General features: G+C 50.2%; 5 protein-coding genes across 6 annotated transcripts; all 5 read left to right on the top strand.

Moving 5' to 3' along the window:
- The first annotated feature begins 1,463 nt into the window (after positions 1–1,463).
- Positions 1,464–7,193, top strand: LOC139605116 (neurofilament heavy polypeptide-like). Its single transcript, XM_071456504.1, has 5 exons — positions 1,464–1,581; positions 2,870–3,079; positions 4,094–4,304; positions 4,886–4,967; positions 6,224–7,193. The coding sequence occupies exons 2-5, from the start codon at positions 2,888–2,890 to the stop codon at positions 6,996–6,998; spliced, it is 1,260 nt and encodes a 419-aa protein (XP_071312605.1). The 5' UTR covers positions 1,464–1,581; positions 2,870–2,887; the 3' UTR covers positions 6,999–7,193.
- A 3,825-nt stretch (positions 7,194–11,018) lies between these two features.
- On the top strand, positions 11,019–35,087 carry LOC139605122 (hydrocephalus-inducing protein-like). Its single transcript, XM_071456512.1, has 11 exons — positions 11,019–11,099; positions 16,534–16,653; positions 18,416–18,550; positions 19,987–20,186; positions 23,201–23,319; positions 27,773–27,891; positions 29,059–29,282; positions 30,803–30,870; positions 31,818–32,050; positions 33,505–33,605; positions 34,850–35,087. The coding sequence occupies exons 1-11, from the start codon at positions 11,019–11,021 to the stop codon at positions 35,085–35,087; spliced, it is 1,638 nt and encodes a 545-aa protein (XP_071312613.1).
- Positions 35,088–36,619: 1,532 nt separating this feature from the next.
- On the top strand, positions 36,620–42,696 carry LOC139605121 (hydrocephalus-inducing protein-like). Its single transcript, XM_071456511.1, has 6 exons — positions 36,620–36,628; positions 38,466–38,704; positions 39,758–40,016; positions 40,582–40,725; positions 42,061–42,201; positions 42,661–42,696. The coding sequence occupies exons 1-6, from the start codon at positions 36,620–36,622 to the stop codon at positions 42,694–42,696; spliced, it is 828 nt and encodes a 275-aa protein (XP_071312612.1).
- A 62-nt stretch (positions 42,697–42,758) lies between these two features.
- On the top strand, positions 42,759–45,774 carry LOC139605135 (hydrocephalus-inducing protein-like). Its single transcript, XM_071456527.1, has 4 exons — positions 42,759–43,006; positions 43,810–43,972; positions 44,456–44,557; positions 45,256–45,774. Exons 1-4 carry the CDS (start codon positions 42,798–42,800, stop codon positions 45,754–45,756), a joined length of 975 nt encoding a protein of 324 aa, XP_071312628.1. The 5' UTR covers positions 42,759–42,797; the 3' UTR covers positions 45,757–45,774.
- A 378-nt stretch (positions 45,775–46,152) lies between these two features.
- On the top strand, positions 46,153–49,590 carry LOC139605117 (neurofilament heavy polypeptide-like). 2 transcript variants are annotated; one of them, XM_071456506.1, is made up of 2 exons: positions 46,153–46,222; positions 48,610–49,586. In XM_071456506.1, exons 1-2 carry the CDS (start codon positions 46,197–46,199, stop codon positions 49,382–49,384), a joined length of 801 nt encoding a protein of 266 aa, XP_071312607.1. In that variant the 5' UTR covers positions 46,153–46,196; the 3' UTR covers positions 49,385–49,586. The 2 variants fall into 2 exon arrangements, with proteins under 2 accessions (XP_071312607.1, XP_071312606.1); XM_071456505.1 differs by lacking the exon at positions 46,153–46,222 and adding an exon at positions 46,684–47,353 and having other exon boundaries at positions 48,610–49,590.
- Positions 49,591–67,287: the final 17,697 nt, after the last annotated feature.

Raw genomic sequence — 67,287 nt, 5'->3', positions numbered from 1 at the left:
TTCTGCCGGGGAAAACAGGCCCAGGCTGCTGGGGAGAAGGACAGGAGGGATGGGGGGCACAAACAGCTCCTGCCTTAGAGGTGGCAATCTCAGGGTCTGACACAGAATGGAGCTCGGCTAAGCTGGAATCCAGGGGCATTTGAGTTCATTCTTCTTTCAAATGCTGTTAACTTTGGAAACATCTGTTTGAAAATGTCATCTCTCTGAGCACAAAAGAGGACGTCAGAAGACTTCTGGGAACCTTGAGCTTTCTGTAAAAGAAAGGAAAGCTGGCATTTGAAGGGTGGTTGCAAGGATTGAAACTTATATTAAAACATATGGAAATGGCAATGCCAAATTCCCTGGATGGCACCAGACATCGGAACCTGGGCCATTGTGGCACTGCCTGTAAATCAGTGAACAGGAAGGACAGGCAATGCAGGCTGCGCCAGGGAGCCTGAAGTTTGACCAAACAGTTGCTTTCAACTATCAGGCTGCTTCCCTTAGAGAGGAGGGTTTCTCCCCACCAGAAGGACCAGTTGTTTAACTGTCAGCCTGGTCTTAACAAGGGATTTCTTGCAAAGGTAAAAGCTTTGGGCCAATAATTTTTAGTTGGAAAGGTTCTCTTACCTTAATCCTTTTTGATTTGGAGGTGAACATGTAATTTTCTTTTTCCCCAAAAGCCCAGCATTTCAGCTGGAGAGTGGTAGCTGTCCCTAAAGAAATAACTTGAGCAAGGTTAAGCTGTTGAAGGTTTTTTAGGTTTCCCTGTTGTGGTTTGTTTTGTGTTTTTTTTTTTTTTTTTTAATCCTTCTTGCTTGCTTCCTGGAACAGAGAGCACAACTACGGAGCTCAGGACAGCTGGCAGAAATCTCCCCAAGCCCAAGGCTGGCAGAGCTTGGCAGGATCCCAGCACCACAGCCTGTGTATGTATGGATGGATGGATGGATGGGGAATGCGACCTGAGTCGCCTGGGAGAGTTGGGAAATGTCAACCAACCCCCCAGCAGTGTCAGGGGAACATTCCTGATAAATCTCTGGTGGAGCTGCAGAGTTTCTGGCCTTGGGCACTGGGGGGGCTCTGCTGGCTGGGCACTGGCTGGGTCTGCCCCTCGGTGCCTCAGATCTCACCTTTTTGCTGCCTTCTCTGTCTTTCCCTGTCCCACTGTGCTTTTTGCATCCCCACCAGGTGTTCATGCCTGTCCTCTGTAGTTGCTCAATGCAAGCAGTTGCAGCTGCTGCAGCACCTCAGTGTCATCCCTGGGCTGCCTTTAGAACAGACCTGCTCCAGCCTGGATTGGGAAGGGCTGGATCAAACCATTTCTCAGGTCAACGTGCCAGCACCCACCCAGGGGCTGCATCCTGGCCAGGAGCTGCTCGTGCAGGTGTCCCTCCCTCCCACTGCAGGTCCCTGTTCATAGTTGTGTTCTTTTCCAGATGTGAGCCTTACCCATCTAAATTCCAACCCCAACCACCAAAGGGGAAGAGACCCAGTTTGGTATCCTCGGCATCTCTAAGGAGACGCTTGAGGATTAGAAATGTGGAGGAGGCAGCCACAGCCCTGAAAGAATCGTGGGGTTTTGCCCAATCTCCAGGAGCAGAGGTAGATTTTCTTGTACCGCTACTGCTTGTGCTGCCTCCCCAGCCTGCCAGCACCAAGTCCTGCTCATGCTGAGCTCCCTTTTTGCTGCCCGGCTCTGCTGTGCTGACAGTGGGCTGGGCAGCAGGGCCAGTGGCTGGACATGGGCTGTGTGGGAGGGAGAAATAGGAGAGTTTTCCTTGGAGAAGCTGACTCAGAACCTACAGGCCTGTGCTGAGTGTGGGATTTTTTTTTGCCTTGTTTCTTTCCCAAAGTAAGATGAGCCTTTTCTCTGCATCATCATGGTAACACCTCCAGCTTCCTTCCCAGAGCAAGCTGGGATGATCCTGATCTCCATGGAGCCTCTTCCCAAGGCAGCCAGACTCCCTGTTTGCAGGGCTCTGCTTTCACCCAGAGCTGCTATTGCACTGCTGGCCCTGAAGCTGTCTCACAAAGGGAGACTTTGCAAAGTGGCTGTCTCTTCCTCCCAGCACAGAAAATGGCATGTTTTCCAGGTGCCAGCACCAACTCCTGCAAACCCTCACCTGCCACGAGGCTTGGAGGGATTCAGGTGCTCCCTGGACGTGGCGCACGCTCCCCTGGGAGCGGAGAAGGCAGGAGGGAATCTGTCTCACTTGCACATTGTCAGTGTGGCAAGCAGGGCTGGAGCTCCCAGTGCCACTGGTGGGCCTCAGCATTGGCCACAGAGGGGCCTCCCATCCCTGCAGGCCCATCACAAAGTGCTGCTGAAGCAACTGGTAGTTGGAGAGGCCATGCAGGACACGTTGTAGGGCTGCCCAAGGACACTTTGCAGCACCTATGGAGGGCACTGCTCCCCCTGGAACTCCTCAGGTGGTCCATAGGAAACTTTTGCAGGAGCTTTTGCTGTAGCACCTTGAGAAAGCAGCATTTAAATCAGAGAGAGGGGAAGAGCCTCAGGAGTCAGATGAGCTGGGCTGGAGTCCTTCGCTCAGCTCCGAGAGCTCTCACTCTGAGCCTCCTCCTTTTCTAAAAGCAGTAAGAAATGCTTTTTAAAGGCAAGTTGTGCATCAGAGAGAATTTCTACTGCCAGGAGACATCCCAGGTCACTTTCACGTAATGTACTAATTAATGCATTGATCTGTGAGTGTGGGAGAAGATTTTCCCCATGGTCCCTGCACTGGTCAGTGGCATGGATGCAGGATGAGATGAGGGTGATTCTGGCAGTGTTTGGGGAATAGGCCCCTCCAGGTACAGCTGCACTTTGCTCCAAGATGCTCTTCTGCATCCATTGCCATGCTCAACAGCTCAATCTCTCCTGTCTTCCATCCAGGCTTTCAGTATCCTGCCAATGTCAGGTGTGCTGCAGCCAGGTGAGAGCCAGCAGGTCTCCTTCACCTACTCTGGCCACCTCAACACCATCTCCGATGTCACGGCGCTGTGCCACGTGGAGGGAGGCCCCACCTACGAGGTGCTGGTGACCGGGGAGATCTCACGTGTCCGCTACTCCGTGAGGCCCCAGGAGATCAACTGTGGCTTACAGGTACCACACACATCCCTGGCACAGCTCCTTGCCTTGGCACCACGGCCAGCAGGTTCCTGCCCACCTCGCTCCAGGGCTCCCTTCCCAGCCCCTTTGTTGGCTCTGGGGCTTGGAAGCCCAACCTTTGAGGGACACATCTGGCATCCAAGCTGCTCTAAAATGGCCATCTCCAACCCTCTCCACAATGCTGGGAATGCCTCTTTTTCAGGGTACCTAACACTGCCTCTGGGGCAGGCAGGGTCCCAGTGAGGGTGCTCTGAGGGGTGTGTCCCTGAGACATCTCTTTGCTGATCCACACCTAAAGCCTGACCTCCAAGGAGATGCTCTTGTCTAAAGCTCTTGCTTAATCCACACAATAATCAAGGGAAGAAGTTGGGCTTCCAGTCACTACCGTTGGAGAGACTGTCCCAGAATAATCCCCACTTCACTCTTTTCCAGTCAAAAGCCCACAGATATTTCCAGCTGCTGGCCCTGTCTGTGTTGCCCTGGGTGACTCCCTTGTTGCATCTATGTTGCTTGCCAATACTTGCATGCAGGTGCCTTTTCTCCTGGAATGCCTCAGTGCTGTCTCTGTTTCTCCTGGCTGTGGGTGACCCCTCAGAGGGCAGAGGGCCTGTGTGCCCTGGTTCATTTATTGCTGGCCCTCACATGGTTGTTACCACAGCTCTGTGTGCTGCCAGAGCTGCCTGGTGCTGTGTAGGTGCCCTGTGAGTCTCACTCACTGGATTTTGATGAGCAGTACCTTGAGGAGGAGAAGGTGAGAAGGCAGGTCTGGTCCCCATGTACACGCTGCCCAAGCTTCACAGCACTCCAGCATTCCCAGGCTTGTGCCAGGGAGATGGAGGCAATCCCCAGGGCAAAGCCAGCTCTGCTGACATGCTGTGGGAGGACCTAAACTAAATAGTTGGTGTTATTGGGAGGAAGGGAGGAGACAGAAAATGGGTTGATTGAGTCTGTGTGATGAAAGGCAAGAAAAGGAATCTTGCGTATGGTTTCTCTTCCCTCCACATACAGATCCTGCGGATGGCAGTGGGGTCTGAGTACCAAAAGAGCTTTGTTATGCCTCCACGTGCCATGGGTGAGACACTGCCTCCAGAGGTGCTGCAGGACCACGAAGCACACAGGAGGCCAAAGGCTCAACAGGCAGAGCTCAAGCCCATGGCAGAAGCCAAGGCCAGGGCTGAGTCTGAGGTCAAGGCCAAGGCCATGGGCAAGGCAGCAGCAGGTCAGAAAAACAGTGAGGGTTTGGTGGTGTCTGTTTTGCCTGTGGTCCAGCCCATACACCCTGAACTCTCTCTGTCACCTTGCTCTCCAGGGAAAGCCCATTCTTTTAGCAGCTGCCTGTTCCCCAGCTTGGTGGAGGAGCTCTTGGCTGAAGGGCTGTGGCATCCTCTACCAACCCTGAGTGTAGCCAAAGCAAGCTCCTATCTGCCTGCCATAGACTGGGGAAATAATCAGGATATTTCCTTGTGTCCCTTAGCCACAAAGACTAGGGCTGGATGAGTTTCTCAGCCAATAGGACCAGATCTAATATCACTGGCTCTTTTATATTTGCACCTTCCTAGCAACAAAAGAACAATCTCATCTTGCTTTCACCGAGTCTCCTTTCCTGGGATCCGAGGGCATGGGGACTTTACTGCCCGGCCATAGCTTGGGGGATTGTCTGAATTCTGGGGGGGGATACAAGCTCCCCAATATCTCCTGGGATGATAGGCTGGGTCAGGAAAAGCTGTGAATCCTTGCAGCTGACCCAGAGCACCCAGGTCAGCTTGCAGTCACTCATGGTTTCTCCTCTTTGTGCTAAAGAACTGCAGCGAGAGAAAGCTCTGCAGAGGAAAGCAGAAGTGGATAAAATAGCACTGGAAAGGAAGCTCATAGGGAGGAAAAAGTGAGTAAGGCTTCCATGGGTTACTGCTGTTCCATGGGTTATTGTCCCTGGAGGGCTTCCCTGCTCCAAGGACTCTGAGCTCAGAGGTGCTGGATAGCAAAGGCCAGAAGCAGCACAGGGATGGCCATTCTGAGCTCCCTGGCTCCCAAGAGAGGAAGGACCTTCTTCTGTTGAGACAGAAGATCTTCTTCTCTATTGGAGTGCTGAGCCCTCCTGGCTTAGATGCTGCCTGCAGGGAGCTGGGCTCTGGGCTTGCCTTGGCACTGCCTCTAGAGGTGTCTTTAGGTCCATGGTGTTGAGTTGCACCTTCTTGATCATCTCCCTTCACCAAAACAGTGGGATTGTGGTATGGGCAGGTGTGGGGCACAGAGCAAAGCTTGGTTTGGGTCCTGCTCCTGCCACAGCATTGCAAGTCCTTGCAATGCTGATCTGCCAGGCTTCTCCTTATGGTGGGACACCACCCACAGAAGCTCACGTCCTTTAGGCTCCCCTTCAGCTGCAGCAGTAGGCCAGCCCAGGAGAAGCTCAGCTCCAGCAAGGCAGCCCAGCTCAGGACACACAGGCAAAGTGTGGAGCTGAGAGTGGAGGCTGGTTAAAGCAAGTCTGTGTATCAGCACTTCCTTCAGCCCAGGCTGAAGTTGGTTTCATGGGGAGGAGACAGATGAGGCTGTTTCAGATGGCTTTCATGGCAGAGAGCACCGGTTTGCTTGCTCACAGCTGGGTTCCTGCAGGAAATCTGGCTGACAAGAGCCTGTCTTGCAGGAGAGGAGTTCCTGCAGCCTTTGCTTTCTTACTGATAGGATTATTCTCATTAAGGAGCAGGCTGTGCCCTGAGGGGTGCTGAATGAGCTGAGTGAGAATTGTAGGAGAGATAAGCAGATGTCAGCAATCTGTGATCTGCTTTAAACTGGGAAATCAAGAGACAAAGAGCATTTTCAGGCATCAGCACAGAGAGCTGCTGGATCAGCCTTTGGCAGTGGGCTGGAGGTGTCTGGCTGTGCCTTAAGAGGGAGCTTGCACAGCCAAGACCTTATGATGGCAAGGTTCAGGTTTGGCTGGTCCTGGAGGTCCCCTTGCACCAATGGCATCACTTGGGATGTTCCCAACCTCTGTGGGTTGAGAAAAATTCACGGAAATGGTCTCGTGGTTCTGCCTGGCCTCAGGGTCAAGGAATGAAGTGCAGGGCCGGCCAGGACTGCTGAGCCCAAGTTTCTGGTGGGGACTCTCAGCGATTTTTTCTGTTTTGTTTGCTGAAGGGAGCTGAAGCAGCTGGCTCAAAAGCGTGAGGAAGAGGCAAAAGCCTTAGAGGAGGAAGAGAGGCGGAAGGAGGAAGAAAGGCGGAAGGAGGAAGAGAAGCGGAAGAAGGACAAGAAGGGTGTCTCTGTGGGGAAGCAACCTCCAAAACCAGAGAAGGGGAAAACCAAACCCCCAGAGAAGAAGGAAACCAAGGCTCCAGAGAGGAAGGAAACCATGATCCCAGAGAAGAAAAACAAACCTCCAGAAAAGAAGGAAACCAAACCCCCAGAGAAGAAGGAGACGAAAATCCTAAAGAAGGCAACCGAACCCCCAGAGAAGAAAAACAAACCTCCAGAAAAGGAAACTAAATCCCCAGAGAGAAAGGCAACCAAAATCCCAGAGAAGGAAACCAAAGCTCCAAAGAAGGGGGAAGCAAAAGCCCCAGAGAAGGGGGAACCCAAAACCTCAAAGAAGGATGAAACCAAAGCCCCAGAGAAGGGGGGAACCAAAGCCCAAAAGAAGGGGAGAACCAAAGCCCCAAAGAAGGGAGAAACTGAAATCCCAGAGGACGCAGCTGAGATGGAGAACTTGATCCAGAGGTTTCAGATCTATGAGTCATTGCAGCAGAATTTCTCCTACTGGAACAGAGTTCAGGGTACTGTGCAGATACCTGTGATCCAGAAGGGAAACAAGTTCCAGCATGCAGCTGGAAACCAAGGTCAGAAGACCAATAAGCCTCAGGAGAAGGTGAAGAAGAAACCTGAACAAAAATGTAGAGACCAAAGCAATCTTTAGTCATCTCAGCTGGAGATGCAAAGCAAAGTTACAGAGGGGACAGTCAGATGATGATGTTCCACAATGACTGGGTGTCATCTGTGCTGATGGGGAGGTTACCCCTTCTTGGGACTCAGTTTTTTCAGGCAGGGAAAGATTATTCTTTAATCACTCAACTCAGTTTCTACAGTTTCAGACCTCGTGTGCAACTTTAATTAGTTAATAGATTTCTTTCTAATTACGCTATTGGTTAATAAAATATATTTTACTTGTGCATCAAATCTCTCTATTGTATTGTTTACTTGTTCTCTGCACTGATTCTCATGGGACAAATCCCTTGTTGTTGCAGGTACATTTGTTTTTCACCCTCAGAACAGATTGTTAACAAACTCTCATTCTCAAAATAGCTTCACATGGGAACTTGTAACTGCTTCTCTGCACTTAGAAGAGATGACAGGCCAGCTGTTAATATTGCAGAACAAGGCCTGATTTCATAAGGCCTTTCTTTTATCATTATTCTACCTGTCTATGACATCTCCCCCTTTTCATTCATTTAAAAAAGGCTCCTATGTTCTGATGTTGAAACAGCTCACTCTTGTGAGGGTATTATCTCATGAAGGTTTTCACTGGTTATTATCTGTTAGACAACTGAAAGGTGAATAAGCCATAAATGAAATAACAGCATGATGGTGTACTGGAGGGATTAAAGTTGTAAAAAGCATATTGGAATTCTAAGTAAATCAGTTATGAGAAAAACTCATGGGAACTGCAAATTCCATGGAAACAGAAATTCAGTACGACTTTTTAAAGTGCAGGGTTACTGAAAAATAAATATAATAACGTGCAATTTAGCATATTGCTGAACAACCCAACAGCTTTTTGTGACTGTATCTGGCATCATTTTATATGGCAAATTTGTTAGCATTCTTGTTAAAAATATCAGACCATGTTAAAATTTGATAGGTAATAAGGCGTTGCATTTACCGCTTTTCAATCTCTCCAGTAACTGTAAAACTATATAAAACAATCAGAATTTAGTCAGAAAACGAAATAAACTTAAAAAAACCCTATAGCAACACGTTTTCAAGGTGCACAAACACAGTAGGTAAGGCTCCTGCCTCCTATCAGACAGAAGTAATCAAGCAGCTCTGCGCCAGAGCAGGGGCCTGTGCCGCCCACAGGGCAGAGGGAAAGCCCTACAATAAAGGGAAACTATGGGGAGAAGAGAGGACATTTAAAGTGCAATGACATAACTACACATCAATAAAGCTTCTCTTAATATTCACACAATAGTCATCCCTTCATTGCGCGGGCCAATCCTCTCATTATCCATGGATCCCAGCAGGGCCCTGCGGCCGTGAATGCGGCCCGCTCTGGGCTCGCCTGGCTCGGCCGCCACAGCGCCCCCGGGGCCGCTGCACCTCTGCTCCCCCAAAACACCCGCGGGGAAAAGAGCAGGGCAAAGGCAGCAACACAAAACAAACTCTAAAACCCGCACACAAAAAGATAAACACAGAAAAGGCACAAGCTGCATTTTATTTCATCTTCTGCCAACACAGTCACTGACTGAGAGTTGCATTTCCACGGCAAAGATCTGCCTTTTGAGAAACTTCAAACACAGAAATATCTTTTTTACTAGATGTGTACAAGGCCAGGCCTCATTGGAGGCACAGCTTTTCTCACAACTCTGCATCATCTTTAACTGAAAAAGAATTAAGCAGTATGGTCATGAGTCTGGCATCTCAGCCAGAAAGGCCAGGTATTAGAGGGAAGAAGTCAGCCTATAAAATCTGATTATTTTTCCTCTTCCATTGGTCTGTCAATAATGTTAATCAGAATGTATCTCTACATGTTAACATGAAGGTGTTTGTATTTACATAAGCAGTAATATATCTATAAAGACTTTTGAATTCTCTTCAAGGACAAGAAAATTTGAACCAATAATCCTTTCCTAATAGACAGGTCCAGTTTAACTTTTCACTGAAGATGTTAAACCCAAGGGTAGTTCATGTAATGCTGTCCTTACATGTCGCTATCTTCATGCACAACAGCCCATCTTTATTCTTCACAGCTCACATTTATATGGTTTTCTAAAGGCATTGTCTTTCATTTTAATTGGTTAGTAATTTACTGCAATTCGGTTCATTGGTTGGTAGTTGCTAAAGTACATGTTAATCAAAACCTTTCCTCCCTAACGAGGTTTACATTCTTGTCTCCTGGATAGAAGCTGTGGGTAGAAGTCTTTCTTCTTCTTTCTTCTCCTTTCTCACAGGAACTTGTCAGGCTAGCTGTTAGCTGTACTTAGCTGAAGCAGCAGGCCTGAGCCATAATTTTACAAGGGTAACAAAGCTCTTCTTTTATACGGCTTTACAATATTGTATGTAACAATGTTGTATGCAACATTGACATATGATTATTTCAATCTTAAAGAATAATCTTAAATTTCTTTCCCGTGAATTTTGACCTTTGTAATATTTGTGTATGATATATTTGGAGTTAAAATCTGTTTTGAATCATCCCTTCATAGAATCACAGACTCATGAAATCATCAAGGTTGGGAAAGCTCCCTGAGACCACGGAGTCCCAGCTGTGCCCGATGCCCACCTTGTCCCCAGCCCAGAGCCCTGAGTGCCACCTCCAGCCCTTCCTGGGACACCTGCAGGGATGGGCACTGCCAAGCTCCCTGGGCAGCCCCTGCCAAGGCCTGAGCAGCCTTTCCATGGGGAAATTCCTGCTGGTGCCCAGCCTGAGCGCAGCCTGAGGCCGTTCCCTCTGCTCCTGTCCCTGTCCCTGGGAGCACAGCCCGACCCCCCGGCTGTCCCCTCCTGGCAGGGAGTTGTGCAGAGCCACAAGGGCCCACCTGAGCCTCCTTTGCTCCAGGCTCAGCCCCTGCCCAGCTCCCTCAGCCCCTGCTGAGGCTCCAGCCAGGATAGCATCCTAGTGCTATACAAAGAGCAGTGCCGTAGGTGCCTTTATCACCACATTTTAATCTTTCATAAATACAGAAAGACTCGTCAGAAAGCACTAAAGTCAAGTCAGCAGCAAAAGTGCCAATGTCCTCTGCAAAGCAGCGCGGCCCGGCCCGGGCCGGCCCCAGCCTCGGTGCCGCGGTTGCCCGGTAACCGCGCCCGGGCCCTCAGCGTCTGTGACGGCGCCGTGGCCTCAGCGCCCGCAGCCGGCGCTGCTGCTCATTCGCACTCGGCATTAGCCAAGCGAATGGTTCGCAGAGATTGGTCTCTACGAGTCCTGTGATTTCGCGGAGAATTGGTCTCTGTGAGCAACTCGGAAACTCGCACAACATTGGTTTTTGCTAGGGACTCCTAAATTCACAGAACATTGGTTTCTGTGAGGGAGTCCTGAACTTACAAAGCATTGGTCTTTGTGAGGGACTCCTAAATTCACAGAACATTGGTTTCTGTGAGGGAGTCCTGAACTTACAAAGCATTGGTCTTTGTGAGGGACTCCTAAATTTGCAGAACATTGGTTTCTGTGAGGGAGTCTTGAAGTTGCAAAGCACTGGTCGTTGTGAGGGAGTCCTGAATTTCGTTTGAAGGTAAAGATTGACTCAAGTTGTACTTTCTGGTTTTGTCACATCTCTGCTCTGAAAGAGAATGACAAAGGGAAATACAGGATGGGAGAACTTCAGTCATCTGGAGCACTGATTCCTGGCTGCAGATTAGGTGCCAAACATTACACCAGAAAATTACTCCTGCTACTTGAGTGTCCCTAAGAAGAACGAGATGCTTAATGTCAGTGCCCAGGACCTGCAGCTGGCTGATTCCCACTTGTACTATCGCTGAACACAAACTGTTGAGACCCTGGGTTTTTCCCTTTGTGGAGGAGCAGCCCAGAGGTGGGGCCGAGGCTCTGGCGACATCGAGCGCTGCCTCGGGGCCCGGGAGCGACCCCAGCCCGCTGTGTCCGGGGACCGAGGGAGCACCGGGGCTGGAACAGGCGGGGACCGAGCGGAGAAACAGGCGGGGAAACGGGCAGATCGAGGGCGGAATGAGAGGGAAGCGAGGGAGCAACGAAGTAGGACCGATGCGGGACCAAAGCCCTCCCAGCGCCACCGCCCCGGGCCCCGCCCCGCGCCGGCCCCAGCCTCGGTGCCGCGGTTGCCCGGTAACCGCGCCCGGGCCCTCAGCGTCTGTGACGGCGCCGTGGCCTCAGCGCCCGCAGCCGGCGCTGCTGCTCATTCGCACTCGGCATTAGCCAAGCGAATGGTTCGCAGAGATTGGTCTCTACGAGTCCTGCGATTTCGCGGAGAATTGGTCTCTGTGAGCAACTCGGAAACTCGCAAAACATTGGTTTCTGCTAGGGACTCCTAAATTCACAGAACATTGGTTTCTGTGAGGGAGTCCTGAACTTACAAAGCATTGGTCTTTGTGAGGGACTCCTAAATTCACAGAACATTGGTTTCTGTGAGGGAGTCCTGAACTTACAAAGCATTGGTCTTTGTGAGGGAGTCCTGAATTTCGTTTGAAGGTAAAGATTGACTCAAGTTGTACTTTCTGGTTTTGTCACATCTCTGCTCTGAAAGAGAATGCCAGAGGGAAATACAGGATGGGATAATGCCAGTCTTCAGTTTGGTGTCATGTACAGCTGAGGGGATGAACCATATATGGTCTGCTGATGGTGCTTTTTGTCTCACCGAAGAAATGCAACATTTCCTAAATATACTAGTCTATCTTTTTTTCCTATAGTATTTATTTAAACTACTTATAGGTGAATGAGTTCTGTTCAAGTTTCAGGGGGTTGTTATGATCTGGTTATTAAAATTATTAAGGAGATGCCTTAATAAAACATGACCATGTGCCAAAGTCAATAGTTTGGATTTTATGGAACAGTAAATGTAAGGAAGAGAGAGGGAGAAAGAAATAGCAAAAGGAGGGGGGAGGGTGGGAGCTGGGAAGGGGGGAAGAAAGAGAGCGACAGAGAGAGATTTAGTAGAAAATATCACCATTCCATGGATCCCATCCCATTCAATCCTCTTCTGGTCTTCTCTGTGGTGAGGCCTCACAAAATGGAAGACTCCAAAGGATTAATGCAGATTTGGGCAAGGTGGCACTGCCCAGGTAGCTCCCTGGGGTGGGGCAAGTTTGGCTCTGTCTCTTGCTACTCTCAAATAATATAAAATCTTTAGCACTAGGATATCCTTTGAGTCTGCCCTGAATTGGGTTGTGGCTTTTCAGATCTGTTGTGTTACTTTGCATGCCCTGCAGTCGTCTGGTGCAAGGCCTCAGGAATGGCTCTGGGGGCACTTTGGAGGTCTTTGATGGGTTATGACACCCCCTCAGCTGCCCCTCATGGGAAGGTCCCCTGGATGTGGCCTTCTGGGGCTGGGGGCTTCTAGAGCTGAGCCAGTTTGCCTGAGGGAGGATGGGTGTCCACTGCCCCTTAGCAGAGGTTGTGCCACACGCCCAGAATTTCCTCCTCCCCCCTCTGTTGATGGGAGGTTTGAGTGCAAACCTGGCCTCAGCAGACGAGTCTGTGGCTATGACTTCCCCAGCCTGAAGGCAGACAGAGCTGGTTTTCAGCACAGCTGCTGGGTCTGGCTTTAGTGGGGATGTATTTTTCTCCCTCAGCCTTGTTCACTTCTCCCCAGACCTGAGCTAATGGGATGCTAGTGTCAGCTTTATCTTGTCTCAAGTTCCCTTAGGCAGCTTAACTCACAGTGCCAAGTTCCAGTCAGGAGGCATTTTCAGGGAAGGGTGGGCTTGGGGGTCTCAGCTTCTCTATACAGTTTTGTCACAATGGGCAAAAAGTCCTTTATAGCAATATTTAAGCCATTAACCATAACACTCCAGTCTCTCTCAAGTCCTGTGAGGAGCAGCTGAGAGAGCAGGGGTTGTTTAGCCTTAAGAAGAGGAGGTCCACTCAAGCTGTTTTTAAATAATATTTAAGCTACAGCTTTGATTGTTCTAAGTATTTTTAATGTTGAGCATTTTAGCTCCAGGTTTCAGTATGATCCATCTTTGAATTGCACAAGGTAACCATGTAGTTCAAATAAAGTCCAACTAGAGGCCTAACAATACTAGCTGCTTATGCCAAACAAGCACATAGCTACTTTCAAATCATAGAAATATCCCTTGAGTCTGCCATGAACTGGGTTCTGGATTTTCAGAGTTCCATTGTTGTTCCTTCCAGTTCTGTTGAGGGACTGTCACTCATCTGTGACATCATCTCTTCACAATGGCATCTGGATTCCCAGGAAGGACCCCAACACCTCGACTTTTGCTTAGGGAAGGACTTAAGCCTAATAATGTGAGTAGCCCCTGGGGCTGTGTTAAGGCTGGAAACTGCCCTGGTGTCCCTGCTCTCCCTGCCCCTGTTGTCCAGCAGTGCTCTGAAGCTGCAGAGCCCCTCCCCAGCCCTCTGTGCCATGCTCCTGTTGCTGGGGCTGTCCTGGTGCAGTAGGGAACACTGTGGGATGTGTCAGGGACAGCCCAGCGCCTTGCCTGGCTGTGCCAGCAGAGCCAAGTGAAACCAATGTACAGCTGAAGCCCTCAGCATGGGCTTCTTTCCTTCCCCTTTGCCACAGCAATTCCTTCTGTCAGGCTGGGCACTCACCTGTGCTGCTCTGACCAAGCTGCCCTTGGGCACCTGGGCATGTGAGGGGGAAAGCTCAAACTCTGCCCCAAGCCTTGAGAGCCACGGCTGGTCCCAGCTGGAAGAGCTTCCAAAGCAGCTGTTCTCTCCCAGCTCCTGGGTGGGCACAGATGCAGCCCTGCAGGCAGCACTGGAGCCAGGGCCACAAAGGTCCCTTGCTGTCTGCAGCTCACTTGACTGAAGATGCCCCACTGCTGAGGCTCTGCCAAGGACATCCCTCTGTTTTCTTCTCTCGAGGGCTCTGTCAGCCCAGACAGAGAAAACCAATGCTAAGTAACAGAGAGAGCTAAAACTTGGACACATTCCTGTGCACCTCACTCTTGGTACAGCTTGTCTTGCTTGCTTCCCTTGGACTCAGCCAGCAGTGCTATCTCCTGCCTGTGAGTTTTGAGTGTTGTGCAGGGGTGGAGTTCAGGCAGTTCTGAGAGCTCCTCCCCACTCTCTGGAAAGGTCACTGCTTCAATCCAGTGAAATGTAAGAGGAAACAAATGCCCAAAGAGCAGAAATCCCCAAACATGTCCCATCAAATCACAGAGAGACTCATGGGACAGAGCCATGTGGCTGGAGTATGTCTATTGCACTCTGTATTATTAATTTATTGGTGCTAAGTATTTCAGCAGGCAACTTCCAGGGTTTCCAGAACTGTCCTAGTGGCTGTGATCACAAATTATTCATCAGTGCCACTTGTTCAAGGAAAGCCTTTCTGAGCAAGCACATCTCTGACATTCTTGCTGTTTGTTTTTTTTTGTTTTTGGTTGGTTTTTTGTTGTTTTTTTGTTTTTGCATTTCAGCTGCTTCCCTCTAAGTTCCAGAGGGAGAAGTTTGTCAACTCAAAGCAGGAGGCCAGCACTGGGGGGAGTTTTCTGCCCAGAATTGGCCCATGTGTCGACATGAGTGAGACTCGTCAAAAGGTAGCCTTTTCCCGCTCTTTTCCTTTCTGTTTAACATGAAGTTTGAAGAGGGTGAGTGCTTGTGACAGGCTCGCCTCCAGCAAAAGACCTCAGTGTGCAGGTCCTGTTGTCATTGCAAACTGCTGGGAGTGGTGGACTGGGAGTCCTGATCTGCACTAAGCCAACACAAATGACCTCTGCTGAAGCTGCTGGGCTGTGCTGGAGTGTAGCTGCCATTGCTAAAACCAGGGGGGGAAGGCTGAGGACGCAAAGGCACAGAATTGCCATTTGCCATTCTCCTGCTGAAGGAGCCACCTCTTGCTTTGGTGTGGTCACCATCAAATGCTTGGGGTCACAGCATTCCCTCCACAGTGGCAGCGTTGGCCTTTGAGGCCGAGGAGCTGCAGGAATGACTTCAGATTTAGCAAAACAAATTGCATTACTGCTTTGGGCTGGAACAATGTGTTGGGACCCTGAGGGGGTGTTAGATTTTGCAGGCTGCCAGATGTACAGGGGACTGGCCCTGGGCAGAAGGGAATGGATGTGCTTTATCTGGATCAGTGCCTACTTAGAGTTGTGTTTAAAGCTGCTTTTCTGGCAGGACTGGCTCAGTAGAAAGCACAGTCCAAAGGGGTAGGTGACCGAGGTGGGCTGTTGAGCAGGAAATTGGCAGCAAGCGACACGGAACACAATCCAGGTTAAGGATTGCCCTGGAGAGGGGCCTTGGGAACACCTCAGGGAAAGGCACAACTAAGGCACAGTGTGCTGCAGCCACTCCCTTCAGCAGACTGTGTCTCCTCATGGAGTCACACACAAGACCTGCTTGTGTCTCTGGTGTAACAACAGTGTGACTGGAGAAGGCAGACAAAGCAGGGCAGAGCCTTCTTAAAGCAATGTCTCTGGTCCAGAAGCATTTGCTGTTGTTGTGTCTTTCCAGACATGCCTCTGCAATGGTATTAAATAAGATGGCAATAATTACAAGAAAGCACCCATTTAAAGCTAATGGCAAAAGGAGATACCAACTCTACTCTTACCCAAGTCGCTGAGAAAATAATTGAACCTTATCTTCATTCAGCATTGTCATTCACTTGTCTTCTATCCTCATTCACTTGTCTTTTTCCTGACTTCATTTTTGCCTTTACCTGACTTCCTGACTTTATTTTTGCCTTTCCCTCTGTTAGAAAGGCAGTAACTTTTAAATGCAATGAAAGGGGACAAAATCATCAAAGCAAAAGAAAACTGTTTCTTAGCAACCACACACAGAGGCGTGTGTCTCCCTGCCCCCGAAAAGGAGCAAACACACCCTCCAAGAAAAAAGCAATCTTTGTATCCCCTTTGTACCCAGCTGGGACAGTCCCTGGCCCCTTTTCCCCGGAGGGGTACTCAAGAACTTCCATTCTCTCTGACCACAAACTTCTCTGTCCCCTCTCCTCTCATCCTCCTTCCTTTTGGTCAGGTCTTCAGCCAGTTGGTGCTGCCAACTCACAGCAACACCCAACACACCAACCTGAACAAATCCAAACTACAAACAACACATAGTACCAACAAATTCCATTCTTTCACTTAAAAACCTTTTGGCTTCAGCCAAATACCACCTCATCTCTCACACCTCCTCTAGTACTGTTCTCTTCTTACTGATGCTTAAGTTCTAGTTCAAAACAGGTATTTGCAGTTGTGTGGGCCTCAGTTTCCCTGTCTCAGAGTAAAGGACATCCCAAAATTGAATCTGATGTCAATTTGTGGGTCTTACTTACTCCATGAGTGCTCAGTCAGTGCTCCAGTGGGCACAGGGCTGTGCTTAAGGAACGTGCTGCCTGGTATTCTGGAGAAGGAAAGCTGGAGAAATAAAAAGAGCAACTTGGCTTGAGCCTGCTCTAAACTGATCAAGCAGTTCTTGATCAGCTCAGAGCAGAGGTGGGTGAGCCAGAGTTTGCCCAGTGTGTCCTGGGCACACATGCTCACCCAGAGTCTGTGCTTCACTGGGGATCAGTGTAAGGGATCCTTCATGAACTTTCCTCCCAGCAGCTGAACCTCTCCCTGCTCTCTCGCCTCTCCAGCTGTCACCAGCTCCCCCGAAACGGAGCGTGTTGGCAGTTTCCCCACGAGAGCTGGTATTTCAGAACGTCGTTGCTCATGAGGTCTCTGAAATGGTGCTGTCTATCATGAATAAGGACAAGGTAAGTGCTGGCACCTGGAGCTTTAACACTGTGCTGGAAGAGGAGAGTGCTGTCATTCCCCCAGTGTACAGCAAAGCAAGTTATCTGCTGCAGCACATCCAGAAGAAAATGTCTCAGCACCTTTGTTCTGCAAGTTGTGGAAATCTTCCTGTGCTGGGAACTGTCCCCTGATTTTGGCCATGCCTTGATGGTATCTATGCCAAAGGAGTTTCCTGCTCTTGAAAGCTCTGGATTGGTAGGAATGTTGAGCCTGTACAGTTCTTACCTGCTCTCATGCTTTGCCTTGAGCTATACCACATCCTGGGTTTCCTTGGTTAATCTTGGCTCCTGGTAGGAATCTCTGCCTCTCTCAGACTGTTTGGCTCCCTTTGTGCAGCTCACAGTCAGCTCAGGGGCTGAGTCTTCTCCACTTTATGCTGGAATCACTTCTCATTCATGGCATTGGCACTGCAGGAAATGTGTTCTGAAAGAGCCCTGCAATCAGAGTGATGGAGCAGAAGCAGTGGGAGGCCTTTAGGTGCCACTTCAGGCTCCTGCTAAGTTTCATCCAGCTCTGCTCAGCTTTTCCAAAAGCAACACGGTGCTCTGCTTTCCCTTTGAAGAACCACAGCACATCCAACGCTCCTGGAGGTTTTCACCTTCACTTGTGATTGTTTTGCAGTTTCCCAAGAGAGTTGAGAGGGAAAAAGTTGAAAAATGTCACCAGTTGTGTTCCAGTGTAAAGAGGAAAACAGAGACCATTGGAATTTCAGTCAGGGAAACATTTCTCAAATGAGCCTTGTGCCAAGAGTGGGCTGGTGGGAAGAGACAGGAGGGAGTCCAAATCATCTGGTTTAGACTTTCTGAGAGCATTTTGGTGCTCAGGGGTTGATGATATCTGTGTGCTAGAAAATGCATGTGTGCTGTGTCTGTGAATCCCAGAGGGCAGCACCTGGCCTGCTGGCTGCAGGCAGGAATGCCCAGCAGCCCAGCTTGCCTGCACAGGCAGCAAGAAGCCCTGCAGAGCCAAGATTGGCTTTGCATACTGGAACCACACTGTCACTCAGTGCTGGTCATGTTTCTCCAGGCAGAAAATGCCTTTGAAGCCCAGAGTCAATAGGCACAGCCTGTCTGTGTTTCCATCACTTTTGGCAAGCTGAATGCTCTCATGGTTTTATGATTCCTCCTTGCTGCTTTACTGCCCGTTTAAATTCTCTTTGCCATCTCCTTGTTTTAGGGATTGTCTTGCTGTGTTCCTTCTTTTGCTTTTCAGGTTTACTTTTATTCCCAGGAAGGCCACAGTGGTTTGGTCTCCTCTCTTGCTGCTCTGCCTGCATGACTCTATCTCCACAACGTCCCTACCCAAACCTCATCTGCTAGAAGGGAATTTTTTCCTTCCCCCAGGACAATTTGATGCTTTGCTTTCAGGTAGCACATTCGCCCCTGGAACATGACAACTTCATGGCTGTGTGCAGGCAGAAGCCAGCAGGTTTTTTGGCCTTGTTGAATATGCAGATGACTTGGTTCAGGTGCTCTGTCTCCATCCTGCTGGTGCTGACCTGCTTGGCCCTTCCTTCCCACCAGGCACTGCCCTATTGGCCCTGGCCACAATGCTGGAGCCAGACAGGAGGGATTCAAGCTCAGCCTTGTGAATGATGTGCCTGTGCCTGCACAGCTGAAAGTGCTTTGGAAAAGGGGCCAGGGAGGGATGTCAGCAGGGCACGGACAGGTCTCCTCTCGTTTCCACAAGTGGCAAAATCATCATGTGATGTCTTTGCTGCAGATTGCTCAGATGGTGAAGGTCTCCATGGAGAGCTCCCCTTACTTCCAGCTGGCCTGCCCCAGTGATGTGTACCACATTGTGCCACCAGGCGCCTCTGCCCCTGTGCGCATCCGCTTCAGCCCCGACGAGAACAAGGTGAGGCTGGAGGAGCCAAAGCACACAATGATCTCCACAGCCATTGTTTTCCCTGCACTCTGCTCCAGCCCATTGCATGCTGTGAGCTGGGCTCCAGGCCCTGGGCAGGCAGCCTGCAGCAGCCAGTCACACCTTGGCACTGCTGGCAGGCACTGCAGCCAGGCCTGACAGGCTCTGCTTCCCCTCCCTGCACATCCCTGAGCATTCCCAAAGGAAGATGCACAGGGAACAGGATGAAAATGACAAAGAGATGTTGACAGATGTTCAGCCATCTCTAGGTCCAGTGGAAGGGGTTTCATTATTATGGAAAACACTCGAGGGACAAAGAGGTCAGGGAGCTTTCCTCCTTGCTGACTGGCAACAGCTTCCCTGCCTGCCCCTGGGCTGGAGCAAAGACGGTGCTTTTTCACCCCCTCTGTTCTGCAGCCTTGCAGCTGTGCTGTCCCAGAGCACAGGTGACCAGGGCACAGCTGCAGGGGCAGGGCAGAGGATGTGCTGTGCCCGTGAGCCCAGCCTGGCACAGGCACACTGGGCTCTGGGTGCCCTTGGTCAGCAGGAGGTTGCTGAGCTGCAGGGGACTTGGACACCTGCCTGAAGGAGCTCGTGTAGGGCAGGTACAAGCTGCAGGCAGAGCTGTGGGCCCAGAGCCTGTGGCAGTGGCACTGCTGGGGCTCTGTCTTCATGCCTGTCACTGTGCTTGCTCTGTCAGCTGGCACCCATTCCGTGCCAAAGGTGCTTCTGCACGGAGGTTTGAACAGCAGTGCTGAGGCCCTGGCAAGTCTGATCTCACAGCTGGCATCTGGAGACTTGTTCATACAGAAGGGTTTAGGACATGGCATGGAAGGGAGGAAGCCTTGCAGGCAAACAAAGAGAGGCCCTTTCCAACAGCATCCTGCAACCTCTTAGCACTGTTCTTCTCCTGACTTGGTTGGAGAGGCAAAGTTAGAGGGGAGTTCTGAGCCAACTGATGTTTCTGCACCAGGCCAGAGGTGCAGGATCTCTTTGGGTGCAGCTGTTTTCTCATCTTCCTCTTGCTGCTTCGAGTCAGTTTAACACTTTGTCCTATTCTCAGACAGTGGGAATATAGAAACCTAAAGAGGAATGTGCTGTGTTCCCTAGCTCCATGTTCCTTAGAAGGAGCTTAGGAATTATTTAATATCATTAAAATTTGTGAGTGAAAATTATGGTGGCCTAGGGCAGTTCTCCGTATGACCCAAGTGACACAAGAGCTTAATGCCACTGGGATAGCTTTTGCAAAGGGCACTGGTGCCTTTAAAATGTGACATATTAGAAAAACTCAGTGTTCATTTTAGGGTGGAATAGATAAATTGATGCCCAGTAAATTGATGCCATGGATGAGTTACAGGAAATGGTTTTTCTTCTGCCATGGGGATGGCACTAAATGCCCTGTGCTGAGCCAGGTTCTTTTCCTGCAGGATTATTCCCATGAGCTCACCTGTATCATGGCAAAGGAGAAGATCGTTGTGCCAATTCGGGCCATCGGTGCCCGAGCCATCCTGGACTTCCCTGCCCAGGTGGACTTCTCCGAGTGTCCGGTCAAGCACAGCACCCAGAAGACTCTGCTGGTTCGCAATGTCGGTAACCGGACAGCTCATTACCAGCTGAGCACCCAGAGGTGAGGCAGCTCATCTGTCCCTGTGCAAAGGATATCACCTTTGGGTGAGAGCAGAGTTGGGAAAGAGCAGCAAAGGAACCAGAGCATCAGAGCTGCTGCCCTGCAGCCCTGGCTGGAAGTGAGCAGGATGGATGGCATCTGCTCTTGCTTTCAGTGTTCTTAGCTGGATGCAGCCTTTGAGCTTTCTCTGTCCCAGATTTCCTGGAGGGTGCTGGAACACGTTGGTAGCTGGCTTGCTGAGCACAAGCAGCTTCTGAAATGCTTACTCACCACTGCCAGCCAAACAGACCCATTCTCTGGGAGGCCCCAGGCACGTGGCTCTCCAGTGGTCCCTGCATCAGATGCCCAACATGAGCTGTGCTGTGGGCAGCTGGTGCAGTTCCTGTTCCTAAAGCTGCTCTGATTTCCCTTGTCACCTCAGAGCATCAGCTGCCTTTTCTGTTCCATGATGAACCTTTGAAAGCCAGTTTAAGATTTCAAACAGATGATTTAAATCTCTGAATAAGGCTGTGCCCCCTTTCATTGAGATTTCTTTTTGAATACTCTGAAGTTCCTGTGTTTCTGCTGTTTTTTCTTTTTGGTTTGTGTTAAATGTTTTCCAAAAGATCATGAACTCTTCACTGGGAGCTTTCATGAAGGTCGAGCTCCTCTAATGCCTCTCAATGTACCACATGCCCATAGGTATATGCACAGGTGTATAGGAAATAGGAGATATTTAGGGAATATGTGAAAAGCACTTGGGCTGATTTAGAAGGTAAAAGTACAGAATAATTTCTGCTGGAAATCATCTGAGCAGACACACTGCTCAAAGCAAGACCAGTGTCTGGGGATTGCAAGGTGCCATTGGGAGATCTGGACCTGTCTTTAGATGCCATACAAGAAAACAAACAAACAAATGGACCTAGTTAAAAAGCAGAAGAAAACAACCTATTAAAACCCCCTCCATAGCTTCTCTTTTCTGCCTGTTGGGTGCAATGGTGATTCATTGAAAGGGCAGCTCTAACAGGGTGAGAACTGTCTTAAGGAACAGCTCACAATTAACAGATAAAAGGCCAAAATTTAGCCTGCCAGCCCCATCTCTTGGCAGTGGTTTTCATTTGGTTCTTACAGTGTCAGGGATGTCTCCTTCACAGCTCTTCTATCTGTGGGCTCAGGGAACAGCTTAGTGATGTTGGCTGAAATGCAGATGACTGCTACAGCAGGAACAGAGGAGTCTAGTGGGTACAGCCCAGGGATGTAGGAGATGCAGGGGCTGATTTGCACTGAGTTTTTCAGTCCTGAAACTGAGTCCTGGACTTGGCTGGATCCTCTTCTCCTGATAATTTGAAAAGAGGAAGATACCTTCTTTCTCAGGCAAGAGAGAAAGAAGTCACCCCTGAAGTCACCCCGAGGAGTGTTATTCCCATCCTGCCATCTGAGGGCAGGAACATGTAACATGGGGCAGCAGTGGGAAGGGAATGGAATGGAATGGAATGGAATGGAATGGAATGGAATGGAAGGTAGTGCTGAAGTGTGGCCAGGGATTCCCTTAAATGGCAGCTTCTCTGGTGGAATTTCTGGCAAAAGAATAAGAAAAAAATCCCGTGCCTTGCCCCCAGCAGGCACTGATCCCCCCGAGCCCCAGCAGGGACCTGCAGCAGTGCTGGCATCAGCCCCGGGGCAGATGCAGGAGCACGTGCACTGATCTGGCTCTGGGGCTGCTGAGGCCTTGTCTTTCCTCCCCTCCCTCCAAAGTCTCACGTCCAGCACATAAACATTGCTGGCCCAAGGCTTCTCCATCAGGCAGTGATGGTCTCACCAGTGGGAATGGGAACAGCTCAGCCCATCATTGCAGCAAGAGGTCCTGAATGAGCTGAACCTGAAGCAAGTGACATCAATCAAGCTCAGCTTGCCAGATGTTCTCTTTATTTCTGTGTGTGATGTAATCATCACCAAACTCCCCAGAACAGACTTTTAAATGACAGATTGACCAGCAGCAAAGCACCCAGGCCAGGAACTTTTGTTTCCTCAGTGGGGCTGGAGAAGAGCACAAAGCACATTTCCCCTGAGCTGTCCCTGAGCATCAAAGCACAGAGTCTTGTGCTTGTCAGGCAAGAGCTCTTTACCTGGTGACCAATCCTGATGGCTCCTGTTAAATCCAAAGTGCACCAACACATTTGCATTAACATTTCCAACACCTCACACAGAGTTTCTCTGCTGGGCCAAGCAACAGTTACCAGCCTGGATAACAAGCCACAGTCCCAGACTGCATTGCTGGTAAACACACAGAAACCTCCTGTTCTGCTTCCTTGATGTGCTCCTGCTCATGGTGCTTCATTTAGCTGGCATGGGCTCCTTCAGACTGTAAATAGCATCCTCCTTTTGGGTTTCCATGTCACTCTATTGCTCTAATCTGCATTTGCACTCTTTCAGAGTTTTGACTGCTCCTTTTCTTAGAGCAGCTTTCATTGAAATGTTGATTAAATGTGCCCTTTTTAGGCTAAATCAGGATATTTTCAAGGCAAAAGAAACCAAAGAATCACACTGCAAATTCAACTGTAACTATTCCTTGGTCTTCAAGGAAAAGTTCCTTCTCCCTGTCTGATTCCTAGGCTGTAATATCCCAGGACAGGTAGTGCCCTAACATCTGCATCTCCTGAGATGAGGTTTATAGGCAGCAGGAAAAGAGAAATTCCTGAGGCAGTCAGTGTCAAGTTCTGCATGCAGATAGCTCTGAACCCTCTCTGTGCTCTTCACAAACCATTCTCTGATGGGATTGCTGGCAGTGGGACCCTTGAGCCTCATTGCAGAGAGCTGGATGCAGAGTATGGGGGAGCTGAGGTCATTTTACCCCCAGGATCTTGTGAGGGCTGGATCTCCTCAGCAGTGGCTCAGTGGCTGTTTCTGAGCCTGTCTGTTCTGTCCTCTGCTGCCTGTGCTTGGTTTGCTCCCTGCTTGCCCAAGGGAGCTGCAGTGCAGCAGGAATCTCCTGGCCAGGTGTCCCCCCAGCCCTGATCCCTCTCTTTGTGTTGCAGTCCTTTCTCCGTGGTGCCGACCGCAGGAACTCTGGGTGCTGGGGACACCATGCAGGTGACAGTGACATTTCATGCGCTGACCAACGGGGACCATTTTGGGTCCCTGTGCTGCAACACAGGTGAGTGCTGGCCCTTGCAGGGCACAGGACAGTTCTCCACATGGCTCCCTGTTGTCCCTCCCCCTGCATTCCCTCCAGAGGTACCTCCCTGTTCAGCTTTAGCCCAAAGAAAACTGAAAACTCCTTGGTGTTCAGGGGCTTGAGAAAGTGGATCCCGTCTAAAGGGTGAAGATTTTTGATTCCTGTTTTGCTGGGAGTTGCTGAGTGGAGGAAGGAGGATCCCTGATTCTCCACTACCATGTGGCTATGCCTGGGTGAAGTTTTATTTGATTCCTGGGCCGTGCTGGATGTGAGGTCTCCATCAGACTCTCTCCAATGCAATGGATTTCTTGCACACCTCTGTCCCATATGCTGCTTCTCCACTGGCTTGTCACACATCCTTTTTCTATGTGGCCCTTACACATATATGTAGTTTCTGTCTAATAACATTTTCAGGCCCTCAAGTTCCTGTTTGGTGACAAATCAAGACCAATTTTTCCCTGTGCCCATTTCCCAGGCTGTTCATGTTGTTACAAACCTCTCACATCTATCTCCCATTTGATTTCTAGACTGAGGAATCCCATTCAGTCTTAATGTAGAAGCTGCTCTGTACTTATTAATCTTTCTATTGTCCCTTTTTTATTTAATGTGCAATGCGCCAGCTTGGTTTTTGAGATCAGAACAATAGAAAATATTTCAAGACTGATGTGGCTGTGGGTTTGGACAGGGAGACGATGATGATGATTTTCATGGTGTTCATTTGAGAGTGGTTTGTCATATTGCAGAGCCAGGCTGGTTGTGTTTCCTCACCTGTGTCCCCTCCTGCTGTGCGCTGTCACTTCACTTGTTCCTCTGGGCCTCCTTTTGCTGCCCACCTGCCCCCAGGCATATTTGCTGGTCAGCAACAAGGGATCCAAGGGATCAGGAGAGATGGGAATCTCGTGGGATGCCCAGGGAGACCCTGGGCCAGGCAGGGCTGAACAGGGCTCCTCACCCTGTCACCTGAAGGACTTGGATGCAGAAATCCCAGTGATCTGAGTGGGTCACCAGAGCACACTGACCAATCCCACTGTCCATCCTGTCACCTTGGGGCCAAAGCTCTACAAACACACTCAGAAACAAGGGGTTTAAGGAGCTGCCCAGGACATCCTCACCACTCTACACACAGAGCTGTCAGGATGTGACAAATGGACTGATCCACAGAACTGCTCATTCAGATAAAAACTGTGACACCTTCTTTTGTGCCCTGGGATTTGTTCTGTTCCTTGTGCTTCCATCAGCCAGTGAGCTGAGCAAAGACTCCCCTTTGCTTTGTTCCAGATGAGCAAAGTATCCACACAAAGCTCCATGGAGAAGCTGTAGATGTTGATGTTGTGTTGAGCACAAATTCCATGGAGGCTGGCAAGACCTTCCTCACCATGGCATACCAGACAACCGTGTTCCTGGAAAACAGGAGTAACATCACAGCCCACTTCCAGTGGAAGGCTTTGCCTTCTGAGGAAGATGACTATGAAGAGAAGAGGAGGTTGGTTTGGAAGATGCATTTCAGTGAGATATATGGCCCAAGACTGAAACTAACCTATGGCCTCAGGGGGGTGTTGGTGCTTTTGAATGGTTTAGGCCAAGTAAACCATGCCTGGCACTGGGGTGTGTGTCCCTGGGCTTCAGGAGCTCAGCACTCAGCATTCCAGTTCCATTTATACTCCAACCAGGAATGGCATTTTGGGAAGGAAAGGTTGGTTGCAATGACTGATTTCCTCAGGTTCTAATTGGGCTCCTGTCTCTCTAATCTTCTTCCTACATGACCTGGCAACATCTCCCCTTCCCAGGGAAGGTGGGATGCTCTGTGACCTTTATGTGCATCCCCCAAGCAGCTCAGTGGGAGGAAAAGCCAGCTGAGGTGGTCGGTGGATTCTCCCTCAGTTTTGGCAGAGGCTTTGAGCCAGGAGGTTTCTCTGGAGGGATGTTGGCTTTGGAAACCTCTCCTGAGCTTGCAAATGTGGGGTGAAACTCCCTGCTGTGCCAGTGAACAACAAGTTATCCTCTGATCCTTGTGGGACCCTCGTGGCTTGGCTCAGCCTTTGCTGGGGAGCTGCTGCTGCTCCTCCCCAAGTGCTTTGCTCTCCTGCACTCCCACTTCTCTCTGCAAATCTGTGGCTTATTAAATGATCAGCTGGCCTTGTCTCTCCCTGGGGCTGCAGGCAGTGTCGTTTGCTGCACCCATCGGGTGAGGAGTGGCTGGAAAACTTCACGGAGGAGAAAGAAGTAGAGAAGGTGCAGGGCTTTTCTGAAGATCACACTGCCCTCCTGAGAAGCAGGGTCCAGGAGAAGAAGGCAAAGGTGCAAGATGACCCCCTGCTGTTCGCCAGTGAAAATTTTTTCATTGAGCCATTGGTAAGTGACACCCGAGAACCTCATTTTCTTCCTCTTCCTCTTCCTCCTCCCAAGCACCATTCCCCCGGCTGCAGTCACTGGGCAGATCCTCAGCTGGCCCCATGTGCTGGCAGGGAGGACGTGGAGTTTCTGGAGCGGCTGCAGAGCTCCCTGCTCAAAGCATTTGTGCCCTGCAGGCTCAAGGCAGGGCTGGGAGCCTGACACAGCCCAGCTCTGCTGCCAGGCTGGAGCTCAAGGCCCTGTGTGCGTGTCCTTGCAGTGTCACAGGGAGCAGTTCCTGTAGGCAGGGGCTCCCCCCACACGTGGGGCTCAGCAGAGGCTGTTGGAGCACTGCCAGCTCACACACTGACCTGAAGCTTGCAATGGTTCCCTGGCAAAAGGAGGCCAAATTCAGCCCAAGGTTAATGACAGAAATGCCAATCCCCTCCTGTAACCATGCCTTGCACTATTGCTGAGTGTCCCTTCCAGTGTCATCCTTGTGTGAGCCTGGACACAAGGGTGCAAGGCTGAAATGGGCCTTTGGAGTTCTCCTGCACACAGGGACACAAAACCTTTTCCTTTTCTGGTGATGCAAGCAAACTGCCATGTGCTCCCATCAGCCAGAGCCCTGATTCTGAGTACTGGCATTGGGAGAGATGATGAATGCCTGGTGTCTGCACGGAGCAAAATCCCTTCTCATCTTGCAGTAAAGCCCAGAATAATCCCAACCTCTGCTTTCTTTCAAAACAGCTTAACTAATATCTGTAGTTGTCTCTTCTTGGTTACTCCTATGGCCCATCTAAGGCCAAGAGCCACCAGTGCACAGTGGCACTTACATCCCATGGAGCTGACAGCAGCATGATGGGACCAAGAGCTTGTGTCAGAGCAGCAGGAATATTGTGGAGAGTAGCAGCTGATCAGCTGAGCATTGAGAGCTTCCAGCGCTGTGTTGAGCTGGGTTTGGAGGCTTTCCTTGGCTGCTTGTGTTGTTCACTCATCATTGATGCTCAATCAAGGCTTACAGGCCTGTGGTTGGAAACAAGAAATGTGGAGTTTGAAGAGCAATGCTTTGCTGTCTCTTTCTGTTGTAGGAGGGAGAAATTGGGCCAAATTGTTCGGCTGAAATCACGGTGACCTTCAAACCCCTGGAAGCACTGGAGTATCAAAGTGTGGCTTACTGCCATGTCTCAGGTGCAGCTCCTTTGCCCTGCTCCTGTCCCCCTCAGTGAAGCCATGGTGCAAGCCTGAGCCCACTGGGCTCCCATGGAAGTGCTGGGAAGAGTCCCTGGTCAGCAGGGCAGTGCTGGCACATCCCCCCTGGCCCTGCAGCCTCCAGGGAGTCTCCTGTGCAAGGCCAGGGCTCAGAATGCTGGGTCTGCCTTACTGATCCCAGAACAGCCCAGGCAGTGCAGGGAGAGGTTTTCATGCCACGGCTTTGCCAGCATTTCCTCAAAGGCCAGAGAGCTCCAGAGCAGAACAGCTTTAGTGAACAAGCACTAAGCCCCTGCAGGCCCCTGGCCTCCAGGATGGGTCCATTTGCCATGGATCCATCATCAGGTGGAAGGAGCTGAGTTAGAAATGTGCTCCCTGGCCCTGGATCACCTTCCAGTGCCCAGACAGCAGCAGAGCAGAGGTGGCTGAGCCCCACTGAGCACAGGGTGTTTGTAGAGGGAGCACCCTTGGCCAGCAGCTGCTTCTCTGCCTGTGTGGGAGTTGTCCCCTTGCAGCTCTCACTCTGTGGAAACAGAACACAGTGCTGAGTGTCAGAAGGGGAGCACTTGGGCAACAAAGGCCTGTGCTCCTGGCCCAGGTAGTTTGGTAATTGCCAAACTCATCATGAGCTTTTGTGCCTGCACTGAATGGATTTCAAAGCTCCTCTAGGTGCACGGGAAGGAAACCACAGAATCACAGTATGATGAGGGTGAGGTGGACCTTAAAGATCATCTAGTGCCAAGGCCATGGGCAGGGACACCTCCCCCTAGACCAGGTAGCTCCAAGCATGAGTGCATCCAGCTCAGAGTCAGGGACTAGCACTGAGGCAGCCTGGAAAATCCAGTGTGACAGAGGGAATGATTGTACTGCAATGGACATCTCTCGCCAGGCCGTGAGATCAGGCTGCCCCTGTGCCTCAGAGGGAAAGGCCAAGGACCCCTGGTTGAACTCAGCTCTCCTACGCTGAACCTTGGGAAGATTTTTATCAACACTTCCTATGTCTATGAGGTGAGCAGCAGGGCTTGGGATGGATCCTGATGGCTCCTGAGGCAGCAGCAAGCCTGGTGGAGCTGTGGAATTGCTGCCAACCTGGGCAGCTGTGAGCAGGGAATATTTGATGTACTGCTCAAACCTGGGGGGTCAGAAACGTGTGTCTGTTGTTCCTGAAGCCCCAGTCCCTGCTTTTGGGCAGCCTTCCTTAGGGATCAGCTGGGAGGCTTCCTGCAAAACAACCCCTTGCCACATGAAACCAACACTGGGTCAAAAAGCTGCATGTTCAGAGGCTTTTGTGGCAGTGCCAGACACAAGGCACCTTTGGACTGGGCTCTGCAGAAGCAGCTGCAACAAACTGGCTGCCTTTGAGCTTCAGCCCACTGCAAACAGCTTCCAGTCAAGTGTCCCTGCTTATTGCTGAAGTCACAGGAAATCCATCCAGCCTCCTGGCTCAGTGCTGGCCATTGCAAAGGGCTTGGGAGTTCTCTCCCTTGCTGACCAGTCCCTCACCACACTTCAGCCTTGGTGCATCTCTGGCTCTGGAAGGAGAAAAGTGTTCCTGGGAATAAAGCAAAGGATTTTTCTACCTATTTGCCTCCCCCCCAACAGTGTCAAGTTTGCAAAAAATTCATGAGGGAGCAACTCAAAGAGGTAGAAAATGAGGCACTACATCATGCCAGACACTTTCAAAAGCGCAGCTGGGGAAGGGAAAGACACGCTGAGTTTTCTTACCAAAGGATGGTGCTGTCTGTACATTTTGATGCTGATGCCTCATTCTCAATGAATTGTTTCCATGGTATGGGAAAGGTGAATGAGTAGATGGTGCTGTTGGAGCTGTGCTCACTGGGGCAGCAGCAGCTCTGGGGTGATTCACTCCGCAGCTGCAATCACCCCACTCAGGGCTCTCAGGGCCAGCTCCCCATGAGCTTGGTGATGCTGAGCAGAGGTGCACTGCTCTGTGTCCATGGGATAAGCCCAGGGTGACTGCAGGTCTGTGGAGTTGCCACTGCTCTGCATGAAAACCCAAAGGCAGAACTTGTCCTGTTGTATCTTTTGACTTCTGCCATTCAGCAGCACAAAGCATCTTCTGCCTTTGCTGGGTGTTCATTGCATCATTAGACAATAACTCACAAGAAGGGAAGGTTCCACCTGTATTTCCATTTTGCTTTCTTGCTTCTGCAGGTGGAACTGATTAACCAAGGAGCTCTTGATGCTCCCTTCACCTATATCCCTTCAACCACAAATGTGGACTTCTGCTTCACGGTTGAGCCTGAGCGGGGCATGATTGCACCAGGTGGGACCCAGACTGTTCAGATCTCCTTCCATACCACCGTGCTGGGGAGCTTTGAGGAAAAATTCCAGTTCAGTGTGGCTGGATCTCCTACACCTGTGATCCTGACCATCAGGTAAGGACTCTGGGAGCTTGGTGGGCACATCTGTAGCTGTCTCTGGGACATCCCCCACCTACCTCATTTTGGGGTTGAGCAGAGAAAAAAGGTGATGCCTGAGGTCTTAATCTCTGCTGTGATCCTGGCATTGCCTTAGTGTCAGGATGCCTCCTGCCCTGTGTGGTACCCAGGAGCTGCAATGACTCCTCCCTGCAGGGATCTCCCTCTGCCTTGGGCCATGGCAGGCAGTGGGATGGAGCAGCTCTGGGCAGCAGCTGCTCTGGGATGTCCCACCTGAACACCCAGCAAGGCCCCCAGGGCTTTGCAGATGGGCCAGCCTGGGGGATTCTGTAGCAGCAGCAGTGTTTTTAAAAACTTCCATTAATAATCCATCCCAGATGGGCAGCAGCAGCCTCAGCTCCCCTCTCATGGCCATGCTGTGGGGGACAAGCTGTGCTCCCAGCTCCTGTGCACAGAGTGCTCTGGTGCCTCCTTTGCACAGCCAGCAAAGGGCTGATGTGGGAGTCAGGAACTGTGCAGCAGGAACTGTGCCAAGGACTGGGGTACCATCCCATGGGCTGGTGCCATGGCAGGAGACAATCCTGGCCCAGCCAAAGGGAGAAGGGCTGATCACAGGGGAGGCAGAGCTCAGTCCTCAGCACCACAGCAGTGTGAGGCCTTGTCCCTGCCAGCCTGAGCCATGTGCTGCTGGGATAATGGAGTGGAAGCAGGAGAGCTGATGCTGGCTGCTCTGCAGCTTTGGAGCTGGGCTCCTGCTGTTGGGGGGCACTGGCTCAAGGCAGTAAAGAAATGAAAGCAATCTGCACTTGATTGTACCAATAAGATAAGGGAGATGGATAAAAAGGAACAAGGAAGTTATTATTTGGCAAGAGAAAAGTGGTGAGTAGGTGTGCCCATAGTGGAGAAACAATTATGCTGGCTTTGTTTTTGGAGGAAAAGTGCTGCTTTTTTAGTTTGGAAATCAAGAGGGAACATTTCACCAGTCCTTTCCTCTAGGATTCACCTGTCCCCTGGGTAGAACTGTTGCTGCTCTTTTCAGAGGATGTTTGGGGCTCCCCTGGATTCATGTCTCAGAACTGTGTCTGTAATGATTGTGTGGGTCAAACTCTCCTGAGAAAGCTCCTCCACGGGAACAGCAGTTCCAGCTAAGAAGGAGCAAAGCAGGGAACCTGTGGCTGGAAAGGCTGGTTACAGAAGTTTGTGGGGACACCTTGATGTCCATCCCATTGCAGCTGGGGAAACTGAGGCACGGAGCCCTGTCTGGGTGTGTGTTCAGGGTCCTTCATGGGACCCCCAGCATCCCAGGGGCTTCTCCTGCCTGCCCATCAGTGGCTGTTGGCTGCTGCCCCTTGGCTTGAGCTGCCTCCTGTGCACAGGGCCCTGTGCTGAGCACACGGTGCTGTGTTGGTTGGAAACCCAGGGTGCCCTGAGCCCAGGTTTTGTGCCCCGAGCCACGACAGCCGGACCTTTGCAATGCCTTTAACCGAGCCCTTTCCTGCTCTGTCCTCGGCCTCCAGGGGCAGCGTCACTGGACCGAATTTACACTTCGACCTCCCTGAGCTCGACTTCGGGGACATCTCCTTTGGTGAGTGTTGCCTGGGCTGGGACACAGCGTCAGGGATCTGTGCCTTCCAACAGAAAAGCATCCCTCACTCCTGGTCTGCCCCAGCAGCCTCTTCAGGCTGTGAACTGCTGCTGCCTCAGGGGGCATTTTGCCATTGTGAGATCAAATAGAACCAAGGAATAGAAAGGCAGTATTTTCTAGTGTCTCTGTCCTGCTTTAAAAGACAGATCCCCACCATGTGTGGCGGTATCTCTGGCTTTGCAGGATGGAAAGCAAATCTCAGAGCCAAAGTGGGGATCCCCTTGCAGGCACAATCACAGTGAGCAGCATGGCTGTGGTGTCCCTGTTTGTTGGGTGAGGTGGGACATGGTTCCTAATTGCTAATCTCAAACCAAGGCTGGGGTTTGCCCCCAGTTGAGTGGGCTCTGAGCTGTCATGTGCTCAGTCTGTTTGGCCCAAACCAAGAGATGCTTTAAGGGTCCTGCAGAGAGAAACTGCATTAAGGTGCATCACATTCTAGTTCCTGATTCCATCCTCATTTTCTTTTGCTGTAGCTTCTTCTCAATGACAACTCACTGTTTATGTATCGTGAAAACAGTGGGAATGTTGGCAGACTTACCAGGGAATTTTACAGCTTGAATTCTCAGAGTAAATGCTGGGTCTGGGTGCACACTCATCACTGAGAGATAACTGGTGCTGGTTTGGGGCAGGGGAGGGAGCTCCTCCCCATCCCAAAGAGAGAAGCTTGCAGTGTTCAGCAGGGCTAGGAGTGGGCATTTTCAAGGCTGCAGTCTGGAATCAGTGTCAAAGGGAACTCAGTGATGATTAATTCCTCATGCAGCTTCTCGGTGAGCTGTAGTTCAGAAAATAAAGAGCTAAACTCCAATCTCACTTTTATCCTGGCAGGATATTCCCACCAGGATCATGCCATAATGGGTGCCTGAATGGATATTTGTGTCCTTTCCTAGGCTTTCCCTATACCCAGAGATGTCGCCTCACCAACTGCTCCATGGTGCCCGTGACATTCAAGCTCCGCATGTCGGACGATGGCACGCAGCCGGCTGTGGACAGCCTTGATCAAATACACAAAGAAGGTGACCCATCCTGGAGGAAGGGAATTCATTTCTATGTGGAGCCAAGGGAGTTCACAATGAATCCCAGCCAAGGAACCATCCTCCCCCAGGGACACCAGGACATTGAGGTATGGGAAGAATCCAGCCGTAGATGCTTCAGCACCAGGGCTGAAGCTTCACTGGAGTGTGGGAGGGCTTTAGCTCTGGTGCCAGCTTTGAGCATCGTGGGAGTGAGAGATCTGCACTGCTGGGAGGCCTCTGCTAGCTGGCTTACCCGGGATGTTCCTCAAGGAGCACTGGTTTGTTTCCAAAATCCTACACTGAGATCAATACCATATGGTCAAGTCCTGAAGCCATTCTTTTGCTTTTGAGAGCGATTTCTTTGATTGCAAGTGGGCAGAGCAAGGATGAAGGCAGAAGGTGGCTGTCAGAGAGATGTCATTGTATAAAGCAGTTAGCTTTTCTTCTTGGTCTCATTTTCCCTCTCCTGAGGAGCAGAAAAATTTGTGTTCACTGCAGGGATCTCCAGTGGAGACAAAAACCTCTGCAGCCATGTGTTGCGGTTCAAATTGATTTTATCGATTCCTTGTTCTGTTGTACACCCATGTTCTCCCTGAGTTGGCTCACGCCTGTGTTTTACCCTCCCTCAATGCTGTCCCTCATGCCGTTCCCTGCCCCTTGTTCCAGCTCTTTTCCCTGCCTGTCTAGGCAACCCAGCCCCTTTTGTTCCCAAACCTTCTTTGCCACTTGAACCTCGGGCCAATCCCTGATTGCAATACCCCTTTGGAATTCCCCTATTCTTGGAGACCCCATTGGCCATGTGACCCATCCTCTTTACCCTCCTACCCCCAGTGGTCCCAGACACTTGATGTAATCCCCTCACTCCCCCCCTGAGGATTCCCTATTGATTTGCTGTTTGTATCCACCCCCTGATTTGTATTTTTACAAAAGCCCTGGCACAGGAGTGTCCAGGGCGCTTGTGCCTCTGATTCCTTTATTTGGAATAAACCCTTCCTTGTGGAACTTCAAGACAGAGAGCCTCCTCCTTTCTCCTCTGCCTGGTCCCTGTGGTGGCTTGTCTCTTGCGCTGTACAGCAAGTGGCTCTGAGGGCTCTGCCTCTGGTAAATGCCCACCCTGGGGCAGTTCCCCACTCCTGGCGTGGTGCCGGAGTTCTAAGAGCCAGCCCGGGCTCTGGGTACCATGGCAGCCATGAACTGCCCAGCACCTGCTGGGCCACACTTTGCCCTCAGCCTTCTGCTGTAAAGCTGAACTCATTGTGTTCAAGTCAGATTTCCTCTGCATTTATGTCATTGTAGTCAGATGAGAAATTGGCCCCTTAATTTGAATACAGTGGTGTGTAGAGCTTTAGTCTAATGTTTTAATGAAGCTGACCGATGCTGTGATAGCAAGGTGTGTTTAACAAATCTGCTATTGCCAGAAGGCTTTTGTTACTCTGAGACTGTGCTCTACACATGGACCAGCAGAAGAATTAAAGCCAAATCCTTCCTCAAGAACTGGAGGATGTCACATGTGGGTAATGAGCTTTTGTAAGGAAGAATTTACTGTTCTTTTTTCTACCAGGTGACCCTGTGTTCCAACACCGTGATGGAATTCTACAGGAGATTGCTGGTGGACCTGGAGGGTTTTGGTGAGGGAGTGGCATCAGTGGTCATCACAGCCAGGTACCAGCCCTTCCTGGCCTCCCCCAGGCACCGCCTTGCACAGGCTTTGCTGGCTGCAGCTGCCAAGGAGAAGAGCTGCTTAATGGCCTCATGTTGTGCCAGCTGGACATGAGAACAGCAGTGCTTGGACAGCAGCCTGTGGTGAAAAGCACCCCTGCTCACAGCCCAGCACAGTCCTGGCCCTTTTCTAAAGGGACCGGGAATGGTATCATTGATTGGCCTGGGTTTTGGTGCTTGAGGTGGAACAAATTTCCCGAGGGCCTCCTCTCCTTCTTCCTGCAAGAGATGGAGTTGTGCTGGTTGTGACCACCCTGCATTGGTTTGGGACACACCAGGCAGCCTGCTGAGAGTCAGGGTCTGGTTCTGTTCATGAGGGCACATGACAGGGGAAAGTGGCTCCCAGCAAGAGTGGGGAGGGCAAGGTCTTATGAGGGGAAAGCAGCCTTGATGTGGCAGGTCAGCTCCAGTTTTTCTCCTTCCCTGTGCTTCCCATTTTGAGCTTTAATGTTCTCAGACTTAAACCAAAAGTCGTTCTTGCTGCAGCAGAATTCCACCCTGCTGTGCTGCTGTGGGTGTCAGTGTGATGCCAGAGGGATGCAGCTCCCTGGTGCTGTTCCCTCTCCCAGGCAGAGCCATCCAGGCAGTGCCTGGGCTGCCATTTTGTCAAGCAAATGGAGCTGGGGCCAGGCAGGGCCTGGAGCTGTGCAGTGAAGGAGCCAGGGAGCTGCAGGGCCTGGGAGGGGGTGGCTGATCAGCCCCTCTGTGGGGCAGCTGCTGTCTCGTGCCCTCCAAGGCTGGGGCCAGCAGCTGAGTTGTCAGGCAGGGCAACAGCACCATGGGAGAGAAGGGAGTCATTTTTATGAGACACTAGGGTTGTGTGTTCCTTGAGCCTTAGTGAGCACTGATCCTTGTTGGGATGGCTCCCCCAGAGCTCGTGGGTCACTGGGACTGTTCCAGGAGTCCTGTCAAGCCTTCTTGGGTAAAGCAGGGGCTGAGGCAGTTGTGGCTCAAAGTGCTCTGCCTGGGGCACTTGGCAGCCTCTGGGTACTGCCTCTCAGGGTTTGCCCCTCCTTGACAAGACATGTTGGAGTGGGAAGAAGTAGAAGGCAATTTATCACTGTAGGGCTGTTCAATGCCCATTTGACAGTGACCAACGTGTTCTGCTCCATTTCACAATCTTTGGGGGTAAATGTTCTCCATTCTCTCAGTATCTCTGATTCCCTTGGGGTCATCTCTTTGCCCAGATGTCTTGTTCCAGAGCTGCATGTGTACCCCCAAATCCTTCTGTACCACGAGTGCCACCTGAAAGTGCCGTACGAGAGGAAGCTCGTCATCAGGAACCTCAGCAACCTTCCTGGCTGTTATGGGCTTATTCCCCAGGTTTGGCATCACGTCCACCTCCTCCTGTCAAATATTATTGGGGAGACTATTAGTGGAAAAAAGGGTTTGGATAAGACCTTGCTGGTTTCTATTCAGTCTTAAAGATCTGCTGAGAAAAGGATCCTACCTGAATGTAAACCTTAGGATGCAGTTTAACCTCCTGAGGAAACAGTTGATGTTCTAGTCTAGTCTTCAGGGTGTTTTCTTGTGGGAGGTCTTAGAGGGTTGTGAAAAGCTGCTGCATCCACAGACACCAGTGCCTGTGCTGGCAGCCTCCTTGCAGGATCCCCTGGGAGTGCTAAGCCTACAATTCTTGCAGCTTGTTTGTGCCTTTACCTTTGTCCTGGGGAGTTTTAAACGTGTGTGTAAGTTGCTGTTGCGGTGGATGTTAAGGAGTCTAAAGTTTCTTCAGAGGTCCCTCTGAAGTTGCATTTCATTCTGTCCCTTCCAGAAACGCAAGGACGACTCTCCCGTGCTCTACTCCAGCCCCAAGCCCTGTGGGATTGTGCAGCCTTACGGCACTGCAGAGATCCCAGTTATCATCGAAGTGCAGACGCTGGGCGAGCATCGCACCAAGGCTCTCGTCGGCGTGTTCGGGGATGAGAGAAACCCACGGGTGAGTGCAAGGGGAGATGTGAGCCTGTGTGCAACTGCTCCTGGCAGGGTGCACAGGGACAGGGATTCTTCCAGGGAAAACAGGCACAGGCTGCTGGGGAGAAGGACAGCAGGGATGGGTGGCACAAGCAGCCCATGCCTCATAGGTGGTGATCTCAGTGTCTGACGCAGAAGGTAGTTCATCTAAGCTGGAATTGAGGGGAGTTTTAGTTAATTAAGATTTAAAATGCTGTTAACTTTGGAAACATCTGTTTTCAAATGTCATCCCTCTGAGCACAAAAGAAGATGTCAGAAGACTTCTGGGAACCTTGAGCTTTCTGGAAAAGAAAGGAAAGCTGGCATTTGAAGACTGGTTGCAAGGATTTAAACTTAGATTAAAACATAATGAAATGATGATGCCAAATTCCCTGGATGGCACCAAACATCTGAACCTGGGCCATTGTGGCACTGCATGTAAATCAGTGAACAGCAAGGACAGGCAATGCAGGCTGTGCCAGGGAGCTTGAAGTTTGACAAAACAGTTGCTTTCAACTATCAGGCTGCTTCCCTTAAAAAGGAGGGTTTCTCCCTGCCAGAATAACCAGTTGTTTAACTGTCAGCCTGGTCTTAACTAGAGATTTCTTGCAAAGCTTTTACCTTTGGGCCAATAATTTGTAGTTTGAAAGGTTCTCTTACCTTAATCCTTTTAAATTTGGAGGTGAACATGTAATTTTCTTTTCCTTTTTTCCCAAAAGCCCAGCATTTCAGCTGGAGTGTGGTAGCTGTCCCTAAAGCAAGAACTTGAGCAGGGTTGAGCTGTTTAAGCTTTTTTAGGTTTCCCTGTTGTGGTTTGTTTTGAGTGGTTTTTAATCTTTCTTGCCTGCTTCCTGGAACAGGGAGTAGAATTACGGAGCTCTGGACGGCTGGCAGAAATCTACCCAAGTCCAAGTGTGTTAGAGTTTGGCAGCATCCCAGCTCTACAGCCTGCTTCACAAAGCTTTACCCTCCCCAACAAATGTCTTGTCCCTGTAGACTTCAGCATGGAAATGGTAAGTATCTGTGGGGCTGTTTTCCAGGGAAATGGACTGGTCAGTAGCAGCCATGACTTGGCTTTTAAAAGCAAGATTTCCATATTGCCCTGTGTGAGAGGAGGCAAGATACTCCAATATTCCCTCTGAGCGAGGCAAGAGGAACCTGGCTCTGGAGTGGTTTTAGCTGGGGCACCCCTCAGTGAGGTCAGGTGCAGAGATGTTGGAGCAGCAATTAATCTGGGTTGCGTTGACAAGTTCTCCCTTAATTTTATCTTTTGTCTTTAGCTGTGTGTGTCACATTTTGGAGCTCCGAGATCAAGAGAAACCTGTGGTCCTTTGCTCCCCAGAGCATGGATTTCACTGTGGTTTCCCTGTCCCATCTACATTTGCTTTGTGCCAAACTGCTGTTAATAGTAGAGAGCAGGGTGTGAGGTGTGTCCTCAGACTGCTGGTGGGGAGGCAATTTTCACACCTCCTGGGGGTCAAGCCAGCTGGGCAGTGCACACAAAGACAAGGGTGGGGGTTGTGCACCCCCCAGCCTGTGATCTCTGTGCTATTGAAGAGCATCTTTGGGGAGCAGCTGCAGAGAAAGGCTGTTTAATATGTGGGGGCTGCATAGGGCAGAAGGAGCTGGGGCTGCTCCCCTGGCAGGGGGAGCAGGGCTGGTGCAGCCAGGAAGGGCTTGTAGGCTGGGCCTGGGGCTGGCTGGGATGTCTGCTGGAGGGGGAGATCTGTGAGGGGCTTGAGGTTTCTTCTACTTCACGCTGGCTGTGTTGAACTTGTGGAGCTGGTTAAAACCTGGTACCATGGACTTGGCTGTGTCTGTGGATAAAGCATCAGGCCATGTGGGAGAGTCCAGCCACAGCCTCCTGGGCCAAGGAGGAGGGGTGTGACTTTTCCTCTTGCTGCTTTTCCAGCTGTTTGGGAGATAAATGTTATTCTAAAGCGAGGGGTTTTTTCCAGGGCAGCTTTCCCTGACTCCACAATGGAGTTCTGCTTTCAGCCTCTGCAGGGAGCAATGCCCCTTGGCTGGGTGCTCATGGTGTGTAAAGGTTGGGTTTCATGTGCTCCTGCCAGGGCCAGACCTGCAGAGCAGTGTCTGCACAGCTGTGCTGGTGCAAGGCCTTTCCTCCCTCCTTTGGGCAGCCTCCAGCTCTCTTGGCCAGTCTGTGAAGTCCATGAGAAAGCAGATGACAAGAGTTCTTGGGAAGAGTGGGCCATGCCCACAGAGCACATGTTGTCCAGTTTTCTTTCTGCTTCCTGCTTTCCTGCTCTGCTATAAGCATTTGGAGGTGACTTTTCTTTAGGCAGAGGGCACTGGGGCACCTCTCTACAGCTGATGATTGGTGGGGAGTGAGGGCTTCAGTCCTTTAGGGGGTGTTGAGAAGCACTGATGGCCCCTTGGGAAAGATTAGTTTGGTATTGGGGTTTTGCTTACCTGGTTTTGCAGAGACATTCTTCAGGCTCTCAGCAGTGTCCTCCAGCCATGTGGTTTCTGCAGTGGGATTTGAGCAGTCCTGCCTTCCTCTGGCCTTGAGCCTTCGTGAGAGGCCAGGAGAGAGAAAGCAGCTTTCCTTGGCCCACAGTGCAGAGAAAGACTGGGGAAGGAACACTCTCCTGAGGATAAGCATCCCTTGGGTTGGGCAAAACGGGGTTAATTGGGTGAGTCCCTTAAAGGAGGGGAAAATACAGGTTGTACGAGCTCTGCTGTTGCCCAGTACTGTAGCTTAACTTTAGGGAGATTAGGCCTTCAGGATTTTTATCCTCCCCTCTTTAGTCTTTCCTTTTCTTATATCCCACAAGACACCAGGGTGTGTGGTTTCCATCCTAAATGCATATTATGCTTGTCTTACAGGCTTCCAAATCCAACTGCTTTGTTATTGAACCCAGTGAAGGAGCGATCCCTGCTAGGGGTGAGGTTCCTGTGACTGTCACAGCAACCCTGGATGACACTGTGGGTTTTGATGACACTGTCCAGCTGTTCATTGGGAACAGCCTTTGGAGCAGTGTCTTTCTCCAGGCTTTTGGCATTGGCACCACAATTGTCACAGACAAACCATTTGCCCCAGAGCTCAACTTGGGATACCAATTCAGGTAGGAGATCTCTCCACTCCCACCTCTCCTCCTGTCTCAACAAGGAGCAGTTTTTCTGTAGTCCTTCAGGCAAGATCTTCTTCAGAGTTCAAAGCCCTGACTCCTTCCCTAAAGGCAGAGATTCCTTTACAAACATGTGATGGGCACTTGAGAGTTGTTAGACACCTTCAAAAGCCACTGAAAGGGAAACCAGTTGCTAAATTGCCACAAACTGTCTCTAATTCTAATACATTGATGTCCTCACTTGATGGAGTAATGATCTCACAGGCTGCCCCAGAACTAAAGGTTCCTGAAATGGTGCCCAGATGAGGCAGTCCCTCCATGTGGCTGAGGCACCAAGGGAAGATCCTTTCTCTTGCCCTTGCCCTTTCCCAATGGCACCTGCCAGGCAAGCAGGGGCCCTGGGAACAAAGAGACAGGAGGGTGACAACCCCCACCAGGAAGGCAGGAGCCCACAGAGCAGTTCCAGAGGCAGAGTTGCCAGCAGAGTTTGCAAAGTTCACTTCCAAACAGTTTCTAATTGCAAAATGAAATTTCTACAAATGGCTACCAGTGCAGAGCCAAGGCTGATACGAACGAGAGAGGCTCTGCTCCCCTGGTTTCCTCTCGTGGAGCAGGCAGATGATTTTTACCAGCTTGCTGGGATCATCCAGAAACTGCCTCTGAGCCGGCTTTTAGGAATGCCTGCAATCCTACCCCCACACACAAGGTCCCCAAGGGCAGCATCTCAAAGATTCAGTTTCAGCTTTGGGCACAGATTAATACAAAATACAGCAACAGTATGAATCACCCCAGAACAAACATTTTGGGGGAAAACACCACGTCCTGTTAGCCTCACCTGGAAAATGTTACATTGCCATTATAAACATATTTCTCTTTGCAATAATGACATCAAAAGGGCACCTTATCAGACACCACTTCTGGTCCACATTAAGAGCTGGAAATGAAGACAGTCTCTAAGCAATTAACACCTCAGGTTGCTCACTGGGAGCAATCTGATGACCAGGGAAATAGCTACTCTCATACTCTTTTCCATCCTGCCTTCTATTCCAGCCTCGTGCCCTGTATCCATCAGTTCAAAGTAACAAACAAGGGCCGCCGTTACCATCAGCTCTTCTGGAGTGCGGAATGCTACAGCCCACCTGAGGAGGGGGGCCAGAGTGTCTCAACCCTCAGTAGCCCCAGGGCCAAGGATGATTCCCAGCGCCCCAAACGTGCCAGCCCCGTGTTTGGGCTGGAGCCACTGTCAATGGACCTGCAGCCAGGCCAGTCTGAGGACATGGTGCTGCGAGGCTTCTCCCGCATCCCACAGGTGAGATCCCCTCCTCTGGGCTTGTTCCACAGGCCCTTGACATTTGCCTGGGGAAATGAGCAGGGGCCTTCACAAAACTGATTTAAGGCTACTCGTTTCTGTGGCAGCACCAGTTGCTTTCCTTGCTGGCCACCATCAGAGCAGCTGAGACTTTATTGTGATTCCACAGCTAGCAAAACCCAGTGCTGATCCCAAAGCAGGGGTGGATGGAAATATTGCTCTTTTGGGGCAAGCAGTGTTGCATGCTGAGTCAGCAAAGAAGGGCAGAGAAATAAGTTACACTTAGACTAGGAGTCCAGAAAGAAAGTGAACTAAACAAGTGCCGAGTGGTTTATCTGGGGTGAGCACGGAGTAAAACAAAAGCCATGTCAAGGGAGGGGGTTTCTCACAAGTGCCTTTTGTGCTTTTGGGGTGCAGTGTTACAGACAATTGAGCACAGGAAGAAAAGGGGGCAGGGACTGTAACTGTGGCAGGAATAGGGCCCGTGGTGGGTGCAGAGCCAATGCAGGGCATTTGCAGGGTGCCCTGCCACTACGCACTGGTGACAAGTGACTCTTGCTTGCAGGAGGTGCAGGATTATGTGTTCTGTGAAGCCATCATTGGGACATCCCCCAAGATGGAGAGGATAATAGAAACAATCATTACCTGTCAGTTCATTCACCCCTCTATAGAAGTATCAGCCAGACAATTCTCTTTCTATGTGGAGAAGGTAAGTCTGGATTGCATGCTGGCATTTTAACAGCATGGCTGAGGGGGGTGTGTGCTTGTGTTAAAGCCCCTCTTTACCCTTCCTGAGGCACTTTGTAAATGAGTGAAGATGCTTTTAGAGATGAGACTGGTATTTGACTTCCCCAAAGTAAAAGTGCAGTTCCAGCTGCAGTGCCAAGGAGATGGTGGCCACCCCAGAGAAATGCCAGTTTCTGTGCTCACTGTAAAGGGAGGCTTTTGAGGACCCTCCAAGGCACGGTGATGTCTGTACACTGATGCTGCAGGGAAGCTGGGAAAACTGGAGATTCCTGTGAATTCCTCAGGCTGACAAGGAAAAACCCAACATCTCCTGTGTCTCTTTGCCTTCTGTGCTGTTGGCATGGATGCTTGATGGTACAGCTATATGGATCAGCTCTGTGCATTTCCCTAAGCCTCCTCTGCTTCAAAGGACCCCCAGGCATCCTGCAACTGCAGTGATGATAACACTGAGGCAGAGCAGGTGCCCTTTAGTCTCTGGATCCCAACTCCAGCATCATCTTTCTTCCTCCTGCAAGTTGTCTGAAAAAGAGAAGATGGTTAATGATTTGGTTTCTGTAGTTTCAGGCCTCTCCTCTGGTTCCCAGGCTTCCAGTGAAGTACAGAATTTCTGGAACAGGCAGTTCAGATGTAATTGAGAAGCTTTTTAGCTCTCCCTGATTCTGCCTGGGTTCTGCTCGATGCCACACACCCAAACTGATTTATTGCATACTATGGCACAGCACCTGTTTGGTATCAGTACATGCAGAAGTCGTTTCCCAAAGTCTCTGGTTTCTCTAAACCATGCAGGAAGCCCAGCACAATGCTCAGACAGGAAGGAAGAGCCCAGGCTGATCAGAGCTTTGAGACCACAGACACCTTGTCCCTGTAGCAGGGGCTGCAGGACCCGTGGTGCAGACAAAGTGCTTTTTGAGGCTGCTAGAGCCAGGAAGGTTGTGAGAAATGACTGTATGTGAGTGAAGATCCTCTAGTGCTGTTCTGCCCAATAGAGAGACAAAAGTGGAGACAAATGGCCTGGATTCACTTTCTGCTTTAGATCTTGGTCAAGCAGCCACCTCCTCTCAGGGGCCTATTCCCTCATCTGTACTTGGGAGTTTTCCCTGTCCTCCAGAGGATGCTGTGGTTTCTAAACATGAAAAGCATCTGCTGTCAAGAAATACCTCCTGGAAGGGTAGAAACAAATAGAAAGAGTAAATAGAAATGTATGCACTCGTGAGGCTGAAAAATGTGAGCTGCAGCAGAAGCAGAAGGAGGTCTGTTTCTAGTTGAGGCTGTTTTTCCTTGTCTCCTGTTTCCATAGAAACCCAGCGATGTCCTGACACTGCAGTACCAGCCTTTGTCTTTAAAAAACACCTGCCTGCTGCCACTGGATCTCATGCTGCACTTGGAGCAGCCATTCCTGGTCTGTGATAAGGAGCAGCAGCCCCTCCCAGGTGGCCAGGTGAGCAGCCCTGGCCTCCTCCAGTGGGGTCTGAAGAGGAGGGATGTGGTGGTGCCTTTCTGTTGGGAGCTCCTTGAGTCAAGAAGTTTATTCTGTAGCATCAGCAGTGGGCTGGCCTGAGCTGCATCAGCAGAGCTGCTGAAGGAATCAAAATCTTATCTGAATTGAGAAGATCCATCCTGGCTTTAAGGCACAGGGAGAGGGGAGCAGGCAGCTGGGTCTGGGCAAGCCATGCAGGGAAGGTGTCTCCTGGAAAGCCATGCCAGCTCTCCAGCAGCCACCCCCTTGTACTGGGGCTGAGCACAGAAACGGGAGCCCGAGGGATCCTGGACTGGACTGTGGTGCCTGCAGCCAGAGCCCTGCTGGAGAGAGATGAACCATGAACTGAGAAGCCCGTGCTGGGGTCACTTGGAACATTTACTGTTTCATGCTGTCAGACCTTGGGACATCATCCCACAGGTGATTAATTACTGCTCATCTCCTTGCAGCCTGTGAGAGTGGATGTAGGGGAGACCTGTCATCTCTACATCGTGTTTGACCCGGCTTATGAACTGGATTTGAAGAGCTGGAAAAAAGAGAAGGTTCTGAAGATAGACATGGTCAGGGGCCATCCTTTTGTGGAGCATATCACCCTTCAGGGAGAAGTTCACTTCCCAAATCTCCAAATGCAGCCCAGCTCCGTGGAGTTTGGCTGCATCATGGCTGGCACTAAAAAAGTGCGTTCCCTGGAGATGACCAACTGCAGCCCACTGCCCGTCCAGTACCGCTGGTCATTCCGTTCCGACAGCGAGGTGACCAGGTTTAGGTATGTGCACCTTTGCCCTCCCCTTGAAGCTCTTCTTGCTGTGTCCTGTTTGTACTTGGCCAAGAGCAAAGCTGTTTGCCTGGCATCTGACAAATGGCACTGAGCAGCTGTGCTCAGGCTGGATGCTCAGGGAATAGGTTTTCCACCACTTTGGTGCTGCACAGCCCCCACAGTGGTTTCCCCTGGGAAGGAAAGCTGGGGTGAAAGCTGCTTTCTCAGACCTCTGTGGCCTGAGACCATGTCCACCTTGATGAAGGGCTCCTAGTCCTTGTAGTCTTGTAATTAAAAGGTAACTTTTGTAGTTACAAGAAGAACTATGTCAGTGGGGTTTTTTTTTAGAAAGGAATGAGGCACTCGAACCAGATAGCAGCCACAGGACAGCTAAATCTTTCAGAGAAAAGAATTTATTGCTCTCTTATCAGAAGAAATGAACTTCTTCCCGCCTCGAAGGCACTGTTAGGATTAGAAGGAAGAAGTAGATGAAGACCAGACAGAATCCTGTGTTTGAATGGAATTTATGCATCCTGTATGAAGTGTATGAATATGCAACGGGCTATTGTTCGTAAGGGTTAATCCTTTGTTAGTGGGGGTCCTTTTTCGGGCTCGTGCTGCCCAGAAAAAGGTACCCGGACGTCCGTAACTCTTTGTATTTGTTGTCCCATTTGTTGTCCTAATTCAAATTGTCCAAATTATTTTTACTCTAATTGTATTACTATTTTTATAACCATTTTATTACTATTAAACTTTTAAAATTTTGAAAACAAGTGATTGGCATTTTTCACAATAGTTATCTTATTTTCCAGAGATGAGCTTTGCCCACCTAAATTCAAACCCCAACCACCAAAAGGGAAGAATACCAGTTTGGAGTCCCCAGCATCTCGATGGAGACACTTCAAGATGAGACAGGAGCAGGCAGCCAGAATGCTGAAAGAAGTGGATGATTTTACCCAGTCTTTAAGAGACAAGGTAGATTTTCTTGTACATCTGCTGCTTGTGTTGCCTCCCCAGCCTGCCACCACCAAGTCCTGCTCGTGCCGACCTCCCTTTTTGCTGCCCTGCTGTCCTGTGCCCTGACAGTGGGCTGGGCAGCAGGGCCAGTGGCTGGACATGGGCTGTGTGGGAGGGAGAAATAGGAGAGTTTTCCTTGGAGAAGCTCACTCAGGTCCTACAGACCTGTGCTGAGTGTGGGATTTTTTGCCTTCACAATGAAAGATGAGGCTTTTATCTGCATCATCATGGTAAGGCCTCCAGCTTCCTTCCCAGAGCAAGCTGGGATGAGTCCTGATCTCCATGGAGCCTCTTCCCAAGGCAGCCAGACTCCCTGTTTGCAGGGCTCTGCTTTCACCCAGAGCTGCTATTGCACTGCTGGCCCTGGAGCTGTCTTACAAAGGGAGACTTTGCAAAGTGGCTGTCTCTTCCTCCCAGCATAGAAAATGGCTTCTTTTTCAGGTGCAATCAGATCAACTTCCTGAATTCCCCCGCCTCCAAGTAGGGTTTGAGGGAATCAGCAGCTCCGTGGACGAACCGCAGCCTTCCCTCGAAGCAGAGAAGGTAGGAGGGAATCTGTCTCACTTGCACATTGTCAGTGTGGCAAGCAGGGCTGGAGCTCCCAGTGCCACTGGTGGGCCTCAGCATTGGCCACAGAGGGGCCTCCCATCCCTGCAGGCCCATCACAAAGTGCTGCTGAAGCAACTGGTAGTTGGAGAGGCCATGCAGGACACGTTGTAGGGCTGCCCAAGGACACTTTGCAGCACCTATGGAGGGCACTGCTCCCCCTGGAACTCCTCAGGTGGTCCATAGGAAACTTTTGCAGGAGCTTTTGCTGTAGCACCTTGAGAAAGCAGCATTTAAATCAGAGAGAGGGGAAGAGCCTCAGGAGTCAGATGAGCTGGGCTGGAGTCCTTCGCTCAGCTCCGAGAGCTCTCACTCTGAGCCTCCTCCTTTTCTAAAAGCAGTAAGAAATGCTTTTTAAAGGCAAGTTGTGCATCAGAGAGAATTTCTACTGCCAGGAGACATCCCAGTTCACTTTCACATAATGTACTAATTAATGCATTGATCTGTGAGTGTGGGAGAAGATTTTCCCCATGGTCCCTGCACTGGTCAGTGGCATGGATGCAGGATGAGATGAGGGTGATTCTGGCAGTGTTTGGGGAATAGGCCCCTCCAGGTACAGCTGCACTTTGCTCCAAGATGCTCTTCTGCATCCATTGCCATGCTCAACAGCTCAATCTCTCCTGTCTTCCATCCAGGCTTTCAGTATCCTGCCAATGTCAGGTGTGCTGCAGCCAGGTGAGAGCCAGCAGGTCTCCTTCACCTACTCTGGCCACCTCAACACCATCTCTGATGTCACGGCGCTGTGCCACGTGGAGGGAGGCCTCACCTACGAGGTGCTGGTGACCGGGGAGATCTCACGTGTCCGCTACTCCGTGAGGCCCCAGGAGATCAACTGTGGCTTACAGGTACCACACACATCCCTGGCACAGCTCCTTGCCTTGGCACCACGGCCAGCAGGTTCCTGCCCACCTCGCTCCAGGGCTCCCTTCCCAGCCCCTTTGTTGGCTCTGGGGCTTGGAAGCCCAACCTTTGAGGGACACATCTGGCATCCAAGCTGCTCTAAAATGGCCATCTCCAACCCTCTCCACAATGCTGGGAATGCCTCTTTTTCAGGGTACCTAACACTGCCTCTGGGGCAGGCAGGGTCCCAGTGGGGGTGCTCTGAGGGGTGTGTCCCTGAGACATCTCTCTGCTGATCCACACCTAAAGCCTGACCTCCAAGGAGATGCTCTTGTCTAAAGCTCTTGCTTAATCCACACAATAATCAAGGGAAGAAGTTGGGCTTCCAGTCACTACCGTTGGAGAGACTGTCTCAGAATAATCCCCACTTCACTCTTTTCCAGTCAAAAGCCCACAGATATTTCCAGCTGCTGGCCCTGTCTGTGTTGCCCTGGGTGACTCCCTTGTTGCATCTATGTTGCTTGCCAATACTTGCATGCAGGTGCCTTTTCTCCTGGAATGCCTCAGTGCTGTCTCTGTTTCTCCTGGCTGTGGGTGACCCCTCAGAGGGCAGAGGGCCTGTGTGCCCTGGTTCATTTATTGCTGGCCCTCACATGGTTGTTACCACAGCTCTGTGTGCTGCCAGAGCTGCCTGGTGCTGTGCAGGTGCCCTGTGAGTCTCACTCACTGGATTTTGATGAGCAGTACCTTGAGGAGGAGAAGGTGAGAAGGCAGGTCTGGTCCCCATGTACACGCTGCCCAAGCTTCACAGCACTCCAGCATTCCCAGGCTTGTGCCAGGGAGATGAAGGCAATCCCCAGGGCAAAGCCAGCTCTGCTGACATGCTGTGGGAGGACCTAAACTAAATAGTTGGTGTTATTGGGAGGAAGGGAGGAGACAGAAAATGGGTTGATTGAGTCTGTGTGATGAAAGGCAAGAAAAGGAATCTTGCGTATGGTTTCTCTTCCCTCCACATACAGATCCTGCGGATGGCAGTGGGGTCTGAGTACCAAAAGAGCTTTGTTATTCCTTCACGTGCCATGGGTGAGACACTGCCTCCAGAGGTGCTGCAGGACCACGAAGCACACAGGAGGCCAAAGGCTCAACAGGCAGAGCTCAAGCCCATGGCAGAAGCCAAGGCCAGGACTGAGTCTGAGTCCAAGGCCAAGGCCATGGGCAAGGCAGCAGCAGGTCAGAAAAACAGTGAGGGTTTGGTGGTGTCTGTTTTGCCTGTGGTCCAGCCCATACACCCTGAACTCTCTCTGTCACCTTGCTCTCCAGGGAAAGCCCATTCTTTTAGCAGCTGCCTGTTCCCCAGCTTGGTGGAGGAGCTCTTGGCTGAAGGGCTGTGGCATCCTCTACCAACCCTGAGTGTAGCCAAAGCAAGCTCCTATCTGCCTGCCATAGACTGGGGAAATAATCAGGATATTTCCTTGTGTCCCTTAGCCACAAAGACTAGGGCTGGATGAGTTTCTCAGCCAATAGGACCAGATCTAATATCACTGGCTCTTTTATATTTGCACCTTCCTAGCAACAAAAGAACAATCTCATCTTGCTTTCACCGAGTCTCCTTTCCTGGGATCCGAGGGCATGGGGACTTTACTGCCCGGCCATAGCTTGGGGGATTGTCTGAATTCTGGGGGGGGATACAAGCTCCCCAATATCTCCTGGGATGATAGGCTGGGTCAGGAAAAGCTGTGAATCCTTGCAGCTGACCCAGAGCACCCAGGTCAGCTTGCAGTCACTCATGGTTTCTCCTCTTTGTGCTAAAGAACTGCAGCGAGAGAAAGCTCTGCAGAGGAAAGCAGAAGTGGATAAAATAGCACTGGAAAGGAAGCTCATAGGGAGGAAAAAGTGAGTAAGGCTTCCATGGGTTACTGCTGTTCCATGGGTTATTGTCCCTGGAGGGCTTCCCTGCTCCAAGGACTCTGAGCTCAGAGGTGCTGGATAGCAAAGGCCAGAAGCAGCACAGGGATGGCCATTCTGAGCTCCCTGGCTCCCAAGAGAGGAAGGACCTTCTTCTGTTGAGACAGAAGATCTTCTTCTCTATTGGAGTGCTGAGCCCTCCTGGCTTAGATGCTGCCTGCAGGGAGCTGGGCTCTGGGCTTGCCTTGGCACTGCCTCTAGAGGTGTCTTTAGGTCCATGGTGTTGAGTTGCACCTTCTTGATCATCTCCCTTCACCAAAACAGTGGGATTGTGGTATGGGCAGGTGTGGGGCACAGAGCAAAGCTTGGTTTGGGTCCTGCTCCTGCCACAGCATTGCAAGTCCTTGCAATGCTGATCTGCCAGGCTTCTCCTTATGGTGGGACACCACCCACAGAAGCTCACGTCCTTTAGGCTCCCCTTCAGCTGCAGCAGTAGGCCAGCCCAGGAGAAGCTCAGCTCCAGCAAGGCAGCCCAGCTCAGGACACACAGGCAAAGTGTGGAGCTGAGAGTGGAGGCTGGTTAAAGCAAGTCTGTGTATCAGCACTTCCTTCAGCCCAGGCTGAAGTTGGTTTCATGGGGAGGAGACAGATGAGGCTGTTTCAGATGGCTTTCATGGCAGAGAGCACCGGTTTGCTTGCTCACAGCTGGGTTCCTGCAGGAAATCTGGCTGACAAGAGCCTGTCTTGCAGGAGAGGAGTTCCTGCAGCCTTTGCTTTCTTACTGATAGGATTATTCTCATTAAGGAGCAGGCTGTGCCCTGAGGGGTGCTGAATGAGCTGAGTGAGAATTGTAGGAGAGATAAGCAGATGTCAGCAATCTGTGATCTGCTTTAAACTGGGAAATCAAGAGACAAAGAGCATTTTCAGGCATCAGCACAGAGAGCTGCTGGATCAGCCTTTGGCAGTGGGCTGGAGGTGTCTGGCTGTGCCTTAAGAGGGAGCTTGCACAGCCAAGACCTTATGATGGCAAGGTTCAGGTTTGGCTGGTCCTGGAGGTCCCCTTGCACCAATGGCATCACTTGGGATGTTCCCAACCTCTGTGGGTTGAGAAAAATTCACGGAAATGGTCTCGTGGTTCTGCCTGGCCTCAGGGTCAAGGAATGAAGTGCAGGGCCGGCCAGGACTGCTGAGCCCAAGTTTCTGGTGGGGACTCTCAGCGATTTTTTCTGTTTTGTTTGCTGAAGGGAGCTGAAGCAGCTGGCTCAAAAGCGTGAGGAAGAGGCAAAAGCCTTAGAGGAGGAAGAGAGGCGGAAGGAGGAAGAAAGGCGGAAGGAGGAAGAGAAGCGGAAGAAGGACAAGAAGGGTGTCTCTGTGGGGAAGCAACCTCCAAAACCAGAGAAGGGGAAAACCAAACCCCCAGAGAAGAAGGAAACCAAGGCTCCAGAGAGGAAGGAAACCATGATCCCAGAGAAGAAAAACAAACCTCCAGAAAAGAAGGAAACCAAACCCCCAGAGAAGAAGGAGACGAAAATCCTAAAGAAGGCAACCGAACCCCCAGAGAAGAAAAACAAACCTCCAGAAAAGGAAACTAAATCCCCAGAGAGAAAGGCAACCAAAATCCCAGAGAAGGAAACCAAAGCTCCAAAGAAGGGGGAAGCAAAAGCCCCAGAGAAGGGGGAACCCAAAACCTCAAAGAAGGATGAAACCAAAGCCCCAGAGAAGGGGGGAACCAAAGCCCAAAAGAAGGGGAGAACCAAAGCCCAAAAGAAGGGAGAAACTGAAATCCCAGAGGACGCAGCTGAGATGGAGAACTTGATCCAGAGGTTTCAGATCTATGAGTCATTGCAGCAGAATTTCTCCTACTGGAACAGAGTTCAGGGTACTGTGCAGATACCTGTGATCCAGAAGGGAAACAAGTTCCAGCATGCAGCTGGAAACCAAGGTCAGAAGACCAATAAGCCTCAGGAGAAGGTGAAGAAGAAACCTGAACAAAAATGTAGAGACCAAAGCAATCTTTAGTCATCTCAGCTGAAGATGCAAAGCAAAGTTACAGAGGGGACAGTCAGATGATGATGTTCCACAATGACTGGGTATCATCTGTGCTGATGGGGAGGTTACCCCTTCTTGGGACTCAGTTTTTTCAGGCAGGGAAAGATTATTCTTTAATCACTCAACTCAGTTTCTACAGTTTCAGACCTCGTGTCCAACTTTATTTAATAGATTTCTTTCTAATTACGCTATTGGTTAATAAAATATATTTTACTTGTGCATCAAATCTCTCTATTGTATTGTTTACTTGTTCTCTGCACTGATTCTCATGGGACAAATCCTTGTTGTTGCAGGTACATTTGTTTTTCACCCTCAGAATAGATTGTTAACGAACTCTCATTCTCAAAATAGCTTCACATGGGAACTTGTAACTGCTTCTCTGCACTTAGAAGAGATGACAGGCCAGCTGTTAATATTGCAGAACAAGGCCTGATTTCATAAGGCCTTTCTTTTATCATTATTCTACCTGTCTATGACATCTCCCCCTTTTCATTCATTTAAAAAAGGCTCCTATGTTCTGATGTTGAAACAGCTCACTCTTGTGAGGGTATTATCTCATGAAGGTTTTCACTGGTTATTATCTGTTAGACAACTGAAAGGTGAATAAGCCATAAATGAAATAACAGCATGATGGTGTACTGGAGGGATTAAAGTTGTAAAAAGCATATTAGAATTCTAAGTAAATCAGTTATGAGAAAAACTCATGGGAACTGCAAATTCCATGGAAACAGAAATTCAGTACGACTTTTTAAAGTGCAGGGTTACTGAAAAATAAATATAATAACGTGCAATTTAGCATATTGCTGAACAACCCAACAGCTTTTTGTGACTGTATCTGGCATCATTTTATATGGCAAATTTGTTAGCATTCTTGTTAAAAATATCAGACCATGTTAAAACTTGATAGGTAATAAGGCGTTGCATTTACCGCTTTTCAATCTCTCCAGTAACTGTAAAACTATATAAAACAATCAGAATTTAGTCAGAAAACGAAATAAACTTAAAAAAACCCTATAGCAACACGTTTTCAAGGCGCACAAACACAGTAGGTAAGGCTCCTGCCTCCTATCAGACAGAAGTAATCAAGCAGCTCTGCGCCAGAGCAGGGGCCTGTGCCGCCCACAGGGCAGAGGGAAAGCCCTACAATAAAGGGAAACTATGGGGAGAAGAGAGGACATTTAAAGTGCAATGACATAACTACACATCAATAAAGCTTCTCTTAATATTCACACAATAGTCATCCCTTCATTGCGCGGGCCAATCCTCTCATTATCCATGGATCCCAGCAGGGCCCTGCGGCCGTGAATGCGGCCCGCTCTGGGCTCGCCTGGCTCGGCCGCCACAGCGCCCCCGGGGCCGCTGCACCTCTGCTCCCCCAAAACACCCGCGGGGAAAAGAGCAGGGCAAAGGCAGCAACACAAAACAAACTCTAAAACCCGCGCACAAAAAGATAAACACAGAAAAGGCACAAGCTGCATTTTATTTCATCTTCTGCCAACACAGTCACTGACTGAGAGTTGCATTTCCACGGCAAAGATCTGCCTTTTGAGAAACTTCAAACACAGAAATATCTTTTTTACTAGATGTGTACAAGGCCAGGCCTCATTGGAGGCACAGCTTTTCTCACAACTCTGCATCATCTTTAACTGAAAAAGAATTAAGCAGTATGGTCATGAGTCTGGCATCTCAGCCAGAAAGGCCAGGTATTAGAGGGAAGAAGTCAGCCTATAAAATCTGATTAGTTTTCCTCTTCCATTGGTCTGTCAATAATGTTAATCAGAATGTATCTCTACATGTTAACATGAAGGTGTTTGTATTTACATAAGCAGTAATATATCTATAAAGACTTTTGAATTCTCTTCAAGGACAAGAAAATTTGAACCAATAATCCTTTCCTAATAGACAGGTCCAGTTTAAGTTTTCACTGAAGATGTTAAACCCAAGGGTAGTTCATGTAATGCTGTCCTTACATGTCGCTATCTTCATGCACAACAGCCCATCTTTATTCTTCACAGCTCACATTTATATGGTTTTCTAAAGGCATTGTCTTTCATTTTAATTGGTTAGTAATTTACTGCAATTCGGTTCCTTGGTTGGTAGTTGCTAAAGTACATGTTAGTCAAAACCTTTCCTCCCTAACGAGGTTTACATTCTTGTCTCCTGGATAGAAGCTGTGGGTAGAAGTCTTTCTTCTTCTTTCTTCTCCTTTCTCACAGGAACTTGTCAGGCTAGCTGTTAGCTGTACTTAGCTGAAGCAGCAGGCCTGAGCCATAATTTTACAAGGGTAACAAAGCTCTTCTTTTATACGGCTTTACAATATTGTATGTAACAATGTTGTATGCAACATTGACATATGATTATTTCAATCTTAAAGAATAATCTTAAATTTCTTTCACGTGAATTTTGACCTTTGTAATATTTGTGTATGATATATTTGGAGATAAAATCTGGTTTGAATCATCCCTTCATAGAATCACAGACTCATGAAATCATCAAGGTTGGGAAAGCTCCCTGAGACCACGGAGTCCCAGCTGTGCCCGATGCCCACCTTGTCCCCAGCCCAGAGCCCTGAGTGCCACCTCCAGCCCTTCCTGGGACACCTGCAGGGATGGGCACTGCCAAGCTCCCTGGGCAGCCCCTGCCAAGGCCTGAGCAGCCTTTCCATGGGGAAATTCCTGCTGGTGCCCAGCCTGAGCGCAGCCTGAGGCCGTTCCCTCTGCTCCTGTCCCTGTCCCTGGGAGCACAGCCCGACCCCCCGGCTGTCCCCTCCTGGCAGGGAGTTGTGCAGAGCCACAAGGGCCCCCCTGAGCTCCTTTGCTCCAGGCTCAGCCCCTTCCCAGCTCCCTCAGCCCCTGCTGGGGCTCCAGCCAGGATAGCATCCTAGTGCTATACAAAGAGCAGTGCCGTAGGTGCCTTTATCACCACATTTTAATCTTTCATAAATACAGAAAGACCCTTCAGAAAGCACTAAAGCCAAGTCAGCAGCAAAAGTGCCAATGTCCTCTGCAAAGCAGCGCGGCCCGGCCCGGGCCGGCCCCAGGCTCGGTGCCGCGGTTGCCCGGTAACCGCGCCCGGGCCCTCAGCGTCTGTGACGGCGCCGTGGCCTCAGCGCCCGCAGCCGGCGCTGCTGCTCATTCGCACTCGGCATTAGCCAAGCGAATGGTTCGCAGAGATTGGTCTCCACGAGTCCTGTGATTTCGCGGAGAATTGGTCTCTGTGAGCAACTCGGAAACTCGCACAACATTGGTTTTTGCTAGGGACTCCTAAATTCACAGAACATTGGTTTCTGTGAGGGAGTCCTGAACTTACAAAGCATTGGTCTTTGTGAGGGACTCCTAAATTCACAGAACATTGGTTTCTGTGAGGGAGTCCTGAACTTACAAAGCACTGGTCTTTGTGAGGGACTCCTAAATTCACAGAACATTGGTTTCTGTGAGGGAGTCCTGAACTGGCAAAGCATTGGTCATTGTGAGGGAGTCCTGAATTTCGTTTGAAGGTAAATACTGACTCAAGTTGTACTTTCTGGTTTTGTCACATCTCTGCTCTGAAAGAGAATGCCAGAGGGAAATACAGGATGGGATAATGCCAGTCTTCAGTTTGGTGGCATGTACAGCTGAGGGGATGAACCATATATGGTCTGCTGATGGTGCTTTTTGTCTCACCGAAGAAATGCAACATTTCCTGAATATACTAGTCTATCCTTTTTTTCCTATAGTATTTATTTAAACTACTTATAGGTGAATGAGTTCTGTTCAAGTTTCAGGGGGTTGTTATGATCTGGTTATTAAAATTATTAAGGAGATGCCTTAATAAAACATGACCATGTGCCAAAGTCAATAGTTTGGATTTTATGGAACAGTAAATGTAAGGAAGAGAGAGGGAGAAAGAAATAGCAAAAGGAGGGGGGAGGGTGGGAGCTGGGAAGGGGGGAAGAAAGAGAGCGACAGAGAGAGATTTAGTAGAAAATATCACCATTCCATGGATCCCATCCCATTCAATCCTCTTCTGGTCTTCTCTGTGGTGAGGCCTCACAAAATGGAAGACTCCAAAGGATTAATGCAGATTTGGGCAAGGTGGCACTGCCCAGGTAGCTCCCTGGGGTGGGGCAAGTTTGGCTCTGTCTCTTGCTACTCTCAAATAATATAAAATCTTTAGCACTAGGATATCCTTTGAGTCTGCCCTGAATTGGGTTGTGGCTTTTCAGATCTGTTGTGTTACTTTGCATGCCCTGCAGTCGTCTGGTGCAAGGCCTCAGGAATGGCTCTGGGGGCACTTTGGAGGTCTTTGATGGGTTATGACACCCCCTCAGCTGCCCCTCATGGGAAGGTCCCCTGGATGTGGCCTTCTGGGGCTGGGGGCTTCTAGAGCTGAGCCAGTTTGTCTGAGGGAGGATGGGTGTCCACTGCCCCTTAGCAGAGGTTGTGCCACACGCCCAGAATTTCCTCCTCCCCCCTCTGTTGATGGGAGGTTTGAGTGCAAACCTGGCCTCAGCAGACGAGTCTGTGGCTATGACTTCCCCAGCCTGAAGGCAGACAGAGCTGGTTTTCAGCACAGCTGCTGGGTCTGGCTTTAGTGGGGATGTATTTTTCTCCCTCAGCCTTGTTCACTTCTCCCCAGACCTGAGCTAATGGGATGCTAGTGTCAGCTTTATCTTGTCTCAAGTTCCCTTAGGCAGCTTAACTCACAGTGCCAAGTTCCAGTCAGGAGGCATTTTCAGGGAAGGGTGGGCTTGGGGGTCTCAGCTTCTCTATACAGTTTTGTCACAATGGGCAAAAAGTCCTTTATAGCAATATTTAAGCCATTAACCATAACACTCCAGTCTCTCTCAAGTCCTGTGAGGAGCAGCTGAGAGAGCAGGGGTTGTTTAGCCTTAGAAGAGGAGGTCCACTCAAGCTGTTTTTAAATAATATTTAAGCTACAGCTTTGATTGTTCTAAGTATTTTTAATGTTGAGCATTTTAGCTCCAGGTTTCAGTATGATCCATCTTTGAATTGCACAAGGTAACCATGTAGTTCAAATAAAGTCCAACTAGAGGCCTAACAATACTAGCTGCTTATGCCAAACAAGCACATAGCTACTTTCAAATCATAGAAAATCTTTAGCACCAGTATATCCCTTGAGTCTGCCATGAACTGGGTTCTGGATTTTCAGAGTTCCATTGTTGTTCCTTCCAGTTCTGTTGAGGGACTGTCACTCATCTGTGACATCATCACTTCACAATGGCATCTGGATTCCCAGGAAGGACACCAACACCTCGACTTTTGCTTAGGGAAGGACTTAAGCCTAATAATGTGAGTAGCCCCTGGGGCTGTGTTAAGGCTGGAAACTGCCCTGGTGTCCCTGCTCTCCCTGCCCCTGTTGTCCAGCAGTGCTCTGAAGCTGCAGAGCCCCTCCCCAGCCCTCTGTGCCATGCTCCTGTTGCTGGGGCTGTCCTGGTGCAGTAGGGAACACTGTGGGATGTGTCAGGGACAGCCCAGCGCCTTGCCTGGCTGTGCCAGCAGAGCCAAGTGAAACCAATGTACAGCTGAAGCCCTCAGCATGGGCTTCTTTCCTTCTCCTTTGCCACAGCAATTCCTTCTGTCAGGCTGGGCACTCACCTGTGCTGCTCTGACCAAGCTGCCCTTGGGCACCTGGGCATGTGAGGGGGAAAGCTCAAACTCTGCCCCAAGCCTTGAGAGCCACGGCTGGTCCCAGCTGGAAGAGCTTCCAAAGCAGCTGTTCTCTCCCAGCTCCTGGGTGGGCACAGATGCAGCCCTGCAGGCAGCACTGGAGCCAGGGCCACAAAGATCCCTTGCTGTCTGCAGCTCACTTGACTGAAGATGCCCCACTGCTGAGGCTCTGCCAAGGACATCCCTCTGTTTTCTTCTCTCGAGGGCTCTGTCAGCCCAGACAGAGAAAACCAATGCTAAGTAACAGAGAGAGCTAAAACTTGGACACATTCCTGTGCACCTCACTCTTGGTACAGCTTGTCTTGCTTGCTTCCCTTGGACTCAGCCAGCAGTGCTATCTCCTGCCTGTGAGTTTTGAGTGTTGTGCAGGGGTGGAGTTCAGGCAGTTCTGAGAGCTCCTCCCCACTCTCTGGAAAGGTCACTGCCTCAATCCAGTGAAATGTAAGAGGAAACAAATGCCCAAAGAGCAGAAATCCCCAAACATGTCCCATCAAATCACAGAGAGACTCATGGGACAGAGCCATGTGGCTGGAGTATGTCTATTGCACTCTGTATTATTAATTTATTGGTGCTAAGTATTTCAGCAGGCAACTTCCAGGGTTTCCAGAACTGTCCTAGTGGTTGTGATCACAAATTATTCATCAGTGCCACTTGTTCAAGGAAAGCCTTTCTGAACAAGCACATCTCTGACATTCTTGCTGTTTGGTTTTTTTTTGTTTTTGGTTGGTTTTTTGTTGTTTTTTTGTTTTTGCATTTCAGCTGCTTCCCTCTAAGTTCCAGAGGGAGAAGTTTGTCAACTCAAAGCAGGAGGCCAGCACTGGGGGGAGTTTTCTGCCCAGAATTGGCCCATGTGTCGACATGAGTGAGACTCGTCAAAAGGTAGCCTTTTCCCGCTCTTTTCCTTTCTGTTTAACATGAAGTTTGAAGAGGGTGAGTGCTTGTGACAGGCTCGCCTCCAGCAAAAGACCTCAGTGTGCAGGTCCTGTTGTCATTGCAAACTGCTGGGAGTGGTGGACTGGGAGTCCTGATCTGCACTAAGCCAACACAAATGACCTCTGCTGAAGCTGCTGGGCTGTGCTGGAGTGTAGCTGCCATTGCTAAAACCAGGGGGGGAAGGCTGAGGACGCAAAGGCACAGAATTGCCATTTGCCATTCTCCTGCTGAAGGAGCCACCTCTTGCTTTGGTGTGGTCACCATCAAATGCTTGGGGTCACAGCATTCCCTCCACAGTGGCAGCGTTGGCCTTTGAGGCCGAGGACCTGCAGGAATTACTTCAGATTTAGCAAAACAAATTGCATTACTGCTTTGGGCTGGAACAATGTGTTGGGACCCTGATGGGGTGTTAGATTTTGCAGGCTGCCAGATGTACAGGGGACTGGCCCTGGGCAGAAGGGAATGGATGTGCTTTATCTGGATCAGTGCCTACTTAGAGTTGTGTTTAAAGCTGCTTTTCTGGCAGGATTGGCTCAGTAGAAAGCACAGTCCAAAGGGGTAGGTGACCGAGGTGGGCTGTTGAGCAGGAAATTGGCAGCAAGCGACACGGAACACAATCCAGGTTAAGGATTGCCCTGGAGAGGGGCCTTGGGAACACCTCAGGGAAAGGCACAACTAAGGCACAGTGTGCTGCAGCCACTCCCTTCAGCAGACTGTGTCTCCTCATGGAGTCACACACAAGACCTGCTTGTGTCTCTGGTGTAACAACAGTGTGACTGGAGAAGGCAGACAAAGCAGGGCAGAGCCTTCTTAAAGCAATGTCTCTGGTCCAGAAGCATTTGCTGTTGTTGTGTCTTTCCAGACATGCCTCTGCAATGGTATTAAATAAGATGGCAATAATTACAAGAAAGCACCCATTTAAAGCTAATGGCAAAAGGAGATACCAACTCTACTCTTACCCAAGTCGCTGAGAAAATAATTGAACCTTATCCTCATTCAGCATTGTCATTCACTTGTCTTCTATCCTCATTCACTTGTCTTTTTCCTGACTTCATTTTTGCCTTTACCTGACTTCCTGACTTTATTTTTGCCTTTCCCTCTGTTAGAAAGGCAGTAACTTTTAAATGCAATGAAAGGGGACAAAATCATCAAAGCAAAAGAAAACTGTTTATTAGCAACCACACACAGAGGCGTGTGTCTCCCTGGCCCCGAAAAGGAGCAAACACACCCTCCAAGAAAAAAGCAATCTTTGTATCCCCTTTGTACCCAGCTGGGACAGTCCCTGGCCCCTTTTCCCCGGAGGGGTACTCAAGAACTTCCATTCTCTCTGACCACCAACTTTTCTGTCCCCTCTCCTCTCATCCTCCTTCCTTTTGGTCAGGTCTTCAGCCAGTTGGTGCTGCCAACTCACAGCAACACCCAACACACCAACCTGAACAAATCCAAACTACAAACAACACATAGTACCAACAAATTCCATTCTTTCACTTAAAAACCTTTTGGCTTCAGCCAAATACCACCTCATCTCTCACACCTCCTCTAGTACTGTTCTCTTCTTACTGATGCTTAAGTTCTAGTTCAAAACAGGTATTTGCAGTTGTGTGGGCCTCAGTTTCCCTGTCTCAGAGTAAAGGACATCCCAAAATTGAATCTGATGTCAATTTGTGGGTCTTACTTACTCCATGAGTGCTCAGTCAGTGCTCCAGTGGGCACAGGGCTGTGCTTAAGGAACGTGCTGCCTGGCATTCTGGAGAAGGAAAGCTGGAGAAATCAAAAGAGCAACTTGGCTTGAGCCTGCTCTAAGCTGATCAAGCAGTTCTTGATCAGCTCAGAGCAGAGGTGGGTGAGCCAGAGTTTGCCCAGTGTGTCCTGGGCACACATGCTCACCCAGAGTCTGTGCTTCACTGGGGATCAGTGTAAGGGATCCTTCATGAACTTTCCTCCCAGCAGCTGAACCTCTCCCTGCTCTCTCGCCTCTCCAGCTGTCACCAGCTCCCCCGAAACGGAGCGTGATTGGGGTTTCCCCACGAGAGCTGGTATTTCAGAACGTCGTTGCTCATGAGGTCTCTGAAATGGTGCTGTCTATCATGAATAAGGACAAGGTAAGTGCTGGCACCTGGAGCTTTAACACTGTGCTGGAAGAGGAGAGTGCTGTCATTCCCCCAGTGTACAGCAAAGCAAGTTATCTGCTGCAGCACATCCAGAAGAAAATGTCTCAGCACCTTTGTTCTGCAAGTTGTGGAAATCTTCCTGTGCTGGGAACTGTCCCCTGATTTTGGCCATGCCTTGATGGTATCTATGCCAAAGGAGTTTCCTGCTCTTGAAAGCTCTGGATTGGTAGGAATGTTGAGCCTGTACAGTTCTTACCTGCTCTCATGCTTTGCCTTGAGCTATACCACATCCTGGGTTTCCTTGGTTAATCTTGGCTCCTGGTAGGAATCTCTGCCTCTCTCAGACTGTTTGGCTCCCTTTGTGCAGCTCACAGTCAGCTCAGGGGCTGAGTCTTCTCCACTTTATGCTGGAATCACTTCTCATTCATGGCATTGGCACTGCAGGAAATGTGTTCTGAAAGAGCCCTGCAATCAGAGTGATGGAGCAGAAGCAGTGGGAGGCCTTTAGGTGCCACTTCAGGCTCCTGCTAAGTTTCATTCAGCTCTGCTCAGCTTTTCCAAAAGCAACACGGTGCTCTGCTTTCCCTTTGAAGAACCACAGCACATCCAACGCTCCTGGAGGTTTTCACCTTCACTTGTGATTGTTTTGCAGTTTCCCAAGAGAGTTGAGAGGGAAAAAGTTGAAAAATGTCACCAGTTGTGTTCCAGTGTAAAGAGGAAAACGGAGACCATTGGAATTTCAGTCAGGGAAACATTTCTCAAATGAGCCTTGTGCCAAGAGTGGGCTGGTGGGAAGAGACAGGAGGGAGTCCAAATCATCTGGTTTAGACTTTCTGAGAGCATTTTGGTGCTCAGGGGTTGATGATATCTGTGTGCTAGAAAATGCATGTGTGCTGTGTCTGTGAATCCCAGAGGGCAGCACCTGGCCTGCTGGCTGCAGGCAGGAATGCCCAGCAGCCCAGCTTGCCTGCACAGGCAGCAAGAAGCCCTGCAGAGCCAAGATTGGCTTTGCATACTGGAACCACACTGTCACTCAGTGCTGGTCATGTTTCTCCAGGCAGAAAATGCCTTTGAAGCCCAGAGTCAATAGGCACAGCCTGTCTGTGTTTCCATCACTTTTGGCAAGCTGAATGCTCTCATGGTTTTAAGATTCCTCCTTGCTGCTTTACTGCCCATTTAAATTCTCTTTGCCATCTCCTTGTTTTAGGGATTGTCTTGCTGTGTTCCTTCTTTTGCTTTTCAGGTTTACTTTTATTCCCAGGAAGGCCACAGTGGTTTGGTCTCCTCTCTTGCTGCTCTGCCTGCATGACTCTATCTCCACAATGTCCCTACCCAAACCTCATCTGCTAGAATGGAATTTTTTCCTTCCCCCAGGACAATTTGATGCTTTGCTTTCAGGTAGCACATTCGCCCCTGGAACATGACAACTTCATGGCTGTGTGCAGGCAGAAGCCAGCAGGTTTTTTGGCCTTGTTGAATATGCAGATGACTTGGTTCAGGTGCTCTGTCTCCATCCTGCTGGTGCTGACCTGCTTGGCCCTTCCTTCCCACCAGGCACTGCCCTACTGGCCCTGGCCACAATGCTGGAGCCAGACAGGAGGGATTCAAGTTCAGCCTTGTGAATGATGTGCCTGTGCCTGCACAGCTGAAAGTGCTTTGGGAAAGGGGCCAGGGAGGGATGTGAGCAGGGCATGGACAGATCTCCTCTCATCCCGTTTCCACAAGTGGCAAAATCATCATTTCATGTCTTTGCTGCAGGTTCCTCAGGTGGTGAAGGTCTCCATGGAGAGCTCCCCTTACTTCCAGCTCTCGTGCTCCAGCGATGTTTTCCGTCTGGTGCCGCCGGGCGCGTCTGCCCCTGTGCGCATCCGCTTCACCCCCGGCGGGAACAAGGTGAGGCTGGAGGGGCCAAAGCACAGAATGATCTCCACAGCCACTGTTTTCCCTGCACTCTGCTCCAGCCCATTGCATGCTGTGAGCTGGGCTCCAGGCCGTGGGCAGGCAGCCTGCAGCCAGTCACACCTTGGCACTGCTGGCAGGCACTGCAGCCAGGCCTGACAGGCTCTGCTTCCCCTCCCTGCACATCCCTGAGCATTGCCAGGGGAAGATGCACAGGGAACAGTGAAAATGAGGGCACTGCAGCCAGGCCTGACAGGCTCTGCTTGCCCTCCCTGCACATCCCTGAGCATTGCCAGGGGAAGATGCACAGGGAACAGTGAAAATGAGGGCACTGCAGCCAGGCCTGACAGGCTCTGCTTCCCCTCCCTGCACATCCCTGAACATTGCCAGGGGAAGATGCACAGAGAACAGTGAAAATGACAGAGGGCTGTTGATAGATCTTTGGCCATCTCTAGGTGTGACAGTGTTCACAGGGTTTCTTGGATGAGGGAAGAGATGAGGATCTGACTCCATGTTTCAGAAGGCTTGATTTATTATTTTATGATAGATATTACATTAAAACTATACTAAAAGAATAGAAGAAAAGGTTTTATCAGAAGGCTAGCTCAGAATAGAATAGGAAGGAATGATAACAAAGGTTTGTGGCTCGGCTCTCTGTCCAAGCCAGCTGGGCTGTGATTGGCCATTAATTAGTAACAACCTACATGGACCAATCAAAGATCCACCTGTTGCATTCCACAGGCGCAGATAATCATTGTTTGCATTTTGTTCCTGAGGCCTCTCAGCTTCTCAGGAGGAAAAATCCTAAGGAAAGGATTTTTCATAAAAGATGCCTGTGACATCTAGGTCCAGTGGAAGGGATTTCATTATGATGGAAAACAGCAGAGGAACAAAGAGGTCAGAGAGCTTTCCTCCTTGCTGACTGCCAACAGCATCCTGCTGCCTCTTGGCACTGTTCTTCTCCTGCCTTGGTTGGAGAGGCAGAGTTAGAGGGGAGTTCTGAGCCAACTGATGTTTCTGCACCAGGCCAGAGGTGCAGGATCTCTTTGGGTACAGCTGCTTTCTCATCTTCTTTTTGCTGCTTAGAGTCAGTTCAACACTTTATCCTATTCTCAGACAGTGGGAATATAGAAACCTAAAGAGGAATGTCCTGTGTCCCCCAGCTCCATGTGACCGTGTTCCCAGGGGTCTTAGGATGAGGGAAGAGACAAGGGTCTGACTCGATGTTTCAGAAGGCTTGATTTATTATTTTATGATATATATTATATTAAAACTATACTAAAAGAATAGAAGAAGGGATTTCATCAGAAGGCTAGCTAAGAATAGAATAGGAAGGAATGATAACAAAGGCTTCTGGCCTGGACTCTCTGTCTGAGCCAGCTGGGCTGTGATTGGCCATTAATTAGAAACAACCACATGAGACTAATCACAGATCCACCTGTTGCATTCCACAGCAGCAGATAATCAGTGTTTACATTTAGTTCCTGAGGTCTCTCAGCTTCTCAGGAGGAAAAATCCCAAGGAAAGGATTTTCATAAAAGATGTCTGTGACAGCTCCTCCATGTTCCTTAGAAGGGACTTAGGAATTATTTAACATCATTGAGATTTAGAGTAAAAATTGTGGTGGCCTAGGGCATTTCTCTGGATGACCCAAGTGACAAAAGAGCTTAAAGCCACTGAGATAGGTATTGCAAAGTGCACTGGTGCCTTCAAAATGTGACACATTAGTAGAACTTAGTGTTCATTTTAGGGTGGAAAAGGTAAATTGATGCCCTTGAAGGGTTCTAGGAAATGGTTTTTCTTCTGCCATGGGGATGGCACTAAATGTCCTGTGCTGAGCCAGTTTCTTTTCCTGCAGGATTATTCCCACGAGCTGGTCTGTGTCACTGACAATGAAAGGATAGTTGTGCCAATTCGGGCCATTGGTGCCCGAGCTATCCTGGACTTCCCTGCCCAGCTGGACTTCTCCAAGTGTCCGGTCAGGTACAGAACCCAGGAGACTCCGCTGGTGCGCAATGTTGGTAACCAGGCAGCTCGGTACCAGCTGAGCACCCAGAGCTGAGGATCTGTCCTTGTGCATATCTTGGTTTGGAAAGACAGGAGTCTGCTAAGGAAGGCAGGAGCCTCTCCTGAAATGGAGAATGTAAACCCTCCCCACCCCTCCAAATTGCTATAAATTTTAAATTCAGGGGGCTCTCAGGCAAAAATACGGGAGCAGGAAATAGCAGTCCCTTAATAGGGAAAAGAAAAAAAAAGGATAAAATCAACAGTGCAGTACACTAGAACAACACTGACAGAGTCAGAACCCAACCAAACACCCTGGGGGGTGTTGGTGGCAGTCCAATTGGAAATGTGGCTGCAGCCCTCCTGCAGTGTCAGGGGTGGTTCTGTGGGAGCAAGGGGCACCTGTAGAGAAGGATGTATTCTTCCTCTGAAGATCCAGTGGAGGAAGAAGAGGCAGCTGCTGTTCCTCTGGGGAATCCAGTGGAGAAAGCCGTGCTGGTGTCTCAAAAACCTCTGGATTCTATCTGGGTAGCAATGCTTGGCTCCTCCCCCTGGGCGGAGCATCTCCCAATGGGATGTTATAGTTCTTATCAGTCGTGCAGTGACATTCAATAGCTGTTATCAGCAGATGTCCCCTCCCCAGGGAGGAGTGATTGTGGTCACTCAAAGAGAGAGATAAAGCAAACTGCCCACTTGACAAAGGTAGTCTGCCATACAGATGGAAATGGAAAAGATCTTGCATTGCAATCTGGAATACATGGCAAGAGACAATCCTGGCCCAGCAAAAGGGAGAAGGGCTGATCACAGGGGAGGCAGAGCTCAGTCCTCAGCACCACAGCAGCGTGAGGCCTTGTCCCTGCCAGCCTGAGCCATGTGCTGGCAGGATAATGCAGTGTGAGCAGGAGAGCTGATGCTGGCTGCTCTGCAGCTTTGGAGCTGGGCTGCTGCTCTTGGCGGGCACTGGCTCAAGGCAGTCAAGAAATGAAAGCAATCTGCACTGGATGATAGCAATAAGAGAAGGGAGATGGATAAAAAAGAACAGGGAAGTTATTCCTTAGCAAGAGAAAAGTGGTGAGTAGGTGTGCCCATAGTGGAGAAACAATGATGCTGGCTTTGTTTTTGGAGGAAAAGTGCTGCTTTTTTCTTTTGGAAATCAAGAGGGAACCTTTCACCATCAAAGAATTGATTCTCCTCTGTCCCTCCCCCAAAGTGGTCATGGGGTGTTTGTGCATAAGCAGCTTTCTCCTGGAGCAAGGGCAGGTGTCTCTTGCTGAGATGTGCAGAGCAGAGCCAGGGCCAGTCCTGTGAATACAACACAAGGCCCAGGTCACTGCTCCTTGATTTGGAACCAAAAGGCAGAGTGGGCACTGATTGGCTTCAACCATGAAATCAACTCTGGTGAGTGTTGTGCAGCTTCAAGTGCTGATTTCAGTGGATGTTGGTGGCTTTTGGAGTGTGTCTGCTGAGTTCAAGGCCAGGTGAGGTGCTGTGCTAGATTCAGGACAGCCTTGTTTGCTTGTTGAAGCTCTTGCTCTTGGCTGTGCCAGCTGGGGCACTGCTGACAAGCTGGTCCTTTCCTCTAGGATTCATCTGTCCCCTGGGTAGAACTGTTGCTGCTCTTTTCAGAGGATGTTTGGGAATGCCCTGGATTTGTGTCTCAGAACTGTGTCTGTAATGATTGTGTGGGTCAAACTCTCCTGGGAAAGCTCCTCCATGGGAACAGCAGTTGCAGCTAAGAAGGAGCAAAGCAGGGCAACTGTGGCTGGCAGGGCTGCTTACAGAAGTTTGTGGGGACACCTTGATGTCCATCCCATTGCAGCTGGGGAAACTGAGGCACGGAGCCATGTCTGGGTGTGTGTTCAGGGTCCTTCATGGGACCCCCAGCATCCCAGGGGCTTCTCCTGCCTGCCCATCAGTGGCTGTTGGCTGCTGGCCACTTGGCTTGAGCTGCCCCCTGTGCACAGGGCCCTGTGCTGAGCACACGGTGCTGTGTTGGTTGGAAACCCAGGGTGCCCTGAGCCCAGGTTTTGTGCCCCGAGCCACGACAGCCGGACCTTTGCAATGCCTTTAACCGAGCCCTTTCCTGCTCTGTCCTCGGCCTCCAGGGGCAGCGTCACTGGACCGAATTTACACTTCGACCTCCCTGAGCTCGACTTCGGGGACATCTCCTTTGGTGAGTGTTGCCTGGGCTGGGACACAGTGTCAGGGATCTGTGCCTTCCAACAGAAAAGCATCCCTCACTCCTGGTCTGCCCCAGCAGCCTCTTCAGGCTGTGAACTGCTGCTGCCTCAGGGGGCATTTTGCCATTGTGAGATCAAATAGAACCAAGGAATAGAAAGGCAGTATTTTCTAGTGTCTCTGTCCTGCTTTAAAAGACAGATCCCCACCATGTGTGGCGGTATCTCTGGCTTTGCAGGATGGAAAGCAAATCTCAGAGCCAAAGTGGGGATCCCCTTGCAGGCACAATCACAGTGAGCAGCATGGCTGTGATGTCCCTGTTTGTTGGGTGAGGTGGGACATGGTTCCTAATTGCTAATCTCAAACCAAGGCTGGGGTTTGCCCCCAGTTGAGTGGGCTCTGAGCTGTCACGTGCTCAGTCTGTTTGGCCCAAACCAAGAGATGCTTTAAGGGTCCTGCAGAGAGAAACTGCATTAAGGTGCATCACATTCTAGTTCCTGATTCCATCCTCATTTTCTTTTGCTGTAGCTTCTTCTCAATGACAACTCACTGTTTATGTATCGTGAAAACAGTGGGAATGTTGGCAGACTTACCAGGGAATTTTACAGCTTGAATTCTCAGAGTAAATGCTGGGTCTGGGTGCACACTCATCACTGAGAGATAACTGGTGCTGGTTTGGGGCAGGGGAGGGAGCTCCTCCCCATCCCAAAGAGAGAAGCTTGCAGTGTTCAGCAGGGCTAGGAGTGGGCATTTTCAAGGCTGCAGTCTGGAATCAGTGTCAAAGGGAACTCAGTGATGATTAATTCCTCATGCAGCTTCTCGGTGAGCTGTAGTTCAGAAAATAAAGAGCTAAACTCCAATCTCACTTTTATCCTGGCAGGATATTCCCACCAGGATCATGCCATAATGGGTGCCTGAATGGATATTTGTGTCCTTTCCTAGGCTTTCCCTATACCCAGAGATGTCGCCTCACCAACTGCTCCATGGTGCCCGTGACATTCAAGCTCCGCATGTCGGACGATGGCACGCAGCCGGCTGTTGACAGCCTTGATCAAATACGCAAAGAAGGTGACCCATCCTGGAGGAAGGGAATTCATTTCTATGTGGAGCCAAGGGAGTTCACAATGAATCCCAGCCAAGGAACCATCCTCCCCCAGGGACACCAGGACATTGAGGTATGGGAAGAATCCAGCTGTAGATGCTTCAGCACCAGGGCTGAAGCTTCACTGGAGTGTGGGAGGGCTTTAGCTCTGGTGCCAGCTTTGAGCATCATGGGAGTGAGAGATCTGCACTGCTGGGAGGCCTCTGCTAGCTGGCTTACCCGGGATGTTCCTCAAGGAGCACTGGTTTGTTTCCAAAATCCTACACTGAGATCAATACCATATAGTCAAGTCCTGAAGCCATTCTTTTGCTTTTGAGAGCGATTTCTTTGATTGCAAGTGGGCAGAGCAAGGATGAAGGCAGAAGGTGGCTGTCAGAGAGATGTCATTGTATAAAGCAGTTAGCTTTTCTTCTTGGTCTCATTTTCCCTCTCCTGAGGAGCAGAAAAATTTGTGTTCACTGCAGGGATCTCCAGTGGAGACAAAAACCTCTGCAGCCATGTGTTGCGGTTCAAATTGATTTTATCGATTCCTTGTTCTGTTGTACACCCATGTTCTCCCTGAGTTGGCTCACGCCTGTGTTTTACCCTCCCTCAATGCTGTCCCTCATGCCGTTCCCTGCCCCTTGTTCCAGCTCTTTTCCCTGCCTGTCTAGGCAACCCAGCCCCTTTTGTTCCCAAACCTTCTTTGCCACTTGAACCTCGGGCCAATCCCTGATTGCAATACCCCTTTGGAATTCCCCTACTCTTGGAGACCCCATTGGCCATGTGACCCATCCTCTTTACCTTCCTACCCCCAGTGGTCCCAGACACTTGATGTAATCCCCTCACTCCTCCCCTGAGGATTCCCTATTGATTTGCTGTTTGTATCCACCCCCTGATTTGTATTTTTACAAAAGCCCTGGCACAGGAGTGTCCAGGGCTTTTGTGCCTCTGATTCCTTTATTTGGAATAAACCCTTCCTTGTGGAACTTCAAGACAGAGAGCCTCCTCCTTTCTCCTCTGCCTGGTCCCTGTGGTGGCTTGTCTCTTGCGCTGTACAGCAAGTGGCTCTGAGGGCTCTGCCTCTGGTAAATGCCCACCCTGGGGCAGCTCCCCACTCCTGGCGTGGTGCCGGAGTTCTAAGAGCCAGCCCGGGCTCTGGGTACCATGGCAGCCATGAACTGCCCAGCACCTGCTGGGCCACACTTTGCCCTCAGCCTTCTGCTGTAAAGCTGAACTCATTGTGTTCAAGTCAGATTTCCTCTGCATTTATGTCATTGTAGTCAGATGAGAAATTGGCCCCTTAATTTGAATACAGTGGTGTGTAGAGCTTTAGTCTAATGTTTTAATGAAGCTGACCGATGCTGTGATAGCAAGGTGTGTTTAACAAATCTGCTATTGCCAGAAGGCTTTTGTTACTCTGAGACTGTGCTCTACACATGGACCAGCAGAAGAATTAAAGCCAAATCCTTCCTCAAGAACTGGAGGAGGTCACATGTGGGTAATGAGCTTTTGTAAGGAAGAATTTACTGTTCTTTTTTCTACCAGGTGACCCTGTGTTCCAACACCGTGATGGAATTCTACAGGAGATTGCTGGTGGACCTGGAGGGTTTTGGTGAGGGAGTGGCATCAGTGGTCATCACAGCCAGGTACCAGCCCTTCCTGGCCTCCCCCAGGCACCGCCTTGCACAGGCTTTGCTGGCTGCAGCTGCCAAGGAGAAGAGCTGCTTAATGGCCTCATGTTGTGCCAGCTGGACATGAGAACAGCAGTGCTTGGACAGCAGCCTGTGGTGAAAAGCACCCCTGCTCACAGCCCAGCACAGTCCTGGCCCTTTTCTAAAGGGACCGGGAATGGTATCATTGATTGGCCTGGGTTTTGGTGCTTGAGGTGGAACAAATTTCCCGAGGGCCTCCTCTCCTTCTTCCTGCAAGAGATGGAGTTGTGCTGGTTGTGACCACCCTGCATTGGTTTGGGACACACCAGGCAGCCTGCTGAGA

This window comes from Agelaius tricolor, unplaced genomic scaffold (assembly GCF_023055355.1).
Source record: "Agelaius tricolor isolate 1412-34295 unplaced genomic scaffold, bAgeTri1.0.p SCAF_60, whole genome shotgun sequence".
Taxonomy (NCBI): domain Eukaryota; kingdom Metazoa; phylum Chordata; class Aves; order Passeriformes; family Icteridae; genus Agelaius; species Agelaius tricolor.
The sequence above is the reverse complement of the archived record's forward strand: the minus strand, read 5'-3'. Positions and strand labels throughout refer to the sequence as shown.

What these genes read in the sequence shown, in the direction of transcription:
- LOC139605116 (XM_071456504.1), top strand. Translation starts at nt 2,888, where the DNA reads ATGTCAGGTGTGCTGCAGCCAGGTGAGAGCCAGCAGGTCTCCTTCACC. An exon ending in CATGGGCAAGGCAGCAGCAG is followed by an intron (nt 4,305 to 4,885) that starts GTCAGAAAAACA and finishes TTTGTGCTAAAG; the next exon opens with AACTGCAGCGAGAGAAAGCT. An exon ending in AAGCTCATAGGGAGGAAAAA is followed by an intron (nt 4,968 to 6,223) that starts GTGAGTAAGGCT and finishes TGTTTGCTGAAG; the next exon opens with GGAGCTGAAGCAGCTGGCTC.
- LOC139605135 (XM_071456527.1), top strand. Translation starts at nt 42,798, where the DNA reads ATGGTCAGGGGCCATCCTTTTGTGGAGCATATCACCCTTCAGGGAGAA. An exon ending in AGCGAGGTGACCAGGTTTAG is followed by an intron (nt 43,007 to 43,809) that starts GTATGTGCACCT and finishes CTTATTTTCCAG; the next exon opens with AGATGAGCTTTGCCCACCTA. An exon ending in CTTCCCTCGAAGCAGAGAAG is followed by an intron (nt 44,558 to 45,255) that starts GTAGGAGGGAAT and finishes TCTTCCATCCAG; the next exon opens with GCTTTCAGTATCCTGCCAAT.
- LOC139605122 (XM_071456512.1), top strand. Translation starts at nt 11,019, where the DNA reads ATGCGGGACCAAAGCCCTCCCAGCGCCACCGCCCCGGGCCCCGCCCCG. An exon ending in CTCGGTGCCGCGGTTGCCCG is followed by an intron (nt 11,100 to 16,533) that starts GTAACCGCGCCC and finishes TCGCCTCTCCAG; the next exon opens with CTGTCACCAGCTCCCCCGAA. An exon ending in CTTCGGGGACATCTCCTTTG is followed by an intron (nt 30,871 to 31,817) that starts GTGAGTGTTGCC and finishes GTCCTTTCCTAG; the next exon opens with GCTTTCCCTATACCCAGAGA.
- LOC139605117 (XM_071456505.1), top strand. Translation starts at nt 47,172, where the DNA reads ATGATAGGCTGGGTCAGGAAAAGCTGTGAATCCTTGCAGCTGACCCAG. An exon ending in AAGCTCATAGGGAGGAAAAA is followed by an intron (nt 47,354 to 48,609) that starts GTGAGTAAGGCT and finishes TGTTTGCTGAAG; the next exon opens with GGAGCTGAAGCAGCTGGCTC.
- LOC139605121 (XM_071456511.1), top strand. An exon ending in AACTTGGGATACCAATTCAG is followed by an intron (nt 38,705 to 39,757) that starts GTAGGAGATCTC and finishes CTTCTATTCCAG; the next exon opens with CCTCGTGCCCTGTATCCATC. An exon ending in TCTCTTTCTATGTGGAGAAG is followed by an intron (nt 40,726 to 42,060) that starts GTAAGTCTGGAT and finishes CTGTTTCCATAG; the next exon opens with AAACCCAGCGATGTCCTGAC.